At 41.8% G+C, this 72,089-nt stretch overlaps 7 protein-coding genes across 7 annotated transcripts in view; all 7 read left to right on the top strand.

Annotated features, from left to right (window-relative positions):
- The window catches only part of LOC110503338 (olfactory receptor 1D2-like), a 9,357-nt gene extending 3,467 nt beyond the window's left edge, over positions 1-5,890 (top strand). The window contains exons 2-3 of the mRNA XM_036961075.1: positions 4,852-4,931; positions 5,522-5,890. Coding sequence (XP_036816970.1) covers positions 4,852-4,931; positions 5,522-5,890 — 449 coding nt within the window. The remainder of the gene's footprint in view (positions 1-4,851; positions 4,932-5,521) is intronic.
- Positions 5,891-7,408: 1,518 nt separating this feature from the next.
- LOC110503337 (olfactory receptor 11A1-like) lies at positions 7,409-8,359 on the top strand. The gene has a single exon (XM_021581703.2). The coding sequence runs from the start codon at positions 7,409-7,411 to the stop codon at positions 8,357-8,359; it is 951 nt and encodes a 316-aa protein (XP_021437378.2).
- Positions 8,360-19,304: 10,945 nt separating this feature from the next.
- Positions 19,305-20,234, top strand: LOC110503336 (olfactory receptor 11A1-like). Its single transcript, XM_021581702.2, has one exon. It carries the CDS (start codon positions 19,305-19,307, stop codon positions 20,232-20,234), a length of 930 nt encoding a protein of 309 aa, XP_021437377.2.
- Positions 20,235-31,927: 11,693 nt separating this feature from the next.
- Positions 31,928-32,848, top strand: LOC110503335 (olfactory receptor 11A1-like). The gene has a single exon (XM_021581701.2). It carries the CDS (start codon positions 31,928-31,930, stop codon positions 32,846-32,848), a length of 921 nt encoding a protein of 306 aa, XP_021437376.2.
- A 9,397-nt stretch (positions 32,849-42,245) lies between these two features.
- Positions 42,246-43,166, top strand: LOC118943997 (olfactory receptor 11A1-like). The gene has a single exon (XM_036961074.1). It carries the CDS (start codon positions 42,246-42,248, stop codon positions 43,164-43,166), a length of 921 nt encoding a protein of 306 aa, XP_036816969.1.
- Positions 43,167-49,999: 6,833 nt separating this feature from the next.
- On the top strand, positions 50,000-50,920 carry LOC110503334 (olfactory receptor 11A1-like). Its single transcript, XM_021581700.2, has one exon. The coding sequence runs from the start codon at positions 50,000-50,002 to the stop codon at positions 50,918-50,920; it is 921 nt and encodes a 306-aa protein (XP_021437375.2).
- Positions 50,921-57,765: 6,845 nt separating this feature from the next.
- On the top strand, positions 57,766-58,686 carry LOC110503333 (olfactory receptor 11A1-like). The gene has a single exon (XM_021581699.2). It carries the CDS (start codon positions 57,766-57,768, stop codon positions 58,684-58,686), a length of 921 nt encoding a protein of 306 aa, XP_021437374.2.
- The last annotated feature ends 13,403 nt before the right edge of the window (positions 58,687-72,089 follow it).

The raw sequence follows: 72,089 nt of genomic DNA, 5'->3' as shown, positions 1-72,089 counted from the left end.
GTGCCAGAGTGTGCTCGCGGTTTGCTCTCGGAGTGCACACTGGATGCTTGGGCCGAAGAGTAGGGTTGATTTGAGAGTTCTGACCTTACAACGGCAGTCAAGCACCCAAGCTAACATTGGCTAGCTTGCTAGCTACCAGACACAAATGAGACCACTCTGACCATTTTACTCGCCATAGCAGAGCTGGTTAGGCAGTTATGTTATCCAGATAGTTGTTGACTGTAACTGTGCTGCTGGCAACAATTTAATTACACTTTTTGCCGACGTTTACTGACACCGGCCATATTCAACGGGGTAAATTCATTATTCTGCGCTCTGGTACACTCAGACGAGAGTGCTCTGAAATCGGAGTAGATAGCCAGAGCGAATTTATGAAAGCACCCGAATGTTCATTGAGAACACACAAGGACTATACCATTTAGCTAAGCATGACAGGAATAATCAAGTCAACAAAAAAAAATCACAACATTTACTTAAAATTAACCTTACAAATAGCAGTGTTGGGTGATTTGGAACTCCCAAAAACTGTGAGGACTAGCAAAAGAGAATAGAAGCAAACGCTGGTTGACTTGAAAAACATACAAGACGAACTGGCACAGAGAGACAGGAAACACAAGGATAAATACACCAGGGATAATAAGCGACACCTGGAGGGGGTGGAGACAATTACAAGACAGGTGAAACAGATCAGGATTTGACATGCAATAAATAATATAATAATACTTATAGGAAAGGTTTTCATCTTTGTCTCACAATCTGTGGATACTATATGATTAGAAAAGTTCAAAATGAATGTAAAACATCACAGCACAATTGAAAAACATACGGCGCATGGAAACCACGAGGGTGGTCTATGGTGATAGGTGGGATGGGCTGAGAGTGGCGGGATTAAGGAGCTTATGTTCAGTAATGTATTACTGTTATATGATTGCTGTATATAAAAGTACCATGTATGTAAAAACTGTATGCAAAATGTATAAGTAAAAAGCTGTAAAAAATGAATTAAAAATATATGTGTCCTCCACATATGGTGGTGGATGGGTTAATACAAAAGAAAAAAAGAATAACCCTGTTAATGTCACGCCCTGGCCTTAGGGATCCCTGTTTATTCTCTATATTTTGTTTAGGTAAGGGAGTGGCTAGGGTGGGTACTCTAGTTTTTGTATATCTATGTTTTCTTTTTCTTTGTGGGCCTAGTATGGTTCCCAATCAGAGGTCTATCGTTGTCTCTGATTGGGGATCATACTTAGGCAACACTTTTTCCCACCTTCAGTTGTGGGATCTTGTCTTTGTTTGGCTGCATGTATTTTTGCACAACGAAGCTTTTCGTTCGTTGAGTTGTTTATTGTTTTTGGTGGAACATTTAAAATGAAAGAAAATGTACACCTCCCACGCTGCACCTTGGTCTACCCTTAATGACGAACGTTACAGTTACACTACTGAATTCCACTTGCTAACTAGACAGAAAATATGCAAACATACCATGAACACTCAACATACTGTATGTACAAAATTATGCAGCAAAACACATTTAGAAGAGAAGACAAAAGGTAGAGATGTGTATTAAGGGTGCAGACCCTGCTTCTTAAACAGTCACTAAATATTCCAGTCGTCAAACTATTCTCCATGATAAATTGAGTGAAAAGAGGTTGATCAGTCCCCATAGCCCTCATATGTAAACATGCCTGTCACATGTTAATAACACCCAGTGACTTGAAAGGACCTCAAATAAAAAGAAAACCACAATAAGGGGCTTGAACATATCCTCGTCTCATTCTTGTCCTGTGACATCGAACCATGTCCACAGGGACGTAAAAAAACAACAAATATAATATGAAAATACCTTTGACAAAATACTAATGTGGAGAGATACCGCCACATAGCTATAAAAACATTTCAGACTATAAAAACCTAACTCTCTGCTGATTCATAATCTCAATAAATCTCAACACTGGTTTAACTACACAAGGGGTGACAGTGTCGTGTGCTGTGTTGATGGTGGGTGCGTCAACACAGTCAGTGTGTAACGCTGGAATGGTCAGAGTTTGGTAGGTCAGTATGGGGATGGTCAGAAGAAGACTGGTCAGTGTGCTCACTCACTACACTGTTAAGTTCTGAGCCAGGACCTCGACTGCGATACAGCTTGAACAGAATCAAGATGTGAAATGTCCTGAGCATCCCAGGATCACACATCATCCTCCAGGCTCATGTCACCTGTTCCTTCAGAGGGCAGCTCCGACACCTACACATTTGTTCTTTACTCAGCATCATTATCATCATCCACTGCAGGAAATCGGCAAAGCCTGTGGTCTCATAGATTGTACAGTTGTGTACATGACACTGAAACAAAAATTTCCCCATGGGGACAATAAAGTCAGTAAGTAAGTAAGTAAGCAAATTAGGGACAATATATCGGTGAGCATATCGGAATCGGCCGATATTAGCTAAAAATGCCAACATCGGCATCGGCCTGATGTCTAGTTTAACACCAATGTGCACTGACGGGCATACCTATGTAACGTAGGTAGATGATGTAATGACGCCACAAAAAATATAGCACCACACAGAACAAAAGCAGAAAAATACTAACTGCACACTTCCAACAACTGAACAAGTTCAAGTCGAGCAGTCATTTGAAAATGTTAGGAATTTTATGAATAATGACTAAACAATGTGTACATTTAAATAGAACTATAACTAATTAAACTCTAGCCTGTTTTACAATATCTGATTAATAATGTTAGTTCCTAGGAAAGAGGTTATGTAGCATGGACAAGGGGTAATTGGAAATTATAACCATTGTGGACGAAGGAATGTATGTGTGTGGGTCTAAAGTAAGCAAAGAGGATCATTAACCTATGTTTGAACCGACCCGGCTATAACTCTGTGGGTATAAAATAAGACAGCAAGAGCCCCTCCACGTTTTCCGTATCTGGGAGGGACTGGAACTGTCTGCTAAGTGGTAATAAACGGTGGTGAGACTTCAGGAGATAATCCAGATATATTGTGTGTCATGTATGTGTGCTAGTGAGTTGGAATGAACTTTTGAAGCTGCTTTGTCCTGGTCGGAGAGGAGGAGGGACATTTTAAAACCTATGACATCATATGTAATATATAAACTGATGTACATGGTACTATGATCAGCGCTCTCGAGAATAAATGCTATTGGCTAATTTTGGTAGACTGGTCTCTGTCCATTTTATGCAAATACGGATCTTACAAATTCTTAGAAACAGACAAAGTGATTTAAATTGAATTGGTTAAATTAACACAAATAGGAATTGTTATATTCCTTTAACAGAAGAGTAAGAAGATTTCAGTGAGACAACTCAAAGGAGAAATCCATTAACGCAAAGATAATGGAATTCATTGCCCTTGACAATCAACCGTTCTCTGTTGTGGATGATGTTGGATTTCACCGACTGGTTGAGCCCCGATACATACTATTTTTCAGATGTTGCCGTACTGGAGCTACACAGTATTTTTTAAACTCGCATACATGAGCTACTTGCTATGGGCGTCACTGCTGTTAGCAGACATTTGGACCAGCGATGTCAGCCCCATGAGCATTATGAGTCTGACAGTACAGTGGGTCGACAAGGATTTCGTACTGAGGAAAGCCGTATTGCAGGCTCAAGAATGTTCTGGTTCTCATACCGCTGCTGCCATTTCAAAACATGTTTGAAACTTGAAAACATGAACACACTCCTAGCGCCGTTTGAACAACTGACTTGAGAAATAAGCTAATCAACTGCGTCTGCAGCAGACGTGATACCCTTTGTCATGGCATTGAAACACCTGCTCAACAAAACTGCCGACACAGAACATGGGGTTAAAACTTACAAAAGTACTTGAGGCTGTGAACAAGCGATTCGGTGGCATTCTCTCTGCGCCTCTTTACTGTGTTGCCACCATGCTCGATGGTAGGTACAAGGACCGCTAGTTCGATGCAGACACGAAACATGGTTTACGTGAAATTTTACATACACAGCTGGACAAGATGGAAACGGACACAGTGACAGTGCGCACAGAGGAAGAGAGGCCACGGACAGACAGAGCTGAAACTTCTCTGCTTGACATATATGATGAGATCCTGGTTGAGAATGAAATGACTGAACAAATGAACAACAAAACAGCAAGAAAGTGAAAGAAATAGGTTTGATTGTTTTACTGGTAATGGGGACATATGTAAATGCCAACAAAATAATGTTTTGGTCAGTGTAGTGTAGTGTGTGGTGTGTGTGTGTGTGCAACCTTTATTTAACTAGGCAAGTCAGTTAAGACCAAATTCTTATTTACAATGTCAGCCTACCCAGGCCAAACCCGGACAACGCTGGGTCAATTGTGCGCTGCCCTATGGGATCCAATCATGGCCAGATGAGATACAGCCTGGATTCCAACCAGGTACTGTAGAGACACCTTTTGCACTGAGATGTAGTGCCTTAGACCGCTGCGTCCATGTGTTTGTGTGTGTTAACTATTTAACTGTACTAGAATGCATAAAAGGCCGCAATTTTTTAAAATATCAGTTCTCAGTATCTGTTTTTTTTTGGCAAGGAAAATATCCTTGACACCTTGACAAGTGGAACACCTATGTAAGAATGCTGTTAATTGACTATAATTACATTAGATTATATTTTAATCATTAAGCAGACGCTCATTCAGTATTCAACACCATTGTACCCTCCAAGCTTGTCACAAAGTTTAGGGCCCTGGGTCTCGAAATCACCCTCTGAAATTACCCTCTGGATCCTGGACTTCCTGACTTGCAGGCCACAGTTTGTGAGGATTGGCAACAACACCTCGTTCACTCTGACTCTCAACACGGGACCTCCAGGGATGTGTCCTCAGCCCACTGCTGTACTCCTTGTTCGCCTATGAATGTATGGCAAAGCACCAGCTCCATCACCAAGTTTGCTGACGACAACCCTGTACAACTAGATCTCATAGTTTCACTTCGGAATATGCAGTAATTGGATGAACGTCTATTTTTTTTACTCATTAATTCCACATGGTTACAGGGCTAATTCCGTGTGGTTACATGGTTAAAACAGAAACAACTCAAAGGGTTAAGTTTAGGTATTAATTCACAGTGGTTAAGGTTACAGCTATGGCTTTGGGGAAAGCTTTGGGGAAAAGCTTTGGGGAAAGCATTAAATAAAAATGTCTATTTCCATTTAGTCATCAAGTAATCCCCCTGCTTGCTAGGGAATTGTGAACTGCTGTGACATAGTGGTCTTACCAGAATGCTCTGGTTCTGGGCTTTGTGAGTTCAAGCCCAGTGTTGTGCAATTGTTTTTGTTGGTGAGCCTTGAGGAAGGCATATATCGACGTCCTCAGGACCTTTTCAAATATCCAAAATCAAAGTCTGTTTCTAGTGACCAGCCTGAGTAGAAGCCCAATCACTGACAATGACGAGTCAGCCTAGAGGGAGGATGTCAGAGTTCTGGCAGTGTGGTATCAAAACAACAACCTCTCCTTCAACGTCAGCAAAACTAATTGATTTGATTGTCGACTTTAGGGAGGAGGACACACCCCGATCCACATCGACGGGACTGAAGTGGAAAAAGTCAGCAGCTTCAGGTTCCCCAGCGTCCACATCACTGAGAACCTCACATGGACCGACAACACCACCGCCCTGGTCAAGAAGGTGCAACAGCGCCTCTACTTTCTCAGGTGGCTGAATAATTTAGGCATTCCCCCTCGGGTCCTCTACAAATTCTATCGCAGCACCATCGAGAGCGTCCTGACCCTCTGCATCACGGCCTGTTACGGAAATTGCTCCGTTTACGACCTCAAAGCCCTTCAGCGGGTACCGGAGCATCGGGTCCCGGCCTCCAGGCTCATAGACAGTTTTTACCCGCAAGCCATCAGACTACTGAACTCTTGAACCGGGATTGATGCCTGGCAAAACAACTGTTTTTTGCACTGACTCCCTGCACCTTGACACACTGACACACGTGCACTCACTCACACAAAGGCTCGCACACACACACACACACACACACTCCATGACTGCTGGTACTCTATTCCTACTGTATTTATAATACTGCACAATGTCTATTTGTTATTGCACAATTCCCCTACACATGTGTAAATATCCTATTCAATTCAATTGAGTGACTTTTTGTAGATATTTTAGCTAAGTTTGTATCCTATTTTTTTTTACATCGAGAATTTATTTTTCTTGTACTCTTTTATTCAGTTAATAACTACTTTCCTATTGTTGTTGCATTGTCGAGAGGTAAACCTGCAAGTAAGCATTTTGTTGTACTGTGTACACCACGCACATCATGTGTATATAATAAACAAACTTGAACATGAACAGATCTAATGAAAATGGGGATGCGTGCCACCAATCCAGGGCGGACACTAGCCTTTTTGGGGGGGATTTGATGTTGGAGAGAAAAATGCTCAGCTTTAAATGTAATATTCTGCAATTCTACACATTTTGTCATGGGGCCTAGAGAAAATATTGCAATTTTCTAAAATTCTTTACATTTTTTGTCATGTCGGCAGAGAGAACATTTAGCAGCCACTTATGCACTTATTGCCTGAGCACTAGCCTAACCACCCACAGGAGGCTGAGCCACACCATGACAATTTTATTCTGGGTGTCATTAGAGTTTGAGTAAACAAACTGCTGTACACTGTTTTTTTCTTTGTTTAAAAGGTATAAAAGGTCAGTGATGTGACAGTAGTTTATGTGGAATAGCCCACTGACACACAACGTGCAGTATGCCTATGTCTACACCACGGCAGTCTGGAGAAAGATACCAGGTGATCCGGACTTATATCCTTTTTTAGACTTAAATCCTGTTTTGTTGTTTTAGATATTTTTTAAAAACTTTTTATAATTCAAACAGTAAGGACATCAGAGGGGGAGACAGGCAAGTGGGAGAAAGAGTGAGATAGGTGGACACAGGGATTGATCCATGGTCTCTGGTGGGGAGATGTACATATGACTTATGCAAGGGGGTTTTACCACCGTATGGGTCTGCACGACTTGCCTCCTGTTTGATTCACACACTATGATTGGAGTGTTTGTCAGTGTAACAGTAAAGTAAAGGCTGGTAAGCTGAGACATTGATTCAATTGTATTTGTTATTCAATATATTGATATTATTGAACTACACTAGGGATGAATGAAGTTTGCTGTATAGACTACTCAATGTCCATTGCAGCCACAGGTAACAATGTTTTTCCATGGGAATGCCTATGGGATATAACACTTTGAAGAGGAACACCGTGGCAATCATGCAAAGAGTTTTGGTCATCCATGGCAAATCTAAGAATTAAGGATTTATGAGACATCAATAAGAGATTGATAGTTTCACCTGATAGACACTGCTACCCTTGTCTTGTGAGCCAAATATATCTACAAATATTTCAATGTACTATTAGGAAAATGGAAAACTCAACACAATTCACATCATTTATGCTAGCTGGATATAGTGACAGTGGACACTTCAAGTACTTCTATTTGATTATATTAACTGTGTTATACATCTCCATAGTCTTTGCGAACATTGTGCTTATTATGGTTATATGTATGGAGAGAAGCCTTCATGAACCCATGTATCTGTTTCTGTGCAGTTTGTTTGTGAATGAGTTGTATGGGAGCACTGCTTTGTTTCCTGCTCTTATGATTCATTTGGTTTCAGATGCCCATTCAGTTTCCACTGTGTACTGTTACCTACAGATGTTTAGTATATACACATATGGATCTATTGAATTCAGCAATTTAGCAGTCATGTCCTATGACAGGTACCTTGCTATATGTTATCCACTACAGTATAATGTCGTCATGACACCCAACAGGGTGTGTATTTTAGTTTGTGTAATATGGTTGTACTCTTTTGTAAAATTCATCATAACACTGTCTTTAACTATTCGTTTGAAATTGTGTGGGAACGTTATAGACAAAGTGTACTGTGACAACTACCTGCTGGTGAAACTTGCTTGTTCAACTTCAGACACAACAGTTAATAACATCTATGGACTCTACGGTGTTGTTTTGTCTGTCGCCATCCCTTTAATTACTATTTTGTTTTCTTATATTAAGATTCTGACTATTTGTTTGAAATCTTCCATTGAGACCAGACAGAAAGCTTTCAGCACCTGTACTCCTCATCTGGCCTCGCTGCTCAACTTCTCTTTCGGCTGTTTCTTAAATCTGCTCCAGAGTAGATTTGATAGCCCTATGAGAAATGTTCCAACTGTACTTCACACTATTTTATCAGTGTACTTTCTGATGTGCCAGCCACTTTTTAATCCTGTTGTGTATGGAGTTAGGATGACTAAAATCAGACAGGCTTGTAAATACATACTACCTGTAGGTCTGTACCCTAAAACATAAGCTAAACGTTACCATAATGAATGGGGGTGAGGATGGTGAAAATCAGACATGTAAAACATTTGCTAATTTGTGAAATATTGTCATTGACCTTTTACTCACTTTATAAATAAATGGAATCGGACTCGTCTGCCTGTCAGGCCTACTGTCCCCCTATGAACCTCCATTAAGTTAAAGCCACGCCAAACAGCTCCATGCCACCAGGACCTTGATACCCACAACAGAGGGCCGTTTCTTTTGCTCCCAAGCACCATGCCTTTGGGACTCCCTTCCTGACAATCGCAAGGCTGCTCAGACTGTTGGGGCCTTCAAAGTAGGCCTTATGACTCATCTCTACGAGCCTTCCCTTCCTTCTAGATTTTGATGGTTGCTTTCAAGGTTTGGTTCTATATATATATTTTGTACGCTTTTTTGTTAAAATTTTATTTGATGCACTTTGAGATTATTCTTGTATTATGAAAAGCACCTAAAAAATGTAATACATGAATATTATTACATACCAAAAAAAAACAGAAGTTCATTACTTTGAATTCTTACTTATGTTGACAGCTGTATCTAAGTATGTAACAGCGGATAAACTGATGTACAGTAAATGTGGAAAAGGTAAACCCACCTTTTTGCCCACCTGGCACCATTACATCCATCCTAACAGAAAATAGGCCCTGTACAGTACATACAAGCTTGGGGATTGTTTGACATTTTGAGAGAGAAATTAAGGGAAATACTGTAGCATGAAAACCAACTGTATTCTGCCTGAGATCTGGATGCATGTCATGTTTTCTGAGGGCCAACTGTTCAATGTAACATGATATATGTGTGCCAGCTATCTGACAGATGACTAGCTTTGGTATTCTTCATACCAGAAAGGCAACTACCTGGGACACAAGAGTAACATGTTGCCTAATTTTGATAGCTTATTCTGTCCTCACAACATCCAGATAATTCATTCATAATGATAAATATACTGTATATACTGTATTTTGTTTTATTTATAAATTGGAGGACCAGATTTACATATGTCATTTAGCAGACGCTTGTGTCCATAGCAACTTACAGTTAGTGCATTCACCTTAAGATAGCTAGGTGGGACAACCACATATCCATCTTGTTTTTCCAGGGTTACTGTAAAATATGTTTGACCCACAGAATAAAAGAAAACAGCAAGGGTAATGATGATGGATTGCATGTATGAAACACATTTGTCATGTACTCTATCCATCCTGTAAAAAGCTGTCAAAAGTTTTGGAGTTCTGTCAATGAAAATTATGTGTGAAACACCAGTAATTTGTTTTACTCCATTCATACTTTACCATGGGGACAGCAGAAGCCAATAACAAGAGCATAATAAACATGTTTATCGAGTCATTAGGTGCCAGGTCATTAGTCCACTATATTGCCTTGTTCCCTAGGAACCAATTAATGCAGCTATTAACTTGTAGAGACCTGAGGGGCTCCAGGAGAGGAACAGCTGGTCTTGATTGCATCCCAAATTGTACTCTATTCTCTCTATATATTCCCTATTCCCTATATTGATCAGAGGCCTCTGGTCAAAGATAGTGCACTATATAGGGAATAGAGTGCCATTTGGGACACACAGCTTCTGTCATCGCCTCTGGGTAGATAGGCTCTGAAAGTGTACTGTAGGCCTAGGGAAGCCCAGAGTGTCAACAACGGTCCTAATTGTTACCTAAGCAGGAAAGGCTCTGGGCCTAGGTTTTAGTCTATAGCTAGGACTCAGGATCCTGCGTTATTCCCTGTTTTCCCTGGTTAGATCATATGGTCAGGAAAAACTATAGTGCCCTAATACGTATATAGCCTGGGTTCCGGTCTGTTTGTGCTAACATTCCACCCCTTGTCATTCCATACATGAAGGATACAGACATGAATGATAGCACAAATACATCTGGGGCCAGGCTACCAACGATGACATCTCCTCAGACTGTTGTGTTGCCTCCCTCATTCAGACTGAAGCTAACAAGGTAGTCCCTCAACAATACCAAGATACCTGCCAGCGGTTGGAAACAAGAATAATGGACAGATTCTCATATGAAAGTGTATTTTAGTCCAGGACTATACTTAATCTGGGTCCAGGAAACCGTCCATTGATATGGCCTGTCCTTGGTGTTTTCTTTTTTCATCAACGCCATCATTATCTCCCTGAGATTGCGACTGCAATTTTGTGGTAATGTTATAGACAGAGTGTATTGTGACAACTACTTGCCTGTTCAAATATTACACAAAAATGTAATATGGGTTCTTGTAACTGTGCCTTCTTTATCTATTTCCTCTAAATATGTTAAGTCTTCTAAAGAGACGAAACAGAAAGCATTTAACACCTGTACACCACATATGCCAAACTTCTTATTTGGCTGGTTATTTGTGATTCTACAAAGCAGATATGAAACTGCAGATCTTCCAGCTATACTTCACACTACTTTATTCGTTTATTTTCTGGTATGTCCACCACTTTTCAATCCTTTTATGTATGGCATTAGGATGGTTAATATCAGGCAGGTGCGAGGCCTTAACCCCAAAACATAACATGATTGTTTATTTTTGTAATATTGAATTATGTTTTTCTTAAGTTGCTATAATTGACTATACAAATATGTGGCCAAAAGATAATAACAAAAATCATAAAGTTTGTCATATATTGTCACTGAGAATGTTTTATGTCATATTAGGTATCTGATCTTTATAATTCACCAATTAAGTATGGTGTTCCTCAAGGCTCTCTTCTAGGAAAGTTCTGGTTTTCTACAGTTTTCAGAATTGGGCTGAAAAATGATATCCTGCTGGCAAAAATGTGTCATTGGGACGTTCCCTGAACATCAACAAATGGTTGGAGGACGTTGTGTCATCGTCACCTGGAAGTTTTAGTTCCCGCTTTATCCCGGGGGCTTCCCCGATTACTTAGATTTTGTTTAAATTTAGATTTCATTTTTTCGATAATTTTAATGATCTTTTTGATTGCATCTCTTCAGTTTGTTTAGTTCAGTTTGGAAAGAACAGGGTTAATAGTGAAGTGAAAATATCCAATCAGGATTTTTCTTTGTTTGTCTCTGTAAAAAAAATCGAGCTAGCTCAGCCAGCCATTGCCTAGGTCTTCAGAAGCTGGGTGGCAGGTAGCCTAGAGGTTAAGAGCATTGGGCCGGTAACCGAAAGGTCGCTGATTCAAGCCGGTAAGGTGGAAAGTTGTGCAACTGACTTGGTATCACCTTTCCCTGCCATTCAACTGTATTAGAGCAGGATTGTGGAATGAACCAAAATAATTTTGACCTGCAATGGGTGGAACCATTTAAAAAGAAACAAGTGACGTGTCTAGGCACATCACTACTGAGAATGCAAGAGCAAAGAATCAGTGGCAAGAGCAAGCTGTAATCTCACCACGCTAGTTGCTAGTGTGTGTTGTAGTAGTGTGACACTGGCGACGGCTGCTGCAGCAGCAGGTGTTTTCATTTTCTGTATTTGTATTGACTTTTAGAATATACAATCCACCTGCAGTGAAGCTGCTCAACATTTGCATTACATTTTAGTCATCTAGCAGATGCTCCCATCCAGAGTGAGCAGGGTCAAGCGTCCTGCTCAGGGGCACATTGACAAATCCCCCTGACAGTTAACTTGGGGAACTGAACCAGCAACCTCACGGCCACCGGTTCAGCACCCTTCGCTCCCAACCAACAACCTTCCTTTTTAGTGTCTTTATTTAGGTTTATATTTTTACCGTCACTTTACCACTCACTCAGCAACTTCACTCTCACTCATCTCCAGTTCCAGATTCCAACTCTCGGTTTCTCTCATCCCATCCCACCTATCTCTGCTGGCCATTCCCTTCAGATTTCAGCCCATTAAGTGATGTTATGTTGTCTGTTAATTTCTAGATTTTTTAAGTTTGATTCAACATAGGCTATTGAAATATTTTTGTTCCCTCTGAAGGCCTTGGTCCGATAGTCACAGTTCAAACAACGTTTTTAGGACATTGTGTCATGGTTCCTCTGGATGTTTTGTCTCGTTCCCATTTTTCCCGAGGACGTCACGTGATGGTAGCAAAGAAACGTTATCCATGTTTACCCAGGGCATGTATATCCTAGTTTCATTACACATCACTTGTTACTGTTGCCAAGCCCATCAAGTCAAACCACTGGTCCAGTCACAGCCACTTTTGACAATGTTAGGAACTTCCCCCCCATAGACAGTGCTTTTACCATACACTGTTTTCAACTCACATATTTGACATACATGATTACATTGTGCATGTTCATTTATACAGTAAGTATTATTCAAACATGTCCTCACCTGGGATTTGAACTCACAACATTCCGATCTTCATTCTATGCCACCTTGTCTATGTCAATGACTGATTTCACTTGTATTCCTACATTTTGCACTTCAAAGTAAAAAAATACACTCAAGAAAAACTATTATACTTATCATAGTGATTCAGGAGTACGATTAAAACAGACAACTATACTGAAAACCCAAACTCAAATAGCTGAAATAAGTAAATTAACTCAATGATGAGAGAATAGTCAGATTAACTGATTAACTTCCTCCGAAGTCGGCCCCTCTCCTTGTTCGAACAGCGGTCGACCTCACCGATCCATTTTTCATTTTCCATTGGTTTTGTCTTCCATTATACCTTGTTCCAATCCCATCAATTGCATGTTGTGTATTTAACCCTCTGTTTCCCCTCATGTCCTTGTCGGTGATTGTATGTTTGTGCAAGTTATGTGTTGGTGCGTGACAGGTTTTGTACCCACTTTATTTTTAAATACAGTATTTAGTCAGCCACCAATTGTGCAAGTTCTCCCACTTAAAAATATGAGAGAGGCCGGTAATTTTCATCATAGGTACACTTCAACTATGACAGAGAAAAAAATCCTGAAAATCACATTGTAGGATTTTTTATGAATTTATTTGCAAATTATGGTGAAAAATAAGTATTTGGTCACCAATACAAGATTTCTGGCTCTCACAGACCTGTAACTTCTTCTTTAAGAGGCTCCTCTGTCCTCCACTCGTTACCTGAATTAATGGAACCTGTTTGAAGTTGTTATCAGTATAAAAGACACCTGTCCACAACCTCAAACAGTCACACTCCAAACTCCAATATGGCCAAAACCAAAGAGCTGTCAAAGGACACCAGAAACAAAATTGTAGACCTGCACCAGGCTGGGAAGACTGAATCTGCAATAGGTAAACAGCTTGGTTTGAAGAAATCAACTGTGGGAGCAATTATTAGGAAATGGAAGACATACAAGACCACTGATAATCTCCCTCGATCTGGGGCGCCACGCTAGATCTCACCCCGTGGGGTCAAAATTATCACAAGAACGGTGAGCAGAAATCCCAGAACCACACGGGGGGACCTAGTGAATGACCTGCAGAGAGCTGGGACCAAAGTAACAAAGCCTACCATCAGTAACACACTACGCCGCCAGGGACTCAAATCCTGCAGTGCCAGACGTGTCCCCCTGCTTAAGCCAGTACATGTCCAGGCCCGTCTGAGGTTTGCTAGAGAGCATTTGGATGATCCAGAAGAAGATTGGGAGAATGTCATATGGTCAGATGAAACCAAAATATAACTTTTTGGAAAAAACTCAACTCGTCGTGTTTGGAGGACAAAGAATGCTGAGTTGCATCCAAAGAACACCATACCTACTGTGAAGCATGGGGGTGGAAACATCATGCTTTGGGGCTGTTTTTCTGCAAAGGGACCAGGACGACTGATCCGTGTAAAGGAAAGAATGAATGGGGCCATGTATCGTGAAATTTTGAGTGAAAACCTCCTTCCATCAGCAAGGGCATTGAAGATGAAACGTGGCTGGGTCTTTCAGCATGACAATGATCCCAAACACACTGCCCGGGCAACGAAGGAGTGGCTTCGTAAGAAGCATTTCAAGGTCCCGGAGTGGCCTAGCCAGTCTCCAGATCTCAACCCCATAGAAAATCTTTGGAGGGAGTTGAAAGTCCGTGTTGCCCAACAACAGCCCCAAAACATCACTGCTCTAGAGGTGATCTGCATGGAGGAGTGGGCCAAAATACCAGCAACAGTGTGTGAAAACCTTGTGAAGACTTACAGAAAACATTTGACCTCTGTCATTGCCAACAAAGGGTATATAACAAAGTATTGAGATAAACTTTTGGTATTGACCAAATACTTATTTTCCACCATAATTTGCAAATAAATTCATTAAAAATCCTACAATGTCATTTTCTGGATTGTTTTTTCTCATTTTGTCTGTCATAGTTGAAGTGTACCTATGATGAAAATTACAGGCCTCTCTCATCTTTTTAAGTGGGAGAACTTGCACAATTGGTGGCTGACTAAATACTTTCTTGTCCACTGTATATATATATTTTTTACATTTTTGTTAACCTTTATTAAACGACTCTGTTTACGACGTTCTCCTGCGCCTGACTTCCCTGCCACCAACACGCACCCATTACAGAATCACCAAACCTTCTATGGAGTCAGCCGGAGAAGGTACCCCGGCCATAGAGGCAGAGGAGCGCATCCAGGAGCATGCAGTAATACTTTACCATCTTGGTGCCGCCATGGACCGTGTTGTCCAGACAATGGACCGCTGGGAGAGACAGGGAGGTCCTCTAGCGCCTCCACCAGCACAACCGGGGTCTCCACTGAGCGCACCTTTCCCACCTTAACCCAGTGGCATCCGTCTCTCCTTGCCACAGGAGTACGACGGGAGTGTTGCCAACTTCCAGGGGTTCCTCCTTCAATTAAACTTCTATCTGGCCACAGTCCACCCAGCTCCATCGGACCGTGAGAGGGTGTCCGGCCTCTTCTCGTACCTCACCGGGAAAGGCCTGGAGTGGGCCAACGCCATATGGAGAGAGGGAGATGCGGCGTTGGACCAGTTTGAGGAATTCACCACCGTTTCTGGGCAGTCTTCGACCACCCACTCGAGGGTAGAGCGGCAGGTGACCGCTTCCACATCAGGGGTGGAGATGGGTATCGCATTTCCACGTCAGGGTTGGAGATGGAGAGTGACCGCATTGCAGCCGTGCGTAATTGGCCGACTCCCACCACGGTAAAGGAGGTGCAGCGATTCTTAGGATTTGCCAACTACTACCGGAGGTTTATCCGGGGTTTTGGTCAGGTAGCAGCTCCCATTACTTCAGTGCTGAAGGGGGGCCCGGTGCACTTGCAGTGGACAGCTGAGGCGGACAGGGATTTTAGTCACCTGAGGGCTTTGTTAACATCGGCTCCCGTGCTGGCCCATCCGGATCCCTTTTTGGCGTTCATAGTGGAGGTGGACGCGTCCGAGGCTGGGATAGGAGCTGTGCTCTCTCAGCGCTCGGGTACGCCACCAAAGCTCCACCCTTGTGCCTTCTTCTCAAAGAAGCTCAGCCCGGTGGAGCGAAACTATGACGTGGGGAACCGGGAGTTGTTGGCTGTCGTCAAGGCCTTGAAGATGTGGAGACATTGGCTTGAGGGAACTAGACACCCTTTTCTCATCTGAACTGACCACCGCAATCCGGAGTACATCCAGGCGGCGAGGAGACTGAACCCTCACCAGGCAAGGTGGGCCATGTTTTTCACCCGTTACTCCCCGCCTCTTGCTTGGTGGCGCCGGTAGTGTGGGAGCTGGACCCGGACATTGAGCGGGCGTCACGTGCAGAGCCTGCTCCCCCTCAGTCTCCAGCTGCATTCCGTCTGCTGTCTGCGACTGGCTGATCTATTGGGCCCACAAGTCACCCTCCTCTGCTCATCCTGGGATCGGCCGGACGGTGCGCTGTCTTAGTGGGAAGAACTGGTGGCCCACTTTGGCTAAGGATGTGAGGGTTTATGTTTCCTCCTGCTCGATGTGTGCCCAGTGTAATGCTCCTAGGCACCTGACCAGAGGTAAGCTACAACCCTTACCCGTTCCACAACGGCCGTGGTCACACCTGTCGGTGGGTTTCATAACCAATCTTCTACCGTCACAGGGTAACACCACGATCCGTCGTTGTGGATCGTTTTTCTAAGTCCTGTCGTCTCCTCCCTTTGCCTGGTCTCCCTATGGCCCTACAGATTGCAGAGGCCCTCTTTACTCACCTCTTCAGGCACTACGGGGTGCCTGAGGATATAGTGTCTGATCGGGGTCTCCAGTTCATGTCGAGGGTCTGGAGGGCGTTCATGGAACGTCTGGGGTCTCGGTCAGCCTTACCTCAGGTTTTCACCCCGAGAATAACGGGCAGGTGGAGAGAGTTAACCAGGATGTGGGTAGGTTTCTGAGGTCTTATTGCCAGGACCGGCCGGGAGAGTAGGCAGCATTCGTGCCCTGGGCAGAGATGGCCCAGAACTCGCTCCACTCCTCAACTAACCTCTCTCCCTTCCAGTGTGTATTGGCGTATTAGCCGGTTCTGGCTCCTTGGCATCAGAGTCAGACCGAGTCTCCTGCGGTGGATGACTGGTTCCGGCGCACGGAAGAGACATGGGATGCCGCCGTTGTCCACCATCGGCATGCTGTGCTGCACCGTGCTGTGCCAGAAAGTTGGCACAGACCGCCACCGCAGTGAGGCCCCGGCATTCTCCCCGGGGGACCGGGTCTGGCTCTCGACCCGAAACCTGATGCTGGGTTCCGGTGGAGGACGTGTTGGATCCCTCTATGCTGCGAGAGTTCCACCGTTTCCATCCGGATCACCCTGCGCCTTGTCCTTCGGGTCGCCCCCGAGGTCGGTGTCGACGCGAGGCTGGGGGTACTGTCACGACTTCCGCCAAAGTCGGCCCCTCTCCTTGTTCGAGCGATGTTCAGTGGTCGACGTCACCGATCTTCTAGCCATCACTGATCCATTTTCCATTGGTTTTGTCTTGTCTACCATCACACCTGGTTCCAATCCCATGTTGTGTATTTAACCCTCTGTTTCCCCTCATGTCCTTGTCGGTGATTGTTTGATTGTATGTTTGTGCAAGTTATGTGTTGGTGCGCGACGGGTTTTGTACCCACTTTGATTATTTTTATAAATATATTTTTTTTGTGTGTTTTGTTAACTTTTATTAAACGACCAATTTCATTCTCCTGCGCCTGACTTCCCTGCCACCTACACGCACCCATTACACTGATAACTAAAATAACAGTGCAGATGGCAAAATTTTGCTAAGTGCAGAGATGTATTATAAGTAATGAACATGTATGGGACTTCAGAAATACTACATATTGTGGTGCAGCAAAAAAAAAAAAAATCTATATACCATGAAATCCAGAGGTTGTGAGTTCATATCCCAGGTATGAAATAATGAAATTTCAGTTCGAAGTGATCATGTCAAATGTGATCATATTTCAGCTAATGAAACATGGGACCAACACTACATGTTGCGTTTATATTTTTGTTTTGTGTACTTAGTTTAGTGTAATAATGAATGGGGGTGAGGATGGTGAAAATCAGACATGTAAAACATTTGCTAATTTGTGAAATATTGTAATTTACCTTTTATTCACTTGCTGATCTCCATTGGCTACCTGTCCCTCAAAGAAATTTGTTAAAAATGATCCTTGTTTACGAGGCTCTAAATGTCATCGGGCCAGCCTACCTGTCAGACCTACTCTCCCCTATGAACCTCCACGCACCCTAAGTTCCAGCAATGCCAAACTGCTCCATGCCCCCAGGACCTGGCTCCTAACAGCAGTTGGGATCAAGACTAAGGGTTGGAATACAGGACCCAGGTTAAGACTGGTGCTAGAATAAAATATATTCTCAATGGAGAATCTCCATTGACAGTGTGGTTTAGTTCAGGAGTAGACTCTGGGTCCAGGAAACCGTCCCTTTGTCAGAGACTTGGATTGGTTTCACGGAACTATTTATTTATTGTACATGGTGCACAATACATAGCAAACAAACTCCTGCTAAAATGTTAGAGAGTGTAGCCTGCCCAGTCCATTGGTGATGGGGTGGTAGGTAGACTAGCGGTCAAGAGCATCGGGCCAGTAACCAAAAGGTTGCTGGTTTGAATCCCTGAGCCAACTAGGTGAGAATTCTGTCGATGTTCCCTTGAGCACTTAATCCTGATAACTCTGGATAAGAGTGTCTGCTAAATGACTAAAATGTGAAAATGATGTCACATACTTCTACAGTGTAGAGTACCAGGCTACATTGTTTTAACAAAAGCCACAACCCTTGCAGAGCAAGGGAAACAACTACTTCTTGGTCTCAGAGAGGGTAACGTCTCCAATTGCACGCGAGTGTGAAACACACACTAGCTAGCCATTTCACATCGGCTAGACATGCCCTGTTTAATATACTACTCTTTATGAATTACTGTATTTCTAGACAATTTAAGTAATTTAGCAGACGCTCCTATCCAGAGTGAGCAATTAGGATTAAGTGCCTTGCTGAAGGGCACATCAACAGATTTTCACCTAACTGGTTTAGGGATTAAAACCAGTAACCTTTATGTTACTGGCCCTAAGCTCTTAACCACTTGGCTACCGGCCCCATGGAGGGCCTGTGTTACAAAATTGTATCTGTTTTTCTCTATATGGTTTCCTTGACAGAGAATATCAAATTTTCCCCAGGTATTGGGGACTATTTGCATATCACACCATGTCAGGCACTTTTTTTTCATCTCACAAATATAAGAATCAAGTGAGGAGCTGAGTTTCAGGAGTTCATCGTGGATTAAAAATGAGCTGTCTAAACAGTACATTAATTTTATCAATATATTTTGCATTTTAATGCAATAAATAATGAGTGCAGGATAGAAAGTATAATATTGTTTGATTTAGGCTATGAATTATGTTATCAGGAGAATGAAAAGCCATCTACATTGGTGAGTACAGCAATGGGAAAATGTATCACTGTAACATGAACAGGTCAATGTTATCAATTTAGGTCGTCTGGTCTTTGTGATTTCATTGTTTTAACTTATATTGAAGTTACAGTACTATAGAGGATTTGCTCCTCTTCTTCAAACATTGACAACACATCTTTACCAACTACCAGGACCATGGAAAACTCTACTCACTACGAGGTCTTTAGGCTTGCTGCATACGGTGATATCGGACAAATGAAGTATTTCTACTTTGCTGTAGTAACTGTTTTATATTTTGTCATCATTCTTGCCAATGCTTTACTTATTGGAGTTATCTGTATTGAAAGAAGCCTTCATGAACCCATGTATCTGTTTCTATGTGCTTTGTTTGTTAATCAGTTGTATGGGAGCACTGGTTTGTTTCCTGCTCTCATGTTTTACTTGCTGTCTGACACACATGATATTTCCCTTCTTTATTGTTATCTCCAGATTTATGTGTTGTACACATATGCTATAACAGAATTTAGTAATTTAGCAGTTATGTCCTATGACAGGTACATCTCTATTTGTTATCCTCTACAGTATAACAATATTATGACACCTAAAACCATTTGTGGCTTAATTCTACTGCCCCAAGTGTATTCTTTTTCCCTCAATGCCATCGTTATCTCCCTGAGTTTGCGACTGCAATTTTGTGGTAACATTCTAGACAGAGTGTATTGTGACAACTACTCAGTCGTCAAGCTTGCCTGTTCAAATACTACGCTGAATGACATATGGGGTCTTGTTGGCACTGCGCTCTCTTTTTCTTGTACTATATTTCCTACCATATACTCATATGTAAGAATTCTACAGGTATGTTTAAAGTCTTCTAAAGAGACGAAGCAGAAAGCATTTAACACCTGTACACCACATATAGCCTCTTTGCTGAACTTCTTATTTGGCTGTTTATTTTTGATTCTACAAGGCAGATATGAAACTGCACATCTTCCACCTATACTTCGCACTATTTTATTAGTTTATTTTCCAATATGTCCACCACTTTTCAATCCTATTATGTATGGCATTAGGATGGTTAATATCAGGCAGGCTTGTAAAAAGTTACTAGGCCGTTCGTTACCTTAAAACATAACCTGGTTGTAATTTTTTTGTCACTTTTAATTATGTGTTTTGTTACTTATAGTTGCTATAATTGACTGTACAAGATATGTGTCATTTTGGAATAATTTCTCTGTAGCCCAAATATTATTGTGAAGTATTGTAACAGAATGTTTTGTGTCATATTAGCTGGTCAACTGCATAACTACAGAGCAGCAAGGGGAGTGGCCCTCCCTACCTTCAAGCTGTGCTCAAATAGATGCTAAGTGGGATCCTTGGGACGACCCTACACCCCAACCCGTTATGCCTCTTCTGTTCTCTTGGCCCTGGTCTCTTGGCCCACCGCACAAAAATATTTCTGCAATATATATGTAACGTTTGCTTACGTTATTCTAGCAGTTATTCTCCATTTTTAAGCCATTTCAATATCAGAACATTATGACTCCTTCTAAAGTGAATATGTTGTTAGCCTTGGTATACTTTTTTCCCATAAATATTTTCAAATGTGTATCGCTTCAAGGCTCCCTTTGTGCAGGAACAGCAGCTTTTTTGCGATGAGTAAGCAGTTGTTAAACTCTCGTGTTTTGAAAGTGCACTGAGTAACCTGTATGGTATATGTATCATATCAAGTCTAGTAGTTTTACCTTTGGTGTTAGTTGTGCTCTCATATGTAAAGATATTGTTTGCTTGAAAGCCTTAAAGGAGTCACGAACGAAGGCTTTTAATATGTGTACTTCCCACTTGATCATATTCATCAACTTCTCTGCAAGCCATCCTTTTTTCTGTTATTTACAACAGGCACAGCACAGTTATCAAGGAGGTTAATGTATTAATATCAGTACAGTTCATTCTTTTCCCACCACTGGTACACCCTATCATATATGGTATTAGGACCAAGGAGATCAGGACATGTGTTACAAAAATTATAAGAACAAGAATCTTTCCTAACTCTCTTGATTTTCCTCATCGAACATCTGAACCTAAACTGGTACCAATTATGACTTTAGATATTACAGCAGCAGGGCAGGGTTGATGGTTTGAATCCCAGGTCTGACAGGATCATCTGCCAGAACTGAATGCTTATACATTTGTTTTGATCATCAACCTAATCTCTTCTCCTTTGTAAAAGGATAAAAGGATACAATAAGTTCTGTTTCCACAAATGGGCAAGAAAGTATTCTTCTAGACATGACGGATCTAGCAGATATTCTGAAGAAATGTGAATTACAAGTGAAAAACACAAATAATTTCCTGTAAAATGTTAAGGATGAATCCATTTTCTTGATCAAACAGTTGCATTTTTTCTTGCCAATGAAAATAATTTCAATGCATTTTTGAAAGAGCTTCATGCACAATAAGGAATTCCCCACTCAGCTTCACTTAATCTAAAGACACCTCAGTCTGTCCCAATAGAGTACCACATAATACCCATGAAACCTGGCAGTCAAATAGGGAAATGGTTCCATAGGATTTTTTGAAACAATTGGAACCATTTCTCTGTTTGACGGCTTGATTTTATGGGTATCATGACACCTCCACTGTGGGTCTCTATATGGAGTCTGTAAGATCACTGGAAGTTCCATTGAGGCCATCTCCATTTTGAAGTAGTCCATTTTCTTCTACTACTTCTATGAGTTTTTAAACATACTGGAAGGGTGCATACTGCCACCTAGAGAGTGTTGTTTGAATCAATGTTGGCGATTTACTGACACCAGCAGTTATGGAATGTTTGCTCACAAGTATAATTAATTAGCTGATCCCTCATTGTGCCCTTTATGGAATTATGTGATCCTTCCTTAAACCATATGAAGTCCCACCCAGTTACTACTCTAGTGACTTTTGGCCACCCAAGTCCTATATCTATCTCTACGCTTGCAAACTTTTTAGACTGGGCGCTGAGCTAAAGGAATGACCCACCTGGTATTTGCCCTAATTACTGGGCCGGTCTGATAAAGCTTAATTCTTAAAAATACAGTTCCAGTCAAAAGTTTGGACACACCTATTCATTCCAGGGTTTTTCTTTATTTGTACTATTTTCTACATTGTAGAATAATTGTGAAGACATCAAAACTATGAAATAATACATATGGAATCATGTAGTATCCCAAAAAAGTGTTAAACAAATCAGAATATGTTTTATATTTGAGATTCTTCTAAGTAGCCACCCTTTTCTTTGAAAACAGCTTTGCACACACTTGGCATTCTCTCAACCAGATTCATGAGGTAGTCACCTGGAATGTATCTCAATTAACAGGTGTGCCTTGTTAAAAGTTAATTTGTGAAATGTCTTTCCTTCTTAATGCGTTTGAACCAATCAGTTGTGACAAGCTAGGGGTGGTATACAGAAGATTACCCTATTTGATTAAAGACCAAGTCCATATTATGGCAAGAACAGCTCAAATAAGTGGAGAAACGACAGTCCATCATTAGTTTAAGATATGAAGGTCAGTCAATCCGAAACATTTCAAGAACTTTGAAAGTTTATTCAAGTGCTGTGGAAAAAACTATCAAGCGCTATAATGAAACTGGCTCTCATGAGGACCGCCACTGGAAAGGAAGACCAAGAGTTACCGCTACTGCAGAAGATAAGTTCATTAGATTTACCAGCCTCAGAAATTGCAGCCCAAATAAATGCTTCACAGCGTTCAAGTAACAGACACATTTCAACATCAACTGTTCAGAGGAGACTGCGAGAATCAGGCCTTCATTGTTGAGTTGCTGCAAAGAAACCACAACTAAAGGACACCAATAAGAAGAAGAGATGCCGGAGAAGAATGGCAGGGGAGAGGATGGCTGACATTTTAAGTGCTCCTAACCAACTGTGATATTTTGTTTGTTTTTTCTTGCGTTGTTTTGAACTTTTTTTAAAACTTATTTTGTATATACCGTTCCTGCTATTGGCTCTAATGACCGAAAATAACATCTGGACATCAGAACAATGATTACTCACCACGAGTTGGAAGAAACTTTTTCCTTTAACGAGTCCCACGTGAAGGATATACTGCTTTCCCGGGAACAGGCCCAAATCCCCGTCATTTGCTTTCTGAGAAAAAGGGGGCGGCGGTCGGGTAGCCTTTTGAGAATTTGTAGGCGAGCGAATAAACCCCTACTATCATTCATCCTATTGGACAACGTGCAATCATTGAAAAATATCATTGGTGCCCTATGAGCAAGATTAAACTAACAACAGGACATTAAAAGCTGTAATATCTTATGTTTCACCGAGTCGTGGCTGAACGACGACATGAAGAACATACAACTGGTGGGTTTTACACTGTATCGGCAGGATAGAACAGCAGCCTCTAGTAAGACAAGGGGTGGCGGTCTATGTACAGTGCCTTGTGAAAGTATTCGTTCCCCTTGAACTTTGCGACCTTTTGCCACATTTCAGGCTTCAAACATAAAGATATAAAACTGTATTTTTTTGTGAAGAATCAACAACAAGTGGGACACAATCATGAAGTGAAACGACATTTATTGGATATTTCAAACTTTTTTAACAAATCAAAAACTGAAAAATTGGGCGTGCAAAATTATTCAGCCCCTTTACTTTCAGTGCAGCAAACTCTCTCCAGAAGTTCAGTGAGGATCTCTGAATGATCCAATGTTGACCTAAATGACTAATGATGATAAATACAATCCACCTGTGTGTAATCAAGTCTCCGTATAAATGCACCTGCACTGTGATAGTCTCAGAGGTCCGTCAAAAGCGCAGAGAGCATCATGAAGAACAAGGAACACACCAGGCAGGTCCGAGATACTGTTGTGAAGAAGTTTAAAGCCGGATTTGGACACAAAAAGATTTCCCAAGCTTTAAACATCCCAAGGAGCACTGTGCAAGCGATAATATTGAAATGGAAGGAGTATCAGACCACTGCAAATCTACCAAGACCTGGCCGTCCCTCTAAACTTTCAGCTCATACAAGGAGAAGACTGATCAGAGATGCAGCCAAGAGGCCCATGATCACTCTGGATGAACTGCAGAGATCTACAGCTGAGGTGGGAGACTCTGTCCATAGGACAACAATCAGTCGTATATTGCACAAATCTGGCCTTTATGGAAGAGTGGCAAGAAGAAAGCCATTTCTTAAAGATATCCATAAAAAGTGTTGTTTAAAGTTTGCCACAAGCCACCTGGGAGACACACCAAACATGTGGAAGAAGGTGCTCTGGTCAGATTAAACCAAAATTGAACTTTTTGGCAACAATGCAAAACGTTATGTTTGGCGTAAAAGCAACACAGCTGAACACACCATCCCCACTGTCAAACATGGTGGTGGCAGCATCATGGTTTGGGCCTGCTTTTCTTCAGCAGGGACAGGGAAGATGGTTAAAATTGATGGGAAGATGGATGGATCCAAATACAGGACCATTCTGGAAGAAAACCTGATGGAGTCTGCAAAAGACCTGAGACTGGGACGGAGATTTGTCTTCCAACAAGACAATGATCCAAAACATAAAGCAAAATCTACAATGGAATGGTTCAAAAATAAACATATCCAGGTGTTAGAATGGCCAAGTCAAAGTCCAGACCTGAATCCAATCGAGAATCTGTGGAAAGAACTGAAAACTGCTGTTCACAAATGCTCTCCATCCAACCTCACTGAGCTCGAGCTGTTTTGCAAGGAGGAATGGGAAAAAAATTCAGTCTCTCGATGTGCAAAACTGATAGAGACATACCCCAAGCGACTTACAGCTGTAATCGCAGCAAAAGGTGGCGCTACAAAGTATTAACTTAAGGGGGCTGAATAATTTTGCACGCCCAATTTTTCAGTTTTTGATTTGTTAAAAAAGTTAGAAATATCCAATAAATGTCGTTCCACTTCATGATTGTGTCCCACTTGTTGTTGATTCTTCACAAAAAAATACAGTTTTATATCTTTATGTTTGAAGCCTGAAATGTGGCAAAAGGTCGCAAAGTTCAAGGGGGCCGAATACTTTCGCAAGGCACTGTATATTTGTAAACAACAGCTGGTGCACAATATCTAAGGAAGTATCAAGGTTTTGTTTGCCTGAGGTAGAACATCTCATGATAAGCTGTAGACCAGACTATCTACCTAGAGAGTTTTCATTTCTATTTTTCGTAGCTGTCTACATACAGCCACAAACCGATGCTGCCACTTCTAGTGGCTGGGGACTTTAACTTCTTGATGCACCCATCCCGTTAGCAGGATCATTTTCGTCAACATCCGCTGAATTGCAGAGCGCCAAAAACTAAAAATATTTAATTTTCATAAAATCACAAGTGCAATATAGCAAAACACAGTTACGCAGTTTAGCTTGTTAATCCACCTGGCGTGTCAGATTTCAAAAAAGCTTTTCGGCGAAAGCATACCAAGTGTTTATGTAAGGACATCTCTCTCAGCAGACAAAACATTACAAACAGCTAGCAGCCAAGTAGATTGGTCACGAAAGTCAGAAAAGCAATAACATGAATCACTTACCTTTGATGATCTTCGGATGTTTTTGTTCAGAAATCCACACGCTCGAGTGGTCACGACGGGGCAGACGAAAATTCCAAATAGTATCTGTAAAGTTCGTAGAAACATGTCAAATGTTTTTTATAATCAATCCTTAGGTTGTTTTTACAATACATAATCGATAATATTTCACCCGGACTGTAGCTTCTTCAATAGGAGAGAGAGAGAAAATGTCTGCTCCAAGCTGTTGCGCATTCAAAACGCTGCTGGCACCCAGCCATCCAATGACGCGATGTGATCTTTCTCGCTCATTTTTCAAAATAAAAGCCTGAAACTATGTCTAAAGACTGTTCACAACATGTGGAACCCAAAGGAAAATGAATCTGGTTGGTTGATATCTCTTTAAATGGAGCAAAGGCAGGCAATGGAACAGAGAGCTTTCAGGAAAAACAGCACTTCCGGGTTGGATTTTCCGCAGGTTTTCGCCTGCAATATCAGTTCTGTTATACTCACAGACAATATTTTGACAGTTTTGGAAACTTTAGAGTGTTTTATTTGCTAATCTAACAATTATATACATATTCTAGATTCTGGGCCTGAGAAATAGGCAGTTTCATTTGGGTATGTTTTTTATCCAAACATCAAAATACTGCCCCCTACACTCAGCAGGTTAATGCAGGGAAACTTAAATCTGTTTTACCAAATCTCTACCAGCATGTTAAGTGTGCAAACACAGGGAAAAAAACCTCTAGACCACATTTACTCCACACAGAGACATGTATAAAGCTCTCCCTCACCCTCCATTTGACAAATCTGACCATAATTATATCCTCCTGATTCCTGCTTACAAGCAAAAATAAAAGCAGGAAGCACCAGTGACTCGGTCAATAAAAAAAAAAATCAGATGAAACAGATGCTAAGCTACAGGACAATTTTGCTAGCAGAGACTATATGTTCCGGGATTCTTCCGATGGCATTGAGGAGTACACCACATCAGTCACTGGCTTCGTCAATAAATGCATCGATGACGTTGTCCCCACAGTGTTTGTACGTACATACCCCAACCAGAAGCCATGGATTACAGGCAACATCCGCACTGAGCTAAAGGGTAGAGCGGCAGCTTTCAAGGAGCGGGACTCTAACCCAGAAGCTTATAAGAAATCCCGCTATGCCCTCCGACGAACCATCAAACAGGCAAAGCGCCAATGCAAGATCGAATCGTACTATGCTGACTCTGACTTTCGTCGGATGTGGCAGGGCTTGCAAACTATTAGACTACAAAGGGTAGCACAGCCGAGAACTACCCAGTGACACGAGCCTTGAAAATAAAAGAGAGCCGCACACTCTAGGAGCTCAGATGCAAAAGTGTAATTACCAAATATTAAAATGTCATACAAATAACAGCATACAAACAACAAATGGATAGCATACGATCATAGATTAATTTGACTACACAAGCTTACAAACAATTACAATGGCAAAGTCACAATAATCACAAGAATGGCTTCAGATCAAAGTCTACGTTGAGACCGAAGGGCGCAAGGGTCTTTAAGTTAAAGATCCAGGCAGCCTCTCGTTTTAACAATAAATTATCAAGGTCACCCCTCTCCTAGGGAGGGTGACATGTTCGATGCCAATATAACGCAGAGACAAAATCGAGTGGCCTGCCTCCAAGAAGTGGGCCGCAACTGGATAAGTAAAGTTTTTACACCTAATGGTGCTACGATGCTCTGAGATACGTACTTTTAATTCGCGCTTTGTTTTACCTACATCATTTTTACCACAAGGACAAGTTATAAGATAAATAACTGCCTTAGTGGAGCACGTAATAACACCTTTGATTGGGATCGATTTCCCTGTTTGTGGGTGTTTGTGGGTGACAGATCTACATTTATAAGTGCCATTGCATTGAGCACAGCCATTACATATGTAATTCCCATCCAGTAGGGGCGCAAATAGACGTTGTTCAGGAATATCTTGGGGTGCTAAATCAGAGTGTACCAATTGGTCTCTGAGATTTCTGCCCCCCGAGAATACGACCAAGGGAAGGTCCGAAAACACATTACCGAGACTATCATCGGATTTTAGGATGTGCCAATGTTTGTGAACAATTCCCTTAATTTGTTCAGAGCACTTTGAATAGCGGGTAGTTAGAACACAAGAATGCGTCTTTTTGCGAGACTGACCTTGAAAAAGGTCATGTCTCGTTTTGTTTTGAATTTTCTCAATGGCAATATTAATCTGATCATTCTTGTAGCCCCTCTCCTTGAACTTTCTTTGCGTCTCAGCCATATTTCTGTGGAAATCTGATTGTTTTTTGCAAATTCTTTTGATTCGACAGAATTGGCTGTAGGGCAAACAATTTTTCAAGGGAAGTGGGTGACAACTATCAGCCCTCAACAAACTGTCACGATCAGTAGGCTTCTTGTAAAGATCAGTGTATAGAACATTATCTTCACACAAGATCAGAAGATCAAGAAAACTGATTTGACATGTGTCAGATTGCATAGTAAATCTCAAATGATCCGAACAGGAGTTAAGAAAAGCATGGAATGCCTGGAGCTGTTTTGCATCACCCCTCCATAGAACAAAAATATCATCAATATACTGTTTCCAAATAATGTGAGGCAAGAAAACATTTTTGAGAGGATTGAAAATAGACTGTAATCCACATACAAATTAGCATAGTTAGGATCCATGGGGGATCCCATAAGCAGTACCTTTCGTCTGAATAAAGAAATCATATAGAAACATGAAATAGTTATGCGTGAGTAATATTTCAGCCACTGTTCATTAGGGTCACGTTGCAGAAACAAATGTTCCATAGCTTCAATACCGCCCTCGTGTGGAATATTTGTGTATAACGACTCAACATCAAAAGTAACTAACAAGGTATTCTCAGGGAGAGGATCAAGAGATTCAATGATAGAGATCATACTGCTGGTGTCCTTTACAAAGGAGGGGAGCTGTTCTGCGAGTGGTCTAATAAAAAAGTCAACAAAAGTATATAGAGGGGCCGTTACTGCATCAATGCCCGCTACAATAGGGCGCCCTGGAGGTTGTGTAACATTCTTGTGTAATTTTGGCAAAGTTATAGAAAGTGGCAATTTTAGGGTGTTGAATAGCCAAAAATTCATGTTCTTTTTTGGTTAATCTGACCAGAACTTAAATACCCATCTAGGACAGTAAAGATAGTATTCTGAAATTGGGAAGTGTGGTCACTTCTGAGTTTCTTGTATAAGCAGCTGTCTATGACACTCATGCACATAAACTGTCCTATCCATGAGTACAACCGACCCACCCTTATCAGCAGGACAAATAAGGACTGACGTATCGAATTGTAAATCAAGCAAAGCTTGTTTTTCATCCTTAGGTAAATTATGGAAAGATTTGGACCCCTGTTTATTCTTAAGGAGATGTCCAACATAATTTTCCACAAGTCTGCAATATGTCTCGATAGAGTGATTGCGATTGGCTGGATGTATAAAATAACTCATGCTTCTAAAAGGAGTCGGAGTATGTGCAGGAGAGCAACCTACTGGTTCAATAGAAGTGTCAGAATTAGGGGAGCTAAAGTATTCCCTTAAACTGATATTTCAAAAAAACTTAAACATGTCTACCTTAACATCAAAAACATTGCACTGGGTTGTAGGCACAAAAGATAACCCTTTATTAAGCAAAGAGACATGGGCAGGGCTCAATATCTTGCTTGATAAATTAAAGACACTCAGTCCTGTGAGTTCAGGGACTGTGTGAACGGTCTCCTCTGCCTCTGATAGACGTTTCTTCTTACCCCGTCGGGTGCGGCATCTTGTCGATGCGTGTGCCTGCGGCCACTTCCGCCTTTCCTTCTGTCCAGTCTCTCGTTGAATAAAAAACTACCACTGGAAGCCGATGAGGCGCTGGTTGTGGAGCGTTGATCAGACAAGGGTGGATCGAAGTAAGCGTCATCCCTCCTGCTGTCACGGAGAGGGGGAGCAGGACCTTTTTTGTCAGGGTTTCTCCAGAAGTAGACTTTACCATCGGCGTTGTCTTTTTTGTCTTGGTTGAATTTCTTGATTTTAAGTTCCTTTATTTCTGTAGACAACTTGTCCTGGAGCGCTGTGACACAGGCCTACCAGACCAGCTAAATTACTTCTATGCTCGCTTTGAGGCAAGTAGCACTGAAACATAAATGAGAGCATCCGCTCTTCTGGACGACTGTGTGATCATGCTCTACACAGCAGATGTGAGTAAGACCTTTAAACAGGTCCACATTCACAGGGCAGTAGGGCCAGATGAATTACCAGGACGTGTACTCTGAGCATGCGCTGACCAACTGGCAAGTGTCTACACTAACATTTTCAACCTCCCTGTCTGAGTCTGTAATACCAACATGTCTCAAGCAGACCACCATAGTCCCTGTGCAAAAGAACACTAAGCTAACCTGCCTAAATGACTACGGACCTGTAGTACTCATGTCTGTAGCCAGGAAATGCTTTGAAAGGCTGGTCATGCCTCACAACAACACCATTATCCCAGAAACCCTAGACCCACTCCTATTTTTATACCACCCTAGCAGATACACAGATGATATAATCTCTATTGCACTCCACACTGCCCTTTCACATCTGGACAAAAACAACACCTATGTAAGAATGCTGTTCATTGACTACAGCTCAACGTTCAACACCATAGTGCCCTCAAAGCTCATCACTAAGCTAAGGACTATGGGACTAAACACTTCCCTCTGCAACTGGATCTTCCTGACGGACCGCCCCCAGGTGTTAAGGGTAGGTAACAACACATCCGCCACTCTGATCCTCAACACGGGGAACCCTCAGGGGTGCTTGCTCAGTCACTTCCTGTACTCCCTGTTCACTCATGACTGCACAGTCAGGAATGACTCCAACACCGTCATCAAGTCTGCAAATGACGGTAGTAGGCCTGATCACCGACAACGATGAAGCAGCCTATAGGTAGGAGGTCAGAGACCTTGCCGTGTGGTGCCAGGACAACAACCTCTCCCTCAACGTGATCAAGACAAAGGAGATTATGATTGTGGACTACAAGAAAAGGAGGACCGAACATGCCCCCATTCTCATCGACAGGGATGTAGTGGAGAAGGTTGAGAGCTTCAAGTACCTTGGTGTCCACATCACCAATAAGTAACATGGTCCTAGCACACCAAGACACCCGTGACGAGGGCACGACAAAACCTATTCCCCCTCAGGAGACTGAAAAGATTTGGCATGTGTCCTCAGATCCTCAAAAGGATCTACAACTGCACCATTGAGAGCATCCTGACTGGTTACATCACTGCCTGTTATGGCAAGTGCTTGGCCTCCGACCGCAAAGCACTACAAAGGGTAGCTTCCTGCCATCGAGGACCTCTATACCAGGCGGTGTCAGAGGAAGGCCTAAAAATTGTCAAAGACTCCAGCCACCCTAGTCATAGACTGTTTTCTCTGCTACCGCACGGCAAGTGGTACCGGAGCGCCAAGTCCAGGTCCAAAAGGCTTCTTCACTGCTTCTTCCCCCAAGCCTTAATACTCCTGTACAGCTTTTCAAATGGCTACCCAGACCCCTCTTTTACGCTGCTGCTACTCTGTTTATTATCTATGCATAGTCAATGTAACTCTACCTACATGTACATTTTACCTCAATTACCTCGACTAATCGGTCCCCCCGCAAATTGACTCTATACCAGCTAGACATGCCCTGTTTAATATACTATTCTCTATGAATTGTTGTATTTCTATAGAATTTAAGAAAGGATTTGAAGCCCTTAGCAGGCCTGTGTTACAAAATTGTATCTGTTTTTCTCAATATGGTTTCCTTGACTCTGAAAAGATCAAATTTTCCCCAGGTATTGGTGCTTATTTGCATATCACACCATATCACACCATGACACGATTTTTCCCCCCACAAGTATAATAATCAAGTGAGGAGCTGAGTTTAAGCAGTTCAACATGGATTAGAAATGGTCGGTATAAATGTAGGACTTGGCATACTTTAGATGTAATCAATTTATTTAGCATTTTAATGTAATAAGTAATACGAGTGCAAGATACAAAGTATAATATTGTTTGATTTAGGCTATGAATTATGTTATCAGGAGAATGAAAAAGCATCTATATTGGTTAGTATAGATGTGGGAAAATTTATCACAGTAAGAAGAACAGGTCAATGAATGTTCCATTTAGGTTGTCTGGTCCTTGTGATTTCATTGTTTCAATTTATATTTAAGCTACAGTACTATATAGGATTATCTACTCTTCATCTAAATTTGACAGCACACCTTTACCATCTACCAGGACCATGGAAAACTCTACTCCCTTTAAGTTCTTTAGGCTTGCTGCATACGGTGATATCGGACAAATGAAGTATTGCTACTTTGCTGTAGTAACTGTTTTATATTTTGTCATCATTCTTGCCAATGCTTTACTTATTGGAGTTATCTGCATTGAAAGAAGCCTTCATGAACCCATGTATCTGTTTCTATGTGCTTTGTTTGTTAATCAGTTATATGGGAGCACTGGTTTGTTTCCTGCTCTCATGTTTTACTTGCTGTCTGACACACATGATATTTCCCTTCTTTATTGTTATCTCCAGATTTATGTGTTGTACACATATGCTATAACAGAATTTAGTAATTTATCAGTTATGTCATATGACAGGTACATTTGTATTTGTTATCCTCTACAGTATAACAATATTATGACACCTAAAATAGTTTTTGGCTTAATTCTACTGTCCTGGTTGTATTCTTTTTTCCTCAATGCCATCGTTATCTCCCTGAGTTTGCGACTGCAATTTTGTGGTAACATTCTAGACAGAGTGTATTGTGACAACTACTCAGTCGTCAAGCTTGCCTGTTCAAATACTATGCTGAATAACATATGGGGTCTTGTTTGCACTGTGCTTTCTTTTTCTTGTACTATATGTCCTACCATATACTCATATGTAAAAATTCTACAAATTTGTTTAAAGTCTTCTAAAGAGACGAAACAGAAAGCATTTAACACCTGTATGCCACATATAGCCTCTTTGCTGAACTTCTCCTCTGGCTGCTTATTTGTGATTCTACAAGGCAGATATGATACTGCACATCTTCCACCTATACTTCGCACAATTTTATTAGTTTATTTTCTAATATGTCCACCACTTTTCAATCCTATTATGTATGGCATTAGGATGGCTAAAATCAGGCAGGCTTGTAAAAAGGTATTGAGGCTTTGACCTAAAACATAATCTGATTGTTATTTTTTTGGTAATAATTAATTGTGTGTTGCTGCTTCTTTTTGCTTCCCTAGACTGTACAAATACATTGTATATTTGGCAAAATGATTTAAGAAATTGTATCTTTTATCATTTATTTTAACCTAGAGTGTTTTCATTTTAGGTATCTGATATTTTATAATGAACCAATTAAATAAGGTGACCCCCAAGCCTCTGTTTTAAAACGTTTCTGGTTTTCTACATTTTTCAATATTAGGGCGAAAAATTATTTTCTGCTGGCAGATGTTTGGATTTGTTAATAAATAGACTGAGTGAATAGAATAAAATGAGTTGCTACTTGCTCGTCAAAAACTCAACATATAGTGCCAATGGTGAATGTTTATCAAATCAACTCACATTTGATTTGTCACATACACGTGTTTATCAGATGTTATTGCGGGTGTAGTGAAATGCTTGTGCTTCTAGTTCCGGCAGTGCAGCAATATCTAACAAGTAACATCTAACAATTTCACAACTAATGCCTAATACACTGGAATTAAGAATATATAAATATATGGACAAGCAATGTCAGAGCGGCATAGACTGAGATACAGTAGATAGTACAGAATACAGTATACACATCTGAGATGAGTAATGCAAGATATCAAATCAAATCAAATCAAATTTTATTTGTCACATACACATGGTTAGCAGATGTTAATGCGAGTGTAGCGAAATGCTTGTGCTTCTAGTTCCGACAATGCAGTAATAACCAACAAGTAATCTAACTAACAATTCCAAAACTACTGTCTTGTACACAGTGTAAGGGGATAAAGAATATGTACATAAGGATATATGAATGAGTGATGGTACAGAGCAGCATAGGCAAGATACAGTAGTATGTATTAGTAGTAGTGGTATCGAGTACAGTATATACATATGAGATGAGTATGTAAACAAAGTGGCATAGTTAAAGTGGCTAGTGATACATGTATTACATAAGGATACAGTCGATGATATAGAGCACAGTATATACGTATGCATATGAGATGAATAATGTAGGGTAAGTAACATTATATAAGGTAGCATTGTTTAAAGTGGCTAGTGATATATTTACATCATTTCCCATCAATTCCCATTATTAAAGTGGCTGGAGTTGAGTCAGTGTCAGTGTGTTGGCAGCAGCCACTCAATGTTAGTGGTGGCTGTTTAACAGTCTGATGGCCTTGAGATAGAATCTGTTTTTCAGTCTCTCGGTCCCAGCTTTGATGCACCTGTACTGACCTCGCCTTCTGGATGATAGCGGGGTGAACAGGCAGTGGCTCGGGTGGTTGATGTCCTTGATGATCTTTATGGCCTTCCTGTGACATCGGGTGGTGTAGGTGTCCTGGAGGGCAGGTAGTTTGCCCCCGGTGATGCGTTGTGCAGACCTCACTACCCTCTGGAGAGCCTTACGGTTGAGGGCGGAGCAGTTGCCATACCAGGCGGTGATACAGCCCTCCAGGATGCTCTCGATTGTGCATCTGTAGAAGTTTGTGAGTGCTTTTGGTGACAAGCCAAATTTCTTCAGCCTCCTGAGGTTGAAGAGGCGCTGCTGCGCCTTCTTCACAATGCTGTCTGTGTGAGTGGACCAATTCAGTTTGTCTGTGATGTGTATGCCGAGGAACTTAAAACTTGCTACCCTCTCCACTACTGTTCCATCGATGTGGATAGGGGGGTGTTCCCTCTGCTGTTTCCTGAAGTCCACAATCATCTCCTTAGTTTTGTTGACGTTGAGTGTGAGGTTATTTTCCTGACACCACACTCCGAGGGCCCTCACCTCCTCCCTGTAGGCCGTCTCGTCGTTGTTGGTAATCAAGCCTACCACTGTTGTGTCGTCCGCAAACTTGATGATTGAGTTGGAGGCGTGCGTGGCCACGCAGTCGTGGGTGAACAGGGAGTACAGGAGAGGGCTCAGAACGCACCCTTGTGGGGCCCCAGTGTTGAGGATCAGCGGGGTGGAGATGTTGTTGCCTACCCTCACCACCTGGGGGCGGCCCGTCAGGAAGTCCAGTACCCAGTTGCACAGGGCCTGGTCGAGACCCAGGGTCTCTAGCTTGATGACGAGCTTGGAGGGTACTATGGTGTTGAATGCCGAGCTTTAGTCGATGAACAGCATTCTCACATAGGTATTCCTCTTGTCCAGATGGGTCAGGGCAGTGTGCAGTGTGGTTGAGATTGCATCGTCTGTGGACCTATTTGGGCGGTAAGCAAATTGGAGTGGGTCTAGGGTGTCGGGTAGGGTGGAGGTGATATGGTCCTTGACTAGTCTCTCAAAGCACTTCATGATGACGGAAGTGAGTACTACGGGTGGTAGTCGTTTAGCTCAGTTACCTTAGCTTTCTTGGGAACAGGAACAATGGTGGCCCTCTTGAAGCATGTGGGAACAGCAGACTGGTAAAGGGATTGATGGAATATGTCCGTAAACACACCGGCCAGCTGGTCTGCGCATGCTCTGAGGGCGCGGCTGGGGATGCCGTCTGGGCCTGCAGCCTTGCGAGGGTTAACACGTTTAAATGTCTTACTCACCTCGGCTGCAGTGAAGGAGAGTCCGCATGTTTTCGTTGCAGGCCGTGTCAGTAGCACTGTATTGTCCTCAAAGCGGGCAAAAAAGTTATTTAGTCTGCCTGGGAGCAGGACATCCTGGTCCGTGACTGGGCTGGATTTCTTCTTGTAATTCGTGATTGACTGTAGACCCTGCCACATGCCTCTTGTGTCTGAGCCGTTGAATTGAGATTCTACTTTGTCTCTGTACTGACGCTTAGCTTGTTTGATAGCCTTGCGGAGGGAATAGCTGCACTGTTTGTATTAGGTCATGTTACCAGTCACCTTGCCCTGATTAAAAGCAGTGGTTCGTGCTTTCAGTTTCACGCGAATGCTGCCATCAATCCACGGTTTCTGGTTAGGGAATGTTTTAATCGTTGCTATGGGAACGACATCTTCAACGCACGTTCTAATGAACTCGCACACCGAATCAGCGTATTCGTCAATATTGTTATCTGACGCAATATGAAACATGTCCCAGTCCACGTGATGGAAGCAGTCTTGGAGTGTGGAGTCAGCTTGGTCGGACCAGCGTTGGACAGACCTCAGCGTGGGAGCCTCTTGTTTTAGTTTCTGTCTGTAGGCAGGGATCAACAAAATGGAGTCGTGGTCAGCTTTTCCGAAAGGAGGGCGGGGCAGGGCCTTATATGCGTCTCGGAAGTTAGAGTAACAATGATCCAAGGTTTTTCCACCCCTGGTTGCGCAATCGATATGCGGATAAAATTTAGGGAGTCTTGTTTTCAGATTAGTTTCAAAAACTGTTTTATATCATAATCTAACAATTATATACATATTCTAGATTCTGGGCCTGAGAAATAGGCAGTTTCATTTGGGTATGTTTTTTTATCCAAACATCAAAATACTGCCCCCTACACTCAGCAGGTTAATGCAGGGAAACTTAAATCTGTTTTACCAAATCTCTACCAGCATGTTAAGTGTGCAAACACAGGGAAAAAAAACTCTAGACCACCTTTACTTCTCACACAGAGACATGTATAAAGCTCTCCCTCACCCTCCATTTGACAAATCTGACCATAATTATATCCTCCTGATTCCTGCTTACAAGCAAAAATTAAAGCAGGAAGCACCAGTGACTCGGTCAATAAAAAAAATGGTCAGATGAAACAGATGCTAAGCTACAGGACAATTTTGCTAGCAGAGACTATATGTTCCGGGATTCTTCCGATGGCATTGAGGAGTACACCACATCAGTCACTGGCTTCGTCAATAAATGCATCGATGACGTTGTCCCCACAGTGTTTGTACGTACATACCCCAACCAGAAGCCATGGATTACAGGCAACATCCGCACTGAGCTAAAGGGTAGAGCGGCAGCTTTCAAGGAGCGGGACTCTAACCCAGAAGCTTATAAGAAATCCCGCTATGCCCTCAGACGAACCATCAAACAGGCAAAGCGTCAATACAAGATTGAATCGTACTGTGCTGACTCTGACTTTCGTCGGATGTGGCAGGGCTTGCAAACTATTACAGACTACAAAGGGAAGCACAGCCGAGAGCTACCCAGTGACACGAGCCTTGAAAATAAAAGAGAGCCGCACACTCTAGGAGCTCAGATGCAAAAGTGTAATTACCAACGTTTCGACAGCCAAGCTGTCTTCATCAGGATATAATCACAAACACTGCAGGATGACTCGTTTATGTAGTGTCAAAAGACACAGGAGTCTGTAATCATAGCCAAGAGTGGCCTAATGTCATTGATTAATTATCAAATATTAAAATGTCATACAAAGAACAGCATACAAACAACAAATGGATAGCATACGATCATAGATTAATTTGACTACACAAGCTTACAAACAATTACAATGGCAAAGTCACAATAATCACAAGAATGGCTTCAGATCAAAGTCTACGTTGAGACCGAAGGGCGCAAGGGTCTTTAAGTTAAAGATCCAGGCAGCCTCTCGTTTTAACAATAAATTATCAAGGTCACCCCTCTCCTAGGGAGGGTGACATGTTCGATGCCAATATAACGCAGAGACAAAATCGAGTGGCCTGCCTCCAAGAAGTGGGCCGCAACTGGATAAGTAAAGTTTTTACACCTAATGGTGCTACGATGCTCTGAGATACGTACTTTTAATTCGCGCTTTGTTTTACCTACATAATTTTTACCACAAGGACAAGTTATAAGATAAATAACTGCCTTAGTGGAGCACGTAATAACACCTTTTATTGGGATCGATTTCCCTGTTTGTGGGTGTTTGACGGATCTACATTTATAAGTGCCATTGCATTGAGCACAGCCATTACATTTGTAATTCCCATCCAGTAGGGGCGCAAATAGACGTTGTTCAGGAATATCTTGGGGTAGTAAATCAGAGTGTACCAATTGGTCTCTGAGATTTCTGCCCCGCGAGAATACGACCAAGGGAAGGTCCAAAAACACATTACCGAGACTATCATCGGATTTTAGGATGTGCCAATGTTTGTGAACAATTCCCTTAATTTGTTCAGAGCACTTTGAATAGCGGGTAGTTAGAACACAAGAATGCGTCTTTTTGCGAGACTGACCTTGAAAAAGGTCATGTCTCGTTTTGTTTTGAATTTTCTCAATGGCAATATTAATCTGATCATTCTTGTAGCCCCTCTCCTTGAACTTTCTTTGCGTCTCAGCCATATTTCTGTGGAAATCTGATTGTTTTTTGCAAATTCTTTTGATTTGACAGAATTGGATGTAGGGCAAACAATTTTTCAAGGGAAGTGGGTGACAACTATCAGCCCTCAACAAACTGTCACGATCAGTAGGCTTCCTGTAAAGATCAGTGTATAGAACATTATCTTCACACAAGATCAGAAGATCAAGAAAACTGATTTGACATTTGTCAGATTGCATAGTAAATCTCAAATGATCCGAACAGGAGTTAAGAAAAGCATGGAACGCCTGGAGCTGTTTTGCATCACCCTCCATAGAACAAAAATATCATCAATATACCGTTTCCAAATAATGTGAGGCAAGAAAACATTTTTGAGAGGATTGAAAATAGACTGTAATCTACATACAAATGAGCATAGTTAGGATCCATGGGGGATCCCATAGCAGTACCTTTCGTCTGAATAAAGAAATCATTTAGAAACATTAAATAGTTATGTGTGAGTAATATTTCAGCCACTGTTCATTAGGGTCACGTTGCAGAAAAAAATGTTCCATAGCTTCAATACCGCCCTCGTGTGGAATATTTGTGTATAACGATTCAACATCAAAAGTAACTAACAAGGTATTCTCAGGGAGAGGATCAAGAGATTCAATGATAGAGATCATACTGCTGGTGTCCTTTACAAAGGAGGGGAGCTGTTCTGCGAGTGGTCTAATAAAAAAGTCAACAAAAGTAAATAGAGGGGCCGTTACTGCGTCAATGCCCGCTACAATAGGGCGCCCTGGAGGTTGTGTAACATTCTTGTGTAATTTCGGCAAAGTTATAGAAAGTGGCAATTTTAGTGTTGAATAGCCAAAAAATCATGTTCTTTTTTGGTTAATCTGACCAGAACTTAAATACCCATCTAGGACAGTAAAGATAGTATTCTGAAATTGGGAAGTGGGGTCACTTCTGAGTTTCTTGTATAAGGTGTTGTCTAGCAGCTGTCTATGACACTCATGTACATAAACTGTCCTATCCATGAGTACAACTGACCCACCCTTATCAGCAGGACGAATAAGGACTGACGTATCGGATTGTAAATCAAGCAAAGCTTGTTTTTCATCCTTAGGTAAATTATGGAAAGATTTGGACCCCTGTTTATTCTTAAGGAGATGTCCAACATAATTTTCCACAAGCCTGCAATATGTCTCGATAGAGTGATTGCGATTGGCTGGAGGTATAAAATAACTCTTGCTTCTAAAAGGAGTCGGAGTATGTGCAGGAGAGCAACCTACTGGTTCAATAGAAGTGTCAGAATTAGGGGAGCTAAAGTATTCCCTTAAACGGATATTTCTAAAAAACTTAACATCAAAATCATTGCACTGGGTTGTAGGCACAAAAGATAACCCTTTATTAAGCAAAGAGACATGGGCAGGGCTCAATATCTTGCTTGATAAATTAAAGACACTCAGTCCCGTGAGTTCTGGGACTGTGTGAACGGTCTCCTCTGCCTCTGATAGTCGTTTCTTCTTAGCCCGTCGGGTGCAGCATCTCGTCGATGCGTGTGCCAGAGGCCACTTCCGCCTTTCCGTCCGTCCAGTCTCTCGTTGAATAAAAAACTACCACTGGAAGCCGATGAGGCGCTGGTTGTGGAGTGTTGATCAGACAAGGGTGGATCGAAGTAAGCGGAATCCCTCCTGCGTCTGTCACGGAGAGGGGGAGCAGGACCTCTTTTGTCAGGGTTTCTCCAGAAGTAGACTTTACCATCGGCGTTGTCTTTTTTGTCTTGGTTGAATTTCTTGATTTTAAGTTCCTTTATTTCTGTAGGCAACTTGTCCTGGAGCGCTGTGCCACGAGCCTACCAGACCAGCAAAATTACTTCTATGCTCGCTTTGAGGCAAGTAGCACTGAAACATAAATGAGAGCATCCGCTCTTCTGGACGACTGTTTGATCATGTTCTACACAGCAGATGTGAGTAAGACCTTTAAACAGGTCCACATTCACAGGGCAGTAGGGCCAGATGAATTACCAGGACGTGTACTCTGAGCATGCGCTGACCAACTGGCAAGTGTCTACACTGACATTTTCAACCTCCCTGTCTGAGTCTGTAATACCAACATGTCTCAAGCAGACCACCATAGTCCCTGTGCAAAAGAACACTAAGCTAACCTGCCTAAATGACTACGGACCTGTAGTACTCATGTCTGTAGCCATGAAATGCTTTGAAAGGCTGGTCATGCCTCACAACAACACCATTATCCCAGAAACCCTAGACCCACTCCTATTTTTATACCACCCTAGCAGATACACAGATGATATAATCTCTATTGCACTCCACACTGCCCTTTCACATCTGGACAAAAACAACACCTATGTAAGAATGCTGTTCATTGACTACAGCTCAACGTTCAACACCATAGTGCCCTCAAAGCTCATCACTAAGCTAAGGACTATGGGACTAAACACTTCCCTCTGCAACTGGATCTTCCTGACGGACCGCCCCCAGGTGTTAAGGGTAGGTAACAACACATCCGCCACTCTGATCCTCAACACGGGGAACCCTCAGGGGTGCTTGCTCAGTCACTTCCTGTACTCCCTGTTCACTCATGACTGCACAGTCAGGAATGACTCCAACACCGTCATCAAGTCTGCGGATGACGGTAGTAGGCCTGATCACCGACAACGATGAAGCAGCCTATAGGTAGGAGGTCAGAGACCTTGCCGTGTGGTGCCAGGACAACAACCTCTCCCTCAACGTGATCAAGACAAAGGAGATGATGATTGTGGACTACAAGAAAAGGAGGACCGAACATGCCCCCATTCTCATCGACAGGGATGTAGTGGAGAAGGTTGAGAGCTTCAAGTACCTTGGTGTCCACATCACCAATAAGTAACATGGTCCTAGCACACCAAGACACCCGTGACGAGGGCACGACAAAACCTATTCCCCCTCAGGAGACTGAAAAGATTTGGCATGTGTCCTCAGATCCTCAAAAGGATCTACAACTGCACCATTGAGAGCATCCTGACTGGTTACATCACTGCCTGTTATGGCAAGTGCTTGGCCTCCGACCGCAAAGCACTACAAAGGGTAGTGCGTATGGCCCAGTACATCACTTGGGCCAAGCTTCCTGCCATCAAGGACCTCTATACCAGGCGATGTCAGAGGAAGTCCCTAAAAATTGTCAAAGACTCCAGCCACCCTAGTCATAGACTGTTCTCTCTGCCTCCGACCGCAAGGCACTACAAAGGGTAGTGTGTACGGCCCAGTACATCACTTGGGCAAAGCTTCCTGCCATCGAGGACCTCTATACCAGGCGGTGTCAGAGGAAGGCCTAAAAATTGTCAAAGACTCCAGCCACCCTAGTCATAGACTGTTTTCTCTGCTACCGCACGGCAAGTGGTACCGGAGCGCCAAGTCCAGGTCCAAAAGGCTTCTTCACTGCTTCTTCCCCCAAGCCTTAATACTCCTGTACAGCTTTTCAAATGGCTACCCAGACCCCTCTTTTACGCTGCTGCTACTCTGTTTATTATCTATGCATAGTCAATGTAACTCTACCTACATGTACATTTTACCTCAATTACCTCGACTAATCGGTCCCCCCGCAAATTGACTCTATACCAGCTAGACATGCCCTGTTTAATATACTATTCTCTATGAATTGTTGTATTTCTATAGAATTTAAGAAAGGATTTGAACCCCTTGGAATGCCAGTGTTTCAAAATTGTATCTGTTTTTCTCAATATGGTTTCCTTGACTCTGAAAATATCAAATTTTCCCCAGGTATTGGTGCTTATTTGCATATCACACCACATCACACCATGACACGCTTTTTTCCCCCCACAAGTATAATAATCAAGTGAGGAGCAGAGTTTAAGCAGTTCAACATGGATTAGAAATGGTCGGTATAAATTTAGGACTTGGCATACTTTAGATGTAATCAATTTATTTAGCATTTTAATGTAATAAGTAATACGAGTGCAAGATACAACGTATAATATTGTTTGATTTAGGCTATGAATTATGTTATCAGGAGAATGAAAAAGCATCTATATTGGTGAGTATAGATGTGGGAAAATCTATCACAGTAAGAAGAACAGGTCAATGAATGTTCCATTTAGGTTGTCTGGTCCTTGTGATTTCATTGTTTCAATTTATATTTAAGCTACAGTACTATATAGGATTATCTACTCTTCATCTACATTTGACAGCACACCTTTACCATCTACCAGGACCATGGAAAACTCTACTCACTTTAAGTTCTTTAGGCTTGCTGCATACGGTGATATTGGACAAATGAAGTATTGCTACTTTGCTGTAGTAACTGTTTTATATTTTGTCATCATTCTTGCCAATGCTTTACTTATTGGAGTTATCTGCATTGAAAGAAGCCTTCATGAACCCATGTATCTGTTTCTATGTGCTTTGTTTGTTAATCAGTTGTATGGGAGCACTGGTTTGTTTCCTGCTCTCATGTTTTACTTGCTGTCTGACACACATGATATTTCCATTCTTTATTGTTATCTCCAGATTTATGTGTTGTACACATACGGTTTAACGGAATTTTGTCATTTATCAGTTATGTCATATGACAGGTACATTTGTATTTGTTATCCTCTACAGTATAACAATATTATGACACCTAAAATAGTTTTTGGCTTAATTCTACTGTCCTGGTTGTATTCTTTTTTCCTCAATGCCATCGTTATCTCCCTGAGTTTGCGACTGCAATTTTGTGGTAACATTCTAGACAGACTGTATTGTGACAACTACTCAGTCGTCAAGCTTGCCTGTTCAAATACTACGCTGAATGACATATGGGGTCTTGTTGGCACTGTGCTTTCTATTTCTTGTACTATATGTCCTACCATATACTCATATGTAAAAATTCTACAAATTTGTTTAAAGTCTTCTAAAGAGACGAAACAGAAAGCATTTAATACCTGTATGCCACATATAGCCTCTTTGCTGAACTTCTCCTCTGGCTGCTTATTTGTGATTCTGCAAGGCAGATATGATACTGCACATCTTCCACCTATACTTCGCTCTATTTTATTCGTTTATTTTCTAATATGTCCACCACTTTTCAATCCTATTATGTATGGCATTAGGATGGCTAAAATCAGGCAGGCTTGTAAAAAGGTTTTGAGGCTTTGACCTAAAACATAATCTGATTGTTATTTTTTTGGTAATAATTAATTGTGTGTTGCTGCTTCTTTTTGCTTCCCTAGACTGTACAAATACATTGTATTTTTAGCTAAATTATTTAAGAAATCATATATTTTATAATTTATTTTAACCTAGAGTGTTTAGGTATCTGATATTTTATAATTAACCAATTCATTAAGGTGACCCCCAAGCCTCTGTTTTAAAACGTTTCTGGTTTTCTACATTTTTCAATATTAGGGCGAAAATGTATTTTCTGCTGGAAGATGTTTGGGTTTGTTAATAAATGGACTGAGTGAATAGAATAAAATGACTTGCTACTTGCTCGTCAACTCAACATATAGTGCCAATGGTGAATGTTTATCAAATCAACTCAAATTTGATTTGTCACATACACGTGTTTATCAGATGTTATTGCGGGTGTAGTGAAATGCTTGTGCTTCTAGTTCCGGCAGTGCAGCAATATCTAACAAGTAACATCTAACAATTTCACAACAAATGCCTAATACACACAAATGTAAGTAAAGTACTAGAATTAAGAATATATAAATATATGGACAAGCAATGTCAGAGCGGCATAGACTGAGATACAGTAGATAGTACAGAATACAGTATACACATCTGAGATGAGTAATGCAAGATATGTAAACATTATTAAAGTGACTAGTGTTCCGTTTATTAAAGTGGCCAATGATTTCAAGTCTGTGTATGTAGGCTGCAGCCTCTCTGTGCTAGTGACGGCTATTTAACTGTCTGATGTCCTTGAGATAGAATCTGTTTTTCAGTCTCTCGGTCCCAGCTTTGAAGCACCTGTACCGACTTTGCCTTCTGGATGATAGCTGGGTGAACAGGCAGTGGCTTGGGTGGTTGTTGTCCTTGATGATCTTTTTGGCATTCATGTGACATTGGGTGCTGTAGGTGTCCTGGAGGGCAGATAGTTTGCCCCCAGTTATACATTGTGCAGACCGCACCACCCTCTGTAGAGCCCTGCGGTTGTGGGCAGTGCAGTTCCCGAACCAGGCGGTGATGCAGGCCGACAGGATGCTCTTAATTGTGCATCTATAAAGGTTTGTGAGGGTTTTAGGTGACAGGCCAAATTTCTTCAGCCTCCTGAGGTTGCGCCTTCTTCGCCAAACTGTCTGTGTGGGTGGACCATTTCAGTTTGTCGGTGATGTGTACGCAGAGGAACTTAACATGTTCCACCTTCTCCACTGGTGTCCTGTCGATGTAGATCGGGGGGTGCTCCCTCTGCTGTTTCCTGAAGTCCACGACCATCTCCTTTGTTTTGTTGATGTTGAGTGAGAGATTATTTTCCTGACACCACCAATATATAATCGATAATATTTCACCCGGACTGTAGCTTCTTCAATAGGAGAGAGAGAGAAAATGTCTGCTCCAAGCTGTTGCGCATTCAAAATGCTGCTGGCACCCAGCCATCCAATGACGCGATGTGATCTTTCTCGCTCATTTTTCAAAATAAAAGCCTGAAACTATGTCTAAAGACTGTTCACAACATGTGGAACCCATAGGAAAATGAATCTGGTTGGTTGATATCTCTTTAAATGGAGCGAAGGCAGGCAATGGAACAGAGAGCTTTCAGGAAAAACAGCATGTCCGGTTTGGATTTTCCGCAGGTTTTCGCCTGCAATATCAGTTCTGTTAAACTCACAGACAATATTTTGACAGTTTTGGAAACTTTAGAGTGTTTTATATCCGAATCTAACAATTATATACATATTCTAGATTCTGGGCCTGAGAAATAGGCAGTTTCATTTGGGTATGTTTTTTTATCCAAACATCAAAATACTGCCCCCTACACTCAGCAGGTTAATGCAGGGAAACTTAAATCTGTTTTACCAAATCTCTACCAGCATATTAAGTGTGCAAACACAGGGAAAAAAACTCTAGACCACCTTTACTCCACACACAGAGACATGTATAAAGCTCTCCCTCACCCTCCATTTGGCAAATCTGACCATAATTATATCCTCCTGATTCCTGCTTACAAGCAAAAATTAAAGCAGGAAGCACCAGTGACTCGGTCAATAAAAAAAATTGTCAGATGAAACAGATGCTAAGCTACAGGACAATTTTGCTAGCAGAGACTATATGTTCCGGGATTCTTCCGATGGCATTGAGGAGTACACCACATCAGTCACTGGCTTCGTCAATAAATGCATCGATGACGTTGTCCCCACAGTGTTTGTACGTACATACCCCAACCAGAAGCCATGGATTACAGGCAACATCCGCACTGAGCTAGGGTAGAGCGGCAGCTTTCAAGGAGCGGGACTCTAACCCAGAAGCTTATAAGAAATCCCGCTATGCCCTCAGACGAACCATCAAACAGGCAAAGCGTCAATACAAGATTGAATCGTACTGTGCTGACTCTGACTTTCGTCGGATGTGGCAGGGCTTGCAAACTATTACAGACTACAAAGGGAAGCACAGCCAAGAGCTACCCAGTGACACGAGCCTTGAAAATAAAAGAGAGCCGCACACTCTAGGAGCTCAGATGCAAAAGTGTAATTACCAACGTTTCGACAGCCAAGCTGTCTTCATCAGGATATAATCACAAACACTGCAGGATGACTCGTTTATGTAGTGTCAAAAGACACAGGAGTCTGTAATCGTGGCCAAGAGTGGCCTAATGTCATTGGTTAATTATCAAATATTAAAATGTCATACAAAGAACAGCATACAAACAACAAATGGATAGCATACGATCATAGATTAATTTGACTACACAAGCTTACAAACAATTACAATGGCAAAGTCACAATAATCACAAGAATGGCTTCAGATCAAAGTCTACGTTGAGACCGAAGGGCGCAAGGGTCTTTAAGTTAAAGATCCAGGCAGCCTCTCGTTTTAACAATAAATTATCAAGGTCACCCCTCTCCTAGGGAGGGTGACATGTTCGATGCCAATATAACGCAGAGACAAAATCGAGTGGCCTGCCTCCAAGAAGTGGGCCGCAACTGGATAAGTAAAGTTTTTACACCTAATGGTGCTACGATGCTCTGAGATACGTACTTTTAATTCGCGCTTTGTTTTACCTACATCATTTTTACCACAAGGACAAGTTATGAGATAAATAACTGCCTTAGTGGAGCACGTAATAACACCTTTGATTGGGATCGATTTCCCTGTTTGTGGGTGTTTGACAGATCTACATTTATAAGTGCCATTGCATTGAGCACAGCCATTACATATGTAATTCCCATCCAGTAGGGGCGCAAATAGACGTTGTTCAGGAATATCTTGGGGTGGTAAATCAGAGTGTACCAATTGGTCTCTGAGATTTCTGCCCCCCGAGAATACGACCAAGGGAAGGTCCGAAAACACATTACCGAGACTATCATCGGATTTTAGGATGTGCCAATGTTTGTGAACAATTCCCTTAATTTGTTCAGAGCACTTTGAATAGCGGGTAGTTAGAACACAAGAATGCGTCTTTTTGCGAGACTGACCTTGAAAAAGGTCATGTCTCGTTTTGTTTTGAATTTTCTCAATGGCAATATTAATCTCATCATTCTTGTAGCCCCTCTCCTTGAACTTTCTTTGCGTCTCAGCCATATTTCTGTGGAAATCTGATTGTTTTTTGCAAATTCTTTTGATTCGACAGAATTGGCTGTAGGGCAAACAATTTTTCAAGGGAAGTGGGTGACAACTATCAGCCCTCAACAAACTGTCACGATCAGTAGGCTTCTTGTAAAGATCAGTGTATAGAACATTATCTTCACACAAGATCAGAAGATCAAGAAAACTGATTTGACATGTGTCAGATTGCATAGTAAATCTCAAATGATCCGAACAGGAGTTAAGAAAAGCATGGAATGCCTGGAGCTGTTTTGCATCACCCCTCCATAGAACAAAAATATCATCAATATACTGTTTCCAAATAATGTGAGGCAAGAAAACATTTTTGAGAGGATTGAAAATAGACTGTAATCCACATACAAATTAGCATAGTTAGGATCCATGGGGGATCCCATAAGCAGTACCTTTCGTCTGAATAAAGAAATCATTTAGAAACATGAAATAGTTATGCGTGAGTAATATTTCAGCCACTGTTCATTAGGGTCACGTTGCAGACACAAATGTTCCATAGCTTCAATACCGCCCTCGTGTGGAATATTTGTGTATAACGACTCAACATCAAAAGTAACTAACAAGGTATTCTCAGGGAGAGGATCAAGAGATTCAATGATAGAGATCATACTGCTGGTGTCCTTTACAAAGGAGGGGAGCTGTTCTGCGAGTGGTCTAATAAAAAAGTCAACAAAAGTATATAGAGGGGCCGTTACTGCATCAATGCCCGCTACAATAGGGCGCCCTGGAGGTTGTGTAACATTCTTGTGTAATTTTGGCAAAGTTATAGAAAGTGGCAATTTTAGGGTGTTGAATAGCCAAAAATTCATGTTCTTTTTTGGTTAATCTGACCAGAACTTAAATACCCATCTAGGACAGTAAAGATAGTATTCTGAAATTGGGAAGTGTGGTCACTTCTGAGTTTCTTGTATAAGCAGCTGTCTATGACACTCATGCACATAAACTGTCCTATCCATGAGTACAACCGACCCACCCTTATCAGCAGGACAAATAAGGACTGACGTATCGAATTGTAAATCAAGCAAAGCTTGTTTTTCATCCTTAGGTAAATTATGGAAAGATTTGGACCCCTGTTTATTCTTAAGGAGATGTCCAACATAATTTTCCACAAGTCTGCAATATGTCTCGATAGAGTGATTGCGATTGGCTGGATGTATAAAATTACTCTTGCTTCTAAAAGGAGTCGGAGTATGTGCAGGAGAGCAACCTACTGGTTCAATAGAAGTGTCAGAATTAGGGGAGCTAAAGTATTCCCTTAAACTGATATTTCAAAAAAACTTAAACATGTCTACCTTAACATCAAAAACATTGCACTGGGTTGTAGGCACAAAAGATAACCCTTTATTAAGCAAAGAGACATGGGCAGGGCTCAATATCTTGCTTGATAAATTAAAGACACTCAGTCCTGTGAGTTCAGGGACTGTGTGAACGGTCTCCTCTGCCTCTGATAGACGTTTCTTCTTACCCCGTCGGGTGCGGCATCTTGTCGATGCGTGTGCCTGCGGCCACTTCCGCCTTTCCTTCTGTCCAGTCTCTCGTTGAATAAAAAACTACCACTGGAAGCCGATGAGGCGCTGGTTGTGGAGCGTTGATCAGACAAGGGTGGATCGAAGTAAGCGTCATCCCTCCTGCTGTCACGGAGAGGGGGAGCAGGACCTCTTTTGTCAGGGTTTCTCCAGAAGTAGACTTTACCATCGGCGTTGTCTTTTTTGTCTTGGTTGAATTTCTTGATTTTAAGTTCCTTTATTTCTGTAGACAACTTGTCCTGGAGCGCTGTGACACGAGCCTACCAGAGCAGCTAAATTACTTCTATGCTCGCTTTGAGGCAAGTAGCACTGAAACATAAATGAGAGCATCCGCTGTTCTGGACGACTGTGTGATCATGCTCTACACAGCCGATGTGAGTAAGACCTTTAAACAGGTCCACATTCACAGGGCAGTAGGGCCAGATGAATTACCAGGACGTGTACTCTGAGCATGCGCTGACCAACTGGCAAGTGTCTACACTAACATTTTCAACCTCCCTGTCTGAGTCTGTAATACCAACATGTCTCAAGCAGACCACCATAGTCCCTGTGCAAAAGAACACTAAGCTAACCTGCCTAAATGACTACCGACCTGTAGTACTCATGTCTGTAGCCAGGAAATGCTTTGAAAGGCTGGTCATGCCTCACAACAACACCATTATCCCAGAAACCCTAGACCCACTCCTATTTTTATACCACCCTAACAGATAGTGTGTACGGCCCAGTACATCACTTGGGCCAAGCTTCCTGCCATCGAGGACCTCTATACCAGGCGGTGTCAGAGGAAGGCCTAAAAATTGTCAAAGACTCCAGCCACCCTAGTCATAGACTGTTCTCTCTGCTACCGCATGGCAATCGGTAGTGGAGCGCCAAGTCTAGGTCCAAAAGGCTTCTTCACTGCTTCTTCCCCCAAGCCATAATACTCCTGAACAGCTTATCAAAGGGCTACCCAGACCCCTCTTTTACGCTGCTGCTACTCTGTTTATTATCTATGCATAGTCAATGTAACTCTACCTACATGTACATTTTACCTCAATTACCTCGACTAATCGGTCCCCCCGCAAATTGACTCTATACCAGCTAGACATGCCCTGTTTAATATACTATTCTCTATGAATTGTTGTATTTCTATAGAATTTAAGAAAGGATTTGAACCCCTTGGAATGCCAGTGTTTCAAAATTGTATCTGTTTTTCTCAATATGGTTTCCTTGACTCTGAAAAGATCCAATTTTCCCCAGGTATTGGTGCTTATTTGCATATCACACCATGACACACTTTTTTTCCCCCCACAAGTATAATAATCAAGTGAGGAGCTGAGTTTAAGCAGTTCAACATGGATTAGAAATGGTCGGTATAAATTTAGGACTTGGCATACTTTAGATGTAATCAATTTATTTAGCATTTTAATGTAATAAGTAATACGAGTGCAAGATACAAAGTATAATATTGTTTGATTTAGGCTATGAATTATGTTATCAGGAGAATGAAAAAGCATCTATATTGGTGAGTATAGATGTGGGAAAATCTATCACAGTAAGAAGAACAGGTCAATGAATGTTCCATTTAGGTTGTCTGGTCCTTGTGATTTCATTGTTTCAATTTATATTTAAGCTACAGTACTATAGAGGATTATCTACTCTTCATCTAAATTTGACAGCACACCTTTACCATCTACCAGGACCATGGAAAACTCTACTCACTTTAAGGTGTTTAGGCTTGCTGCATACGGTGATATCGGACAAATGAAGTATTTCTACTTTGCTGTAGTAACTGTTTTATATTTTGTCATCATTCTTGCCAATGCTTTACTTATTGGAGTTATCTGCATTGAAAGAAGCCTTCATGAACCCATGTATCTGTTTCTATGTGCTTTGTTTGTTAATCAGTTGTATGGGAGCACTGGTTTGTTTCCTGCTCTCATGTTTTACTTGCTGTCTGACACACATGATATTTCCCTTCTTTATTGTTATCTCCAGATTTATGTGTTGTACACATATGCTATAACAGAATTTAATAATTTATCAGTTATGTCATATGACAGGTACATTTGTATTTGTTATCCTCTACAGTATAACAATATTATGACACCTAAAATAGTTTTTGGCTTAATTCTGCTGTCCTGGTTGTATTCTTTTTCCCTCAATGCCATCGTTATCTCCCTGAGTTTGCGACTGCAATTTTGTGGTAACGTTCTAGACAGACTGTATTGTGACAACTACTCAGTCGTCAAGCTTGCCTGTTCAAATACTATGCTGAATAACATATGGGGTCTTGTTGGCACTGTGCTTTCAATTTCTTGTACTATATGTCCTACCATATACTCATATGTAAAAATTCTACAAATTTGTTTAAAGTCTTCTAAAGAGACAAAACAGAAAGCATTTAACACCTGTATGCCACATATAGCCTCTTTGCTGAACTTCTCCTCTGGCTGCTTATTTGTGATTCTGCAAGGCAGATATGATACTGCACATCTTCCACCTATACTTCGCTCTATTTTATTTGTTTATTTTCTAATATGTCCACCACTTTTCAATCCTATTATGTATGGCATTAGGATGGTTAATATCAGGCAGGCTTGTAAAAAGGTATTGAGGCTTTGACCTAAAACATAATCTGATTGTTATTTTTTTGGTAATAATTAATTGTGTGTTGCTGCTTCTTTTTGCTTCCCTAGACTGTACAAATACATTGTATATTTGGCAAAATGATTTAAGAAATCGTATCTTTTATAATTTATTTTAACCTAGAGTGTTTAGGTATCTGATATTTTATAATGAACCAATTCATTAATGTGACCCCCAAGCCTCTGTTTTAAAACGTTTCTGGTTTTCTACATTTTTCAATATTAGGGCGAAAATTTATTTTCTGCTGGCAGATGTTTGGGTTTGTTAATAAATAGACTGAGTGAATAGAATAAAATGAGTTGCTACTTGCTCGTCAAAAACTCAACATATAGTGCCAATGGTGAATGTTTATCAACTCACATTTGATTTGTCACATACACGTGTTCATCAGATGTTATTGCGGGTGTAGTGAAATGCTTGTGCTTCTAGTTCCGGCAGTGCAGCAATATCTAACAAGTAACATCTAACAATTTCACAACAAATGCCTAATACACACAAATGTAAGTAAAGTACTGGAATTAAGAATATATAAATATATGGACAAGCAATGTCAGAGCGGCATAGACTGAGATACAGTAGATAGTACAGAATACAGTATACACATCTGAGATGAGTAATGCAAGATATGTAAACATTATTAAAGTGACATTATTAAAGTGACTAGTGTTCCGTTTATTAAAGTGGCCAATGATTTCAAGTCTGTGTATGTAGGCTGCAGCCTCTCTGTGCTAGTGACGGCTATTTAACTGTCTGATGTCCTTGAGATAGAATCTGTTTTTCAGTCTCTCGGTCCCAGCTTTGAAGCACCTGTACCGACTTTGCCTTCTGGATGATAGCTGGGTGAACAGGCAGTGGCTTGGGTGGTTGTTGTCCTTGATGATCTTTTTGGCATTCATGTGACATTGGGTGCTGTAGGTGTCCTGGAGGGCAGATAGTTTGCCCCCAGTTATACATTGTGCAGACCGCACCACCCTCTGTAGAGCCCTGCGGTTGTGGGCAGTGCAGTTCCCGAACCAGGCGGTGATGCAGGCCGACAGGATGCTCTTAATTGTGCATCTATAAAGGTTTGTGAGGGTTTTAGGTGACAGGCCAAATTTCTTCAGCCTCCTGAGGTTGCGCCTTCTTCGCCAAACTGTCTGTGTGGGTGGACCATTTCAGTTTGTCGGTGATGTGTACGCAGAGGAACTTAACATGTTCCACCTTCTCCACTGGTGTCCTGTCGATGTAGATCGGGGGGTGCTCCCTCTGCTGTTTCCTGAAGTCCACGACCATCTCCTTTGTTTTGTTGATGTTGAGTGAGAGATTATTTTCCTGACACCACCAATATATAATCGATAATATTTCACCCGGACTGTAGCTTCTTCAATAGGAGAGAGAGAGAAAATGTCTGCTCCAAGCTGTTGCGCATTCAAAATGCTGCTGGCACCCAGCCATCCAATGACGCGATGTGATCTTTCTCGCTCATTTTTCAAAATAAAAGCCTGAAACTATGTCTAAAGACTGTTCACAACATGTGGAACCCATAGGAAAATGAATCTGGTTGGTTGATATCTCTTTAAATGGAGCGAAGGCAGGCAATGGAACAGAGAGCTTTCAGGAAAAACAGCATGTCCGGTTTGGATTTTCCGCAGGTTTTCGCCTGCAATATCAGTTCTGTTAAACTCACAGACAATATTTTGACAGTTTTGGAAACTTTAGAGTGTTTTATATCCGAATCTAACAATTATATACATATTCTAGATTCTGGGCCTGAGAAATAGGCAGTTTCATTTGGGTATGTTTTTTTATCCAAACATCAAAATACTGCCCCCTACACTCAGCAGGTTAATGCAGGGAAACTTAAATCTGTTTTACCAAATCTCTACCAGCATATTAAGTGTGCAAACACAGGGAAAAAAACTCTAGACCACCTTTACTCCACACACAGAGACATGTATAAAGCTCTCCCTCACCCTCCATTTGGCAAATCTGACCATAATTATATCCTCCTGATTCCTGCTTACAAGCAAAAATTAAAGCAGGAAGCACCAGTGACTCGGTCAATAAAAAAAATTGTCAGATGAAACAGATGCTAAGCTACAGGACAATTTTGCTAGCAGAGACTATATGTTCCGGGATTCTTCCGATGGCATTGAGGAGTACACCACATCAGTCACTGGCTTCGTCAATAAATGCATCGATGACGTTGTCCCCACAGTGTTTGTACGTACATACCCCAACCAGAAGCCATGGATTACAGGCAACATCCGCACTGAGCTAGGGTAGAGCGGCAGCTTTCAAGGAGCGGGACTCTAACCCAGAAGCTTATAAGAAATCCCGCTATGCCCTCAGACGAACCATCAAACAGGCAAAGCGTCAATACAAGATTGAATCGTACTGTGCTGACTCTGACTTTCGTCGGATGTGGCAGGGCTTGCAAACTATTACAGACTACAAAGGGAAGCACAGCCAAGAGCTACCCAGTGACACGAGCCTTGAAAATAAAAGAGAGCCGCACACTCTAGGAGCTCAGATGCAAAAGTGTAATTACCAACGTTTCGACAGCCAAGCTGTCTTCATCAGGATATAATCACAAACACTGCAGGATGACTCGTTTATGTAGTGTCAAAAGACACAGGAGTCTGTAATCGTGGCCAAGAGTGGCCTAATGTCATTGGTTAATTATCAAATATTAAAATGTCATACAAAGAACAGCATACAAACAACAAATGGATAGCATACGATCATAGATTAATTTGACTACACAAGCTTACAAACAATTACAATGGCAAAGTCACAATAATCACAAGAATGGCTTCAGATCAAAGTCTACGTTGAGACCGAAGGGCGCAAGGGTCTTTAAGTTAAAGATCCAGGCAGCCTCTCGTTTTAACAATAAATTATCAAGGTCACCCCTCTCCTAGGGAGGGTGACATGTTCGATGCCAATATAACGCAGAGACAAAATCGAGTGGCCTGCCTCCAAGAAGTGGGCCGCAACTGGATAAGTAAAGTTTTTACACCTAATGGTGCTACGATGCTCTGAGATACGTACTTTTAATTCGCGCTTTGTTTTACCTACATCATTTTTACCACAAGGACAAGTTATGAGATAAATAACTGCCTTAGTGGAGCACGTAATAACACCTTTGATTGGGATCGATTTCCCTGTTTGTGGGTGTTTGACAGATCTACATTTATAAGTGCCATTGCATTGAGCACAGCCATTACATATGTAATTCCCATCCAGTAGGGGCGCAAATAGACGTTGTTCAGGAATATCTTGGGGTGGTAAATCAGAGTGTACCAATTGGTCTCTGAGATTTCTGCCCCCCGAGAATACGACCAAGGGAAGGTCCGAAAACACATTACCGAGACTATCATCGGATTTTAGGATGTGCCAATGTTTGTGAACAATTCCCTTAATTTGTTCAGAGCACTTTGAATAGCGGGTAGTTAGAACACAAGAATGCGTCTTTTTGCGAGACTGACCTTGAAAAAGGTCATGTCTCGTTTTGTTTTGAATTTTCTCAATGGCAATATTAATCTCATCATTCTTGTAGCCCCTCTCCTTGAACTTTCTTTGCGTCTCAGCCATATTTCTGTGGAAATCTGATTGTTTTTTGCAAATTCTTTTGATTCGACAGAATTGGCTGTAGGGCAAACAATTTTTCAAGGGAAGTGGGTGACAACTATCAGCCCTCAACAAACTGTCACGATCAGTAGGCTTCTTGTAAAGATCAGTGTATAGAACATTATCTTCACACAAGATCAGAAGATCAAGAAAACTGATTTGACATGTGTCAGATTGCATAGTAAATCTCAAATGATCCGAACAGGAGTTAAGAAAAGCATGGAATGCCTGGAGCTGTTTTGCATCACCCCTCCATAGAACAAAAATATCATCAATATACTGTTTCCAAATAATGTGAGGCAAGAAAACATTTTTGAGAGGATTGAAAATAGACTGTAATCCACATACAAATTAGCATAGTTAGGATCCATGGGGGATCCCATAAGCAGTACCTTTCGTCTGAATAAAGAAATCATTTAGAAACATGAAATAGTTATGCGTGAGTAATATTTCAGCCACTGTTCATTAGGGTCACGTTGCAGACACAAATGTTCCATAGCTTCAATACCGCCCTCGTGTGGAATATTTGTGTATAACGACTCAACATCAAAAGTAACTAACAAGGTATTCTCAGGGAGAGGATCAAGAGATTCAATGATAGAGATCATACTGCTGGTGTCCTTTACAAAGGAGGGGAGCTGTTCTGCGAGTGGTCTAATAAAAAAGTCAACAAAAGTATATAGAGGGGCCGTTACTGCATCAATGCCCGCTACAATAGGGCGCCCTGGAGGTTGTGTAACATTCTTGTGTAATTTTGGCAAAGTTATAGAAAGTGGCAATTTTAGGGTGTTGAATAGCCAAAAATTCATGTTCTTTTTTGGTTAATCTGACCAGAACTTAAATACCCATCTAGGACAGTAAAGATAGTATTCTGAAATTGGGAAGTGTGGTCACTTCTGAGTTTCTTGTATAAGCAGCTGTCTATGACACTCATGCACATAAACTGTCCTATCCATGAGTACAACCGACCCACCCTTATCAGCAGGACAAATAAGGACTGACGTATCGAATTGTAAATCAAGCAAAGCTTGTTTTTCATCCTTAGGTAAATTATGGAAAGATTTGGACCCCTGTTTATTCTTAAGGAGATGTCCAACATAATTTTCCACAAGTCTGCAATATGTCTCGATAGAGTGATTGCGATTGGCTGGATGTATAAAATTACTCTTGCTTCTAAAAGGAGTCGGAGTATGTGCAGGAGAGCAACCTACTGGTTCAATAGAAGTGTCAGAATTAGGGGAGCTAAAGTATTCCCTTAAACTGATATTTCAAAAAAACTTAAACATGTCTACCTTAACATCAAAAACATTGCACTGGGTTGTAGGCACAAAAGATAACCCTTTATTAAGCAAAGAGACATGGGCAGGGCTCAATATCTTGCTTGATAAATTAAAGACACTCAGTCCTGTGAGTTCAGGGACTGTGTGAACGGTCTCCTCTGCCTCTGATAGACGTTTCTTCTTACCCCGTCGGGTGCGGCATCTTGTCGATGCGTGTGCCTGCGGCCACTTCCGCCTTTCCTTCTGTCCAGTCTCTCGTTGAATAAAAAACTACCACTGGAAGCCGATGAGGCGCTGGTTGTGGAGCGTTGATCAGACAAGGGTGGATCGAAGTAAGCGTCATCCCTCCTGCTGTCACGGAGAGGGGGAGCAGGACCTCTTTTGTCAGGGTTTCTCCAGAAGTAGACTTTACCATCGGCGTTGTCTTTTTTGTCTTGGTTGAATTTCTTGATTTTAAGTTCCTTTATTTCTGTAGACAACTTGTCCTGGAGCGCTGTGACACGAGCCTACCAGAGCAGCTAAATTACTTCTATGCTCGCTTTGAGGCAAGTAGCACTGAAACATAAATGAGAGCATCCGCTGTTCTGGACGACTGTGTGATCATGCTCTACACAGCCGATGTGAGTAAGACCTTTAAACAGGTCCACATTCACAGGGCAGTAGGGCCAGATGAATTACCAGGACGTGTACTCTGAGCATGCGCTGACCAACTGGCAAGTGTCTACACTAACATTTTCAACCTCCCTGTCTGAGTCTGTAATACCAACATGTCTCAAGCAGACCACCATAGTCCCTGTGCAAAAGAACACTAAGCTAACCTGCCTAAATGACTACCGACCTGTAGTACTCATGTCTGTAGCCAGGAAATGCTTTGAAAGGCTGGTCATGCCTCACAACAACACCATTATCCCAGAAACCCTAGACCCACTCCTATTTTTATACCACCCTAACAGATAGTGTGTACGGCCCAGTACATCACTTGGGCCAAGCTTCCTGCCATCGAGGACCTCTATACCAGGCGGTGTCAGAGGAAGGCCTAAAAATTGTCAAAGACTCCAGCCACCCTAGTCATAGACTGTTCTCTCTGCTACCGCATGGCAATCGGTAGTGGAGCGCCAAGTCTAGGTCCAAAAGGCTTCTTCACTGCTTCTTCCCCCAAGCCATAATACTCCTGAACAGCTTATCAAAGGGCTACCCAGACCCCTCTTTTACGCTGCTGCTACTCTGTTTATTATCTATGCATAGTCAATGTAACTCTACCTACATGTACATTTTACCTCAATTACCTCGACTAATCGGTCCCCCCGCAAATTGACTCTATACCAGCTAGACATGCCCTGTTTAATATACTATTCTCTATGAATTGTTGTATTTCTATAGAATTTAAGAAAGGATTTGAACCCCTTGGAATGCCAGTGTTTCAAAATTGTATCTGTTTTTCTCAATATGGTTTCCTTGACTCTGAAAAGATCCAATTTTCCCCAGGTATTGGTGCTTATTTGCATATCACACCATGACACACTTTTTTTCCCCCCACAAGTATAATAATCAAGTGAGGAGCTGAGTTTAAGCAGTTCAACATGGATTAGAAATGGTCGGTATAAATTTAGGACTTGGCATACTTTAGATGTAATCAATTTATTTAGCATTTTAATGTAATAAGTAATACGAGTGCAAGATACAAAGTATAATATTGTTTGATTTAGGCTATGAATTATGTTATCAGGAGAATGAAAAAGCATCTATATTGGTGAGTATAGATGTGGGAAAATCTATCACAGTAAGAAGAACAGGTCAATGAATGTTCCATTTAGGTTGTCTGGTCCTTGTGATTTCATTGTTTCAATTTATATTTAAGCTACAGTACTATAGAGGATTATCTACTCTTCATCTAAATTTGACAGCACACCTTTACCATCTACCAGGACCATGGAAAACTCTACTCACTTTAAGGTGTTTAGGCTTGCTGCATACGGTGATATCGGACAAATGAAGTATTTCTACTTTGCTGTAGTAACTGTTTTATATTTTGTCATCATTCTTGCCAATGCTTTACTTATTGGAGTTATCTGCATTGAAAGAAGCCTTCATGAACCCATGTATCTGTTTCTATGTGCTTTGTTTGTTAATCAGTTGTATGGGAGCACTGGTTTGTTTCCTGCTCTCATGTTTTACTTGCTGTCTGACACACATGATATTTCCCTTCTTTATTGTTATCTCCAGATTTATGTGTTGTACACATATGCTATAACAGAATTTAATAATTTATCAGTTATGTCATATGACAGGTACATTTGTATTTGTTATCCTCTACAGTATAACAATATTATGACACCTAAAATAGTTTTTGGCTTAATTCTGCTGTCCTGGTTGTATTCTTTTTCCCTCAATGCCATCGTTATCTCCCTGAGTTTGCGACTGCAATTTTGTGGTAACGTTCTAGACAGACTGTATTGTGACAACTACTCAGTCGTCAAGCTTGCCTGTTCAAATACTATGCTGAATAACATATGGGGTCTTGTTGGCACTGTGCTTTCAATTTCTTGTACTATATGTCCTACCATATACTCATATGTAAAAATTCTACAAATTTGTTTAAAGTCTTCTAAAGAGACAAAACAGAAAGCATTTAACACCTGTATGCCACATATAGCCTCTTTGCTGAACTTCTCCTCTGGCTGCTTATTTGTGATTCTGCAAGGCAGATATGATACTGCACATCTTCCACCTATACTTCGCTCTATTTTATTTGTTTATTTTCTAATATGTCCACCACTTTTCAATCCTATTATGTATGGCATTAGGATGGTTAATATCAGGCAGGCTTGTAAAAAGGTATTGAGGCTTTGACCTAAAACATAATCTGATTGTTATTTTTTTGGTAATAATTAATTGTGTGTTGCTGCTTCTTTTTGCTTCCCTAGACTGTACAAATACATTGTATATTTGGCAAAATGATTTAAGAAATCGTATCTTTTATAATTTATTTTAACCTAGAGTGTTTAGGTATCTGATATTTTATAATGAACCAATTCATTAATGTGACCCCCAAGCCTCTGTTTTAAAACGTTTCTGGTTTTCTACATTTTTCAATATTAGGGCGAAAATTTATTTTCTGCTGGCAGATGTTTGGGTTTGTTAATAAATAGACTGAGTGAATAGAATAAAATGAGTTGCTACTTGCTCGTCAAAAACTCAACATATAGTGCCAATGGTGAATGTTTATCAACTCACATTTGATTTGTCACATACACGTGTTCATCAGATGTTATTGCGGGTGTAGTGAAATGCTTGTGCTTCTAGTTCCGGCAGTGCAGCAATATCTAACAAGTAACATCTAACAATTTCACAACAAATGCCTAATACACACAAATGTAAGTAAAGTACTGGAATTAAGAATATATAAATATATGGACAAGCAATGTCAGAGCGGCATAGACTGAGATACAGTAGATAGTACAGAATACAGTATACACATCTGAGATGAGTAATGCAAGATATGTAAACATTATTAAAGTGACATTATTAAAGTGACTAGTGTTCCGTTTATTAAAGTGGCCAATGATTTCAAGTCTGTGTATGTAGGCTGCAGCCTCTCTGTGCTAGTGACGGCTATTTAACTGTCTGATGTCCTTGAGATAGAATCTGTTTTTCAGTCTCTCGGTCCCAGCTTTGAAGCACCTGTACCGACTTTGCCTTCTGGATGATAGCTGGGTGAACAGGCAGTGGCTTGGGTGGTTGTTGTCCTTGATGATCTTTTTGGTCATTCATGTGACATTGGGTGCTGTAGATGTCCTGGAGGGCAGGTAGTTTGCCCCCGGTTATACATTGTGTAGACCGCACCACCCTCTGGAGAGCCCTGCGGTTGTGGGCAGTGCAGTTGCCGAACCAGGCGGTGATGCAGGCCGACAGGATGCTCTTAATTGTGCATCTATAAAGGTTTGTGAGGGTTTTAGGTGACAGGCCAAATTTCTTCAGCCTCCTGAGGTTGCGCCTTCTTCGCCAAACTGTCTGTGTGGGTGGACCATTTCAGTTTGTCAGTGATGTGTACGCAGAGGAACTTAAAATGTTCCACCTTCTCCACTGGTTTCCCGTCAATGTAGATCGGGGGGTGCTCCCTCTGCTGTTTCCTGAAGTCCACGAGCACTCCTTTGTTTTGTTGATGTTGAGTGAGAGGTTATTTTCCTGACACCACACTCCCAGAGGCCTCGCCTCCTCGCTGTAGGCTAACTCATCGTTTTTGGTAATTAAGCCTACTACTGTTGTGTCGTCTACAATCTTGATTGAGTTGGAGGCGTGCATCTCCAGGCAGTCATGGGTGAACAGGGAGTACAGGAGGGGACTGAGCCCTTGTGGGGCCCCAGTGTTGAGGATCAGCGAAGTGGAAGTGTTGTTTCCTATCTTCACCACCTGGGGGGCGGCCCGTCGGGAAGTCGAGGACCCAATTTCACAGGGCAGGGTTCAGACCCAGGGCTTCAAGCTTAATGATTAGCTTGGAGGTTACTATGGTGTTGAATGCTGAGCTATAGTCAATGAACAGCATTCTTACATATGTAGATATTCCTCTTGTCCAGATTGGATAGGGCAGAATGCACGGGCCGTAAGCAAATTGGAGTGGGTCTAGGGTGACAGGTAAGGTGGAGGTGATATGATCCTTGACTAGTCTCTCAAAGCACTTCATGATGACAGGAGTGAGTGATACGGGCCGATAGTCATTTAGTTCAGTTACCTTTACATTTTTAGGAACAGGGACAATGGTGGCCATCTTGAAGCATGTGGGGAGAGCAGACTGGGATAGGGAGAGAGCACCCTTAAACAGTTTTCACATTTTGCTGCCTTAAATTTCAATCGAGATTTTCGCACACTTATCTACACAACCTAATCCACATTTTCAAAGTGAAAAAAACGATTCATTTTCTGAAATTAATAAAAAACAGAAAACAAAGAAGTCTTTATACCTCTTGTAAGTTCAGGAGCAAATACTAATAAAACATTTGAATCAGCCTTATTACCATTATGGTCACCTTATTGCATGGATCAAAAACATTATATACACATTACATACACTACCAGTCAAAAGTTTGGACACACCTACTCATTCAAGGGTTTTTCTTTATTTTCACTATTTTCTACATTGTAGAATAACGTTGGTTATCTGAAAGCCATTTACTGATATTGGATAACTCTGATCTCTTTCACTGAGGTTTTGTTCTTATGGGACACGAGTGGAGCAGAATCATCAGCATAGAAAAACGATTTACATTTGTTGAATGAGGTCCTTATGCTTGCAAAAATAGCGGTTCTCATGATTTAAAAATATCTCCCCGTCTGTCAGAACCCTCAGTTGGAAAGTACATTTCAAACAATGATTAAACCTCAGAACCAGCAATGAACCAGCTTTATGAGCATTTCTGGGACAATTTAAAGATGGACATGAACTGAACAAAAATATAAACGCAACATGCAACAATTTCAAAGATTTTACTGAGTTACAGTTTGTGTAAAGTTACAGTTCAGTCAATTTAAATAAATTCATTTGACCCTCATCTATGGATTTCACATGACTGGGAATACAGATATGCATCTGTTGGTCAAAGATACCTTAAGAAAAGTTAGGGGCATGAATCAGAAAGCCAGTCAGTATCTGGTGTGAACACCATTTGCATCATGTAGTGCGACACATCTCCTTCATATAGAGTTGATCAGACAGTGGAATGTTGTCCCACTCATCTTCAATGGCTGTGTGAAGTTGCTGGATATTGGCATGAACTGGAACATGCTGTCATACACGTTGATCAAGAGCACCCCAAGCATGCTCAATGGTTTACATGTCTGATGAGTATGGAAGAACTGGGACATTTTCAGCACCCAGGACTTGTACAGCGCATTTAGAAAGTATTCAGACCTCTTGACTTTTTCCACATTTTGTTGCGTTATGAATGAATGGGGCCATACATTATCATGCTGAATATCAAAATCAAATCAAATTTTATTTGTCACATACACATGGTTAGCAGATGTTAATGCGAGTGTAGCGAAATGCTTGTGCTTCTAGTTCCGACAATGCAGTAATAACCAACAAGTAATCTAACTAACAATTCCAAAACTACTGTCTTATACACAGTGTAAGGGGATAAAGAATATGTACATAAGGATATATGAATGAGTGATGGTACAGAGCAGCATAGGCAGGATACAGTAGATGGTATCGAGTACAGTATATATATGAGGTGAGTATGTAAACAAAGTGGCATAGTTAAAGTGGCTAGTGATACATGTATTACATAAGGATGCAATCGATGATATAGAGTACAGTATATACGTATGCATATGAGATGAATAATGTAGGGTAAGTAACATTATATAAGGTAGCATTGTTTAAAGTGGCTAGTGATATATTTACATCATTTCCCATCAATTCCCATTATTAAAGTGGCTGGAGTTGAGTCAGTGTCAGTGTCAGTGTGTTGGCAGCAGCCACTCAATGTTAGTGATGGCTGTTTAACAGTCTGATGGCCTTGAGATAGAAGCTGTTTTTCAGTCTCTCGGTCCCAGCTTTGATGCACCTGTACTGACCTCGCCTTCTGGATGATAGCGGGGTGAACAGGCAGTGGCTCGGGTGGTTGATGTCCTTGATGATCTTTATGGCCTTCCTGTAACATCGGGTGGTGTAGGTGTCCTGGAGGGCAGGTAGTTTGCCCCCGGTGATGCGTTGTGCAGACCTCACTACCCTCTGGAGAGCCTTACGGTTGTGGGAGGAGCAATTGCCATACCAGGCGGTGATACAGCTCGCCAGGATGCTCTCGATTGTGCATCTGTAGAAGTTTGTGAGTGCTTTTGGTGACAAACCAAATTTCTTCAGCCTCCTGAAGGAGGCTGAAGCATTCTTCACGATGCTGTCTGTGTGAGTGGACCAATTCAGTTTGTCTGTGATGTGTATGCCGAGGAACTTAAAACTTGCTACCCTCTCCACTACTGTTCCATCAATGTGGATAGGGGGGTGTTCCCTCTGCTGTTTCCTGAAGTCCACAATCATCTCCTTAGTTTTGTTGACGTTGAGTGTGAGGTTATTTTCCTGACACCACACTCCGAGGGCCCTCACCTCCTCCCTGTAGGCCGTCTCGTCGTTGTTGGTAATCAAGCCTACCACTGTTGTGTCGTCCGCAAACTTGATGATTGAGTTGGAGGCGTGCGTGGCCACACAGTCGTGGGTGAACAGGGAGTACAGGAGAGGGCTCAGAACGCACCCTTGTGGGGCCCCAGTGTTGAGCAGGGTGGAGCGGGGATCAGCGGGGTGGAGATGTTGTTGCCTACCCTCACCACCTGGGGGCGGCCCGTCAGGAAGTCCAGTACACCCAGTTGCACAGGGCGGGGTCGAGACCCAGGGTGTCGAGCTTGATGACGAGCTTGGAGGGTACTATGGTGTTGAATGCCGAGCTGTAGTCGATGAACAGCATTCTCACATAGGTATTCCTCTTGTCCAGATGGGTTAGGGCAGTGTGCAGTGTGGTTGAGATTGCATCGTCTGTGGACCTATTTGGGCGGTAAGCAAATTGGAGTGGGTCTAGGGTGTCGGGTAGGGTGGAGGTGATATGGTCCTTGACTAGTCTCTCAAAGCACTTCATGATGACGGAAGTGAGTGCTACGGGGCGGTAGTCGTTTAGCTCAGTTACCTTAGCTTTCTTGGGAACAGGAACAATGGTGGCCCTCTTGAAGCATGTGGGAACAGCAGACTGGTATAGGGATTGATGGAATATGTCCGTAAACACACCGGCCAGCTAGTCTGCGCATGCTCTGAGGGCGTGGCTGGGGATGCCGTCTGGGCCTGCAGCCTTGCGAGGGTTAACACGTTTAAATGTCTTACTCACCTCGGCTGCAGTGAAGGAGAGTCCGCATGTTTTCTTTGCAGGCCGTGTCAGTGGCACTGTATTGTCCTCAAAGCGGGCAAAAAAGTTATTTAGTCTGCCTGGGAGCAGGACATCCTGGTCCGTGACTGGGCTGGATTTCTTCTTGTAGTCCGTGATTGACTGTAGACCCTGCCGCATGCCTCTTGTGTCTGAGCCGTTGAATTGAGATTCTACTTTGTCTCTGTACTGACGCTTAGCTTGTTTGATAGCCTTGCGGAGGGAATAGCTGCACTGTTTGTATTAGGTCATGTTACCAGTCACCTTGCCCTGATTAAAAGCAGTGGTTTGCGCTTTCAGTTTCACGCGAATGCTGCCATCAATCCAATGATCCAAGGTTTTTCCACCCCTGGTTGCGCAATCGATATGCTGATAAAATTTAGGGAGTCTTGTTTTCAGATTAGCTTTGTTAAAATCCCCAGCTACAATGAATGCAGCCTCCGGATAAATGGATTCCAGTTTGCAAAGAGTCAAATAAAGTTAGTTCAGAGCCATCGATGTGTCTGCTTGGGGGGTGGGATATATACGGCTTTGATTATAATCGAAGAGAATTCTCTTGGTAGATAATGCGGTCTACATTTGATTGTGAGGAATTCTAAATCAGGTGAACAGAAGGATTTGAGTTCCTGTATGTTTCTTTCATCACACCATGTCTCGTTAGCCATAAGGCATACGCCCCCGCCCCTCTTTTTACCAGAAAGATGTTTGTTTCTGTCGGCGCGATGCGTGGAGAAACCCGCTGGCTGCACCGCCTCCGATAGTGTCTCTCCAGTGAGCCATGTTTCCGTGAAGCAAAGAACGTTACAGTCTCTGATGTCCCTCTGGAATGCTACCCTTGCTCGGATTTCATCAACCTTGTTGTCAAGAGACTGGACATTGGCGAGAAGAATGCTAGGGAGTGGTGCACGATGTGCCCGTCTCCGGAGTCTGACCAGAAGACCGCCTCGTTTCCCTCTTTTTCGGAGTTGTTTTTTGGGTCGCTGCATGGGATCCATTCCGTTGTCCTGGGTGAAAGGCAGAACACAGGATCCGCATCGCGAAAAACATATTCTTGGTCGTACTGATGGTGAGTTGACGCTGATCTTATATTCAGTAGTTCTTCTCGACTGTATATAATGAAACCTAAGATGACCTGGTGTACTAATGTAAGAAATAACACGTAAAAAAACAAAACACTGCATAGTTTCCTAGGAACGCGAAGCGAGGCGGCCATCTCTGTCGGCGCCGGAAGTAGTCTTGAACGCAGCCCGCGACGCGGTTAGATATTGTGGCAGTGACCGCAGATTTTCCCTGGCTTGTGGCTGTCTAGATCCCTATTGTTGTTATTGTTGTTTCCAATCTTTCCTACATAAGAGACACCGTTGGCATTACCCATATGGTTGATGAGGATATTGCAAACTCCATATTGCAAATGTATGGTCCCTTACTAGACGCCCACGAGTGTTATTAAAATAGGCCGGCGGCCTCAGGTCGTGCCCCAGGGCCAGATCTCCTGGGAAGTCATCAAATAAAGTTTGGTTTCCGACATTTCTGAAAAATTATTGCAAATGGACAAAACATCACCAAACAGACATGGCCGTCTCTCCTAAAAGGAAAAGACTTTGAAGGCGAAACTCGGTGAGCACAGTTTGGCCAAATGGGCTTTTAGCCCAGAAACAAGATGGCATCGAGGTCTCTACACTTTTTGAGTTAAGGCCCATTTTCTGGGATTATAGGTCAAAAACGGTAATACACCGCTAATTTGACCACTTCACGTCAATGTACATAAACCTACGGTGTAAGAATAAAAAGAACCAGACAGAAATATTTCAATGTCTTTTTGGTGATGAAAACCCCCCCACATTTCTTTAACCAAAAATGTTATAGATCCAGTTGCGGCATGTTCAAATTAATCTGTTAAGGCAGGTTTTGGAGCTGTATGTGATTTATGTGATTTTCTGAACTCACACACACACATAGTCAATGAGGAGTGACACAGTGTGAGGTTTACAGATACACAGAGCCTGCAATTATTTATTTTTTCACCTTTATTTATCCAGGGAGGCCAATTGTGACCTGGCCAAGATAAAGCAAAGCAGTGCGACACAAACAACAACACAGTCAATAACACAGGCAGATAAGGTAATAAATCGGCCATAGTGGCGAAATAATTACAATTTAGCAATTAAACACTGGAGTGATAGATGTGCAGAAGATGAATGTACAAGTAGAGATACTGGGGTGCAAAAAAACAAAAACAATATGGGGATGGGGTAGTTGAGTGGGCTATTTACAGATGGGCTATGTACAGGTGCAATGATATGTAAGCTGCTCTGACAGCTGATGCTTGAAGTTAGTGAGGGAGATATGAGTCTCCAGCTTCAGTGATTTTTGCAATTCGTTCTAGTCATTGGCAGCAGAGAACTGGAAGGAAAGGCGGCTAAAGTAGGAATTGGCTTTGGGGGTGACCAGTGAAATATACCTGGTGGAGTGCGTGCTATGGGTGGGTGCTGCTATGGTGACCAGCGAGCTGAGATAAGGTGGGGCTTTACCTAGCAAAGACATATAGATGACCTGGAGCCAGTGGGTTTGGCAACGAATATGAAGTGAGGGCCAGCCAACGAGAGCATACAGGTTGCAGTGGTGGCTAGTGTATGGAGCTTTGGTGATAAAACGGATGGTACTGTGATAGACTGCATCCAAGTTGCTGAGTAGAGTGTTGGAGGCTATTTTGTAAATTACATCCCCGAAGTCAAGGATCGGTAGGATAGTCAGTTTTATGAGGGTATGTTTGGCACCATGAGTGAAGGATGCTTTGTTGCGAAATAGGAAGCCAATTCTAGATTTAATTTTGGATTGGAGATGCTTAATGTGAGTCTTGAAGGAGAGAGTTTACAGTCTAACCAGACACCTAGGTATTTGTAGTTGGCCACATATTCTAAATCAGAACCGTGCAGAGTAGTGATGCTAGACGGGCGGGCAGGTGCGGGCAGCGATTGGTTGAAAAGCATGCATTTAGTTTACTTGCAGTTGGAGGCCATGAAGGAGAGTTGTATAGCATTGAAGCTCGTCTGGAGGTTAGTTAATTCTTAGCGCCAGCGGGACTCCTATTGACAACTTCCGGTGAAATTGGAGGGCGCGCAATTCAAATAACAAGTCAAAATATATTTCTATAAAATCCTCAGGTACCCTAAAGTGTAATTAAACTATAATATTTCATACGGAATGAAGTATGTTCAATAATAAAGGAAAATTACCAGGTGCGCATCCTCTTCGTCGCGCGCACACAGACTGATTTCCAGCTCTGACTCCCAGTACTAAAACTCAAAATTATTCCTTGTTTGGGAAGAAACAAGCCTGAAACCTTCAACAAAGACTGTTGACATCTAGTGGAAGCCATAGGAATTTGTTATGACCTTCCACCAAAAAAAACATTTCCGGTTGGTTTTTCTTTGGATTTTCTCCTACCATATCTATTGTGTTATAGTCACAGACATTATTTTAACATTTCTACAAACTTCAAAGTGTTTTCTATCCAATCGTACCAATTATATGCATATCCTGGCTTCTGGGCCTGTGTAACATGTAGTTTACTTTGGGCATGTCAGTCAGTCGGTAATTCAGAAAAAAGGACCCTAGCCTGAAGAAGTTTTAACACAGTGTCCAAAGAAGGGCCAGTTGTATAAAGAATGCTGTCGTCTGCGTAGAGGTGGATCAGATAATCGCCAGCAGCAAGAGAGACATCATTGATGTATACACAGAAAAGAGTCGGCCAGAGAATTGAACCCTGTGGCACTCCCAAAGAGACTGTCAGAGGTCCGGACAACAGGCCCTCTGTTTTAACACACTGAACTCTGTCTGAGAAGTAGTTAGTGAACCAGGCGAGGCAGTCATTTGAGAAACCAAGGCTGTTGAGTCTGCCGATAAGAATGCGGTGATTGACAGAGTCGAAAGCCTTGGCCAGGTCGATGAATACGGCTACACAGTATTGTCTTTTATCGATGGCGGTTATGATATCGTTTAGGACCTTGAGTGTGGCTGAGGTGCACCCATGACCAGCTCGGAAACCAGATTGCATAGTGGAGAAGGTACAGTGAATTTTGAAATGGCCGGTGATCTGTTTGTTAATAAATCTTGTTAGGGCTAGGGGTTCCACTAGCGGCAGTGCTTGAAATTCAAAAATATTACAGCTGTAGAAAAATGCTTATTGAAAATCTCAATTATCGTGGATTTATCAGTGGTGACAGTGTTTCCTAGCCTCAGTGCAGTGGGCAGCTGGGAGGTGGTGGTCTTATTCTCCATGGACTTTACAGTGTCGCAGAACTTTTAGTTTGTGCTACAGGATGCAAATGTCTGTTTGAAAAAGCTAGCCTTGCTTTCCTAACTGCCTGTATCGAATATATTGTTTCCTAACTTCCCTGAAAAGTTGCATATCGCAGGGGCTAGTCGATGCTAATCCAGTAAGCCACGGGATGTTTTTGTGCTGGTCAGTCTGGTCTGGGGTGAACCAAGGGCTATTCTTATTGAAGATGGTTACCTGCGTTCGAACTATCTAAGAACTGTCAGACCTAGAGCTCTGAAACATTATTTACATGTTCTAGAGCTTAAGTTGATAGAGTACGGTGAGTTATGTGGCTCTAGAAGGTTCTCAGGCCGAGAAACAGCGTCATCCATTTGCAATGACTTCAATTCATTTTGAACATTGCGAAAATGATGACCTTTAGAAAAGTCCCAGAATCACAAGCCTAGGTGCATTGAAACCGCCTCATCCCATAGAGACATACCATAAAGTTTCTGTCCGATAGCTCATTCAGGGACACCATAGCAACGCCTGGAAAAAGTGAATTTTCAGCACTAATTAAGGTCGCTGCTCGGGCTCCGAATGACCTATTGAGCCGAAACTCGGGATTCCGGGACCCCTCTTCTAGGCCTACATATAATGTCAGAACTGGATCTACAGCTAGAACATAACTACATGTGTTTTAAGTTTTTATTATAGTTTAAACAGAAGGCGCACTGAAATATGTGACAGTTGGCTTCTAAACGTGTTGGACAAAGTGGGTTTGGTGTCAGTATGTATCAGTTTGGTGTCAGAATGATATCGTATTGACTGATGGACGCTGACTTGATGGCTTACTTTTGTCCGTTTGCAATAAGTTTAAACAGTGATGAACCATCACCAAATGGACAGGCTGAAATCAACACCAACGAGCGATGGAGAGGAACCACAATGACTGCTCATCCGTCCCGAGTTCAACAAGCCAGTCAATTGGGCATTTCTGCTGCATATTAGACCATATTAGACATTGCAAATGGACAACCTGGTAATCTGAACGGGTTACCAGGAGCAAATTTTTTAAATGGTTTTTAATGCCTTTTGGAGGGTGCAAGGGGTCCATGGCTGGGTAGGGAGCACCCCCCACCCGTGCCCATCCAATAGAGGACGCCCCTTGTCATTTTGGACATTTTTCAAAAAATCTTCAAAAAAAATGACAGAGTCCCACTTCTCTCTCATTGCACGAGCGATGGAGACAAACCACTGTCACTGCTCTTCCATCCCTAGTTCAATGAGTCAGTCAATTGGGCATTTCTGAAGTATATTAAACCATGTCCAATTCGTGATGGCAAATGCCCATTGACTGGGCACCCCTGGTCATTTTTCAAAGTCCCACTTCTCTCTCATTGCACCAAATTCTTACTTCCTATAACTTCCTATGATCAAACATGACAAATAGACCTTCTAGGTTGATTCAGGGCTTAACATAGTGATATACAGTGCCTTGCAAAAGTATTCGGCCCCCTTGAACTTTGCGACCTTTTGCCACATTTCAGGCTTCAAACATAAAGATATAAAACTGTATTTTTTTGTGAATAATCAACAACAAGTGGGACACAAATCATGAAGTGGAACGACATTTATTGGATATTTCAAACTTTTTTAACAAATCAAAAACTGAAAAATTGGGTGTGCAAAATTATTCAGCCCCCTTAAGTTAATACTTTGTAGCGCCACCTTTTGCTGCGATTACAGCTGTAAGTCGCTTGGGGTATGTCTCTATCAGTTTTGCACATCGAGAGACTGACATTTTTTTCCATTCCTCCTTGCAAAACAGCTCGAGCTCAGTGAGGTTGGATGGAGAGCATTTGTGAACAGCAGTTTTCAGTTCTTTCCACAGATTCTCGATTGGATTCAGGTCTGGACTTTGACTTGGCCATTCTAACACCTGGATATGTTTATTTTTGAACCATTCCATTGTAGATTTTGCTTTATGTTTTGGATCATTGTCTTGTTGGAAGACAAATCTCCGTCCCAGTCTCAGGTCTTTTGCAGACTCCATCAGGTTTTCTTCCAGAATGGTCCTGTATTTGGCTCCATCCATCTTCCTATCAATTTGAACCATCTTCCCTGTCCCTGCTGAAGAAAAGCAGGCCCAAACCATGATGCTGCCACCACCATGTTTGACAGTGGGGATGGTTGTTCAGGGTGATGAGCTGTGTTGCTTTTACGCCACACATAACGTTTTGCATTGTTGCCAAAAAGTTCAATTTTGGTTTCATCTGACCAGAGCACCTTCTTCCACATGTTTGGTGTGTCTCCCAGGTGGCTTGTCGCAAACTTTAACCAACACTTTTTATGGATATCTTTAAGAAATGGCTTTCTTCTTGCCACTCTTCCATAAAGGCCAGATTTGTGCAATATACGACTGATTGTTGTCCTATGGACAGAGTCTCCCACCTCAGCTGTAGATCTCTGCAGTTCATCCAGAGTGATCATGGGCCTCTTGGCTGCATCTCTGATCAGTCTTCTCCTTGTATGAGCTGAAAGTTTAGAGGGACGGCCAGGTCTTGGTAGATTTGCAGTGGTCTGATACTCCTTCCATTTCAATATTATCGCTTGCACAGTGCTCCTTGGGATGTTTAAAGCTTGGGAAATCTTTTTGTATCCAAATCCGGCTATAAACTTCTTCACAACAGTATCTCGGACCTGCCTGGTGTGTTCCTTGTTCTTCATGATGCTCTCTGCGCTTTTAACGGACCTCTGAGACTATCACAGTGCAGGTGCATTTATACGGAGACTTGATTACATACAGGTGGATTGTATTTATCATCATTAGTCATTTAGGTCAACATTGGATCATTCAGAGATCCTCACTGAACTTCTGGAGAGAGTTTGCTGCACTGAAAGTAAAGGGGCTGAATAATTTTGCACGCCCAATTTTTCAGTTTTTGATTTGTTAAAAAAGTTTGAAATATCCAATAAATGTCGTTCCACTTCATGATTGTGTCCCACTTGTTGTTGATTCTTCACAAAAAAATACAGTTTTATATCTTTATGTTTGAAGCCTGAAATGTGGCAAAAGGTCGCAAAGTTCAAGGGGGCCGAATACTTTCGCAAGGCACTGTATATCATTTGGTCAGTGTAAATGCCATTTGGATATTTCTTATGCCATTTGGACATGGTTCACTGACTTTTGGGTTCAGAAGCCAACTTCCTATGATCATATATGGTAAATGGACGTAACATCCTGATTTGGTACTTTCAATACTTATGTATGACATTTGGACATTTCTTATGCCATTTGGCCATGGTTCACAGACTTTTGGGTTCAGAAGCCAACTTCCTACGATCATATATTGCAAATGGACAAACTCAATAAAATAAGACAAATCTATGTTCATACGGTTATTACATATGTATAATTGACCAAAATAAATCTACTGTGGAGCGTAGTTGCCATCTTTGGGATTTTTGGGGTATGACACTTGGCATTTGCAATGTTCCACTTTCCAAATGGTTAGGATTAACTGCCGACCATTTGAGTGGTATTTGCGATTGTGTATATGGACCGCCAAATGGCAATAAGTTGCCATTCATTTTTGTCCATTTCATGGGGGTCATCCCTTATCTGCGACTTGCACTGTCTGGAACTGCGATGAGTAACAGCGTAACCTATGATTCTACCATGACAAAGACCACATCATGTCTATGTCTGATAAGCTACCCAGGAAAGGGCTGAAAATAGCCCGTATTAATATATGTAGCATTAGAAATAAGGTTCATGCGAACATCAGATAACATTCATACATTAGCCATTTCGGAGACTCACCAGATAATTCATTTGATGATACAGAAGTAGCAATACAAGGATATAACATATATAGAAGAAACAGGAATGCTTATGGGGGCGGTGTTGCTATAAACATTCAGAGCCATATCCCTGTAATGCTCAGAGAAGATTTTATGTCAAGTGTTATTGAAGTGTTGTGGTTGCAGCTTCACCTGGCACATCTAAAGCCTTTTATTTTGGGTGTTGCTATATGCCACCAAGTGCTAAAGTAACATTCAGTGTCTAAATAATATGTGTGAAA

Source organism: Oncorhynchus mykiss, chromosome 24 (assembly GCF_013265735.2).
Source record: "Oncorhynchus mykiss isolate Arlee chromosome 24, USDA_OmykA_1.1, whole genome shotgun sequence".
NCBI lineage: Eukaryota > Metazoa > Chordata > Actinopteri > Salmoniformes > Salmonidae > Oncorhynchus > Oncorhynchus mykiss.
The sequence above is the reverse complement of the archived record's forward strand: the minus strand, read 5'-3'. Positions and strand labels throughout refer to the sequence as shown.

Bases quoted from the DNA above. Each gene is read 5' to 3' on its own strand.
- LOC110503337 (XM_021581703.2), top strand. From the start codon at position 7,409: ATGGAAAACTCAACACAATTCACATCATTTATGCTAGCTGGATATAGT.
- LOC110503336 (XM_021581702.2), top strand. From the start codon at position 19,305: ATGGAAAACTCTACTCACTACGAGGTCTTTAGGCTTGCTGCATACGGT.
- LOC110503335 (XM_021581701.2), top strand. From the start codon at position 31,928: ATGGAAAACTCTACTCCCTTTAAGTTCTTTAGGCTTGCTGCATACGGT.
- LOC118943997 (XM_036961074.1), top strand. From the start codon at position 42,246: ATGGAAAACTCTACTCACTTTAAGTTCTTTAGGCTTGCTGCATACGGT.
- LOC110503334 (XM_021581700.2), top strand. From the start codon at position 50,000: ATGGAAAACTCTACTCACTTTAAGGTGTTTAGGCTTGCTGCATACGGT.
- LOC110503333 (XM_021581699.2), top strand. From the start codon at position 57,766: ATGGAAAACTCTACTCACTTTAAGGTGTTTAGGCTTGCTGCATACGGT.